This window comes from Dama dama, chromosome 14, assembly GCF_033118175.1.
Source record: "Dama dama isolate Ldn47 chromosome 14, ASM3311817v1, whole genome shotgun sequence".
In the NCBI taxonomy this organism is placed as follows: Eukaryota; Metazoa; Chordata; class Mammalia; order Artiodactyla; family Cervidae; genus Dama; species Dama dama.
In genome coordinates, this window is record NC_083694.1 from 16,941,372 (window position 1) to 17,013,460 (window position 72,089).

Sequence of the window (72,089 nt, forward strand, 5' to 3'; positions counted from 1 at the left end):
GGCAGCAAAATGACCACAGGTGTTTATTTGCTGTGGTGAGGTTTGCAGATCAATAAAGTAGCACGAGCAAATATGTCCGTGAGAGATTATAGAAAGGACATCAGTAATAAGACCCACAAATCTATGGTGTTTCTTCAACTTCAGGTTGATTCTAATAAAAAGCAAGAATTTATGAAGCCAGAAGAACCTCTTTCACTATATATAACACTGTATATAATAATTGATCATAGTTTAAGGAGGTATATTTTTTGCTTCATTCTGCTGATTGACTTAAATAAATCTTAAAAGGTATTCAGTTTTATAGTTAGAGCTTTTGTAATTGGTTCAAAATAGTATTGGCATACATTCCTGTAAAGAGTTATCAATTATATATTTCCTATTTTCTAAACATTTTCCCCATAAGTATTTCATGGTGGGTGGGTACTCAGTGCTTCAGGCATGTCCAACTCTATGTGACCTTATTCCGTGGTACTGTATTTATTTAAAAAAATTTGTTCTTGTCACTTTTTCTTTTACCCCACCCTCAGTCCTTGAGAAAACAGATAGTGGTATGTGAAAGTGTACTTTTATAATACACATGGGACAATCAAGAAAAGCAAAACTGTCAAAACTGGAAAACAGTGTGAAAGTGTTATTCCGTTTTGACTTTTTTGATTGCCCCATATGTATTATAAAAGTACACTGTTGTTTTAATGATTCTTTTAAGTCACAGATTATGCAAATCATAATCATTATCACCAATAATTAGGGATGATATAAAATGTATTATTTATGCTTATTATTTTCAAAGTGTTAAATTCTAGAATATTTCAGATAAAAATTTTCCTTTCAGTGTCCCTTTGACTAAAGATGTTAGTTAAGTAGAAATAAGGACTTCCCTGGTGGTCCAGTGATTAAGAATCCACCTACCAATGCAGGGGACACGGTGGGATCCCTGGTCTGGGAAGATTGCACATGTCACAGAGCAGCTAAGCCCGTGCACTAGAAGCCCGAGTGTCCTGGAGCCCATGCTCCAGAGAAGCAGAGACTAGTGAGAAGCCTGCACATCTCAGCCGGAGAGTAGGCACCGCTCACTGCAGCTAGAGAAAACCTGTGCATAGCAGTGAAGACCCAGTGCTGCTAAAAATAAATAAATAGAAATTTTAAAAAATTAGAAATGAGAAAATGGACTAATTTGATACCATTTTTTTCCCCTGCATGTTAAAATATCAATCTAATGATAGCTTTTCAGGGAGAGAGAAGACACCATTTCTACTGTACATTTATACAGTATGCAGTAGTGGTTATAACTGCATTTCCATTTTAGAAGCATTAAAATTTAAGAGTATAATCAAGGAAATAGAGTTTTTATGTAATTCAGTATATGTTCTCTAAGTTAGTGTTACAGATATTAAAGTTAGAAGTTTATAATTTGAAAATATAATTTGTAATTCTTTATTTACAGATATTTATTGATAGAGATCCAGCAGCATTTGCACCCATTTTAAATTTTCTTCGGACAAAAGAACTAGACTTAAGGTAAGAAATGTAATTTTTTTTTTAAGCTTTTATTTCTTTACATATGTACTTTTGGCAGTGCCTCACAGCTTGCAGGATCTTAGTTCCCCTACCAGGGATCGAACCCTGGCTCTCTGTACTGGAAGTGCGGAGTCTGTTCACTGGACCACCAGGTGAGTCCCAAGAAATGTATTTTTTTAAAGTACATTTTTATTGGTAGGCATGGTTTTGGTCTTAGTTTATGAAGGAAAGTTTTTTTCCTTGCCTCAAGATTGTTTTTGCTTGAAAGTTTCCTCAGAATTTCTCTCGTAGATACAGGCCACAATCACCTCTTCTTAATGGATTACTCTCAAAGCTTCCTAGCCAGTTTCCCTGCCTTCAATCTTATCCCTTCAATTCATTTTTCACACTGTAGCCAAAATTATATCCTGAAAATATAAATCTAATTTAGTTATTCAGTCAGTTCAGTTGCTCAGTCATGTTCAGCTCTTTGCAACCCCATGAACTGCAACATGCCAGGCTTCCCTGTCCATTCACCAATACCCAGAACTTGCTCAAACTCATGTCCATCGAATCAGTGATGCCATCCAGCCGTCTCATCCTCTGTCACCCCCTTCTCTGCTTGCCTTCAATTTTTCCCAGCATCAGGGTCTTGTCTAATGAGTCAGCTCTTCACATCAGGTGGCCAAAGTATTGGAGTTTCAGCTTCAGCATCAGTCCTTCCAGTGAATATCCAGGACTGATCTCCTTTACGATGGACTGGTTGGATGTCCTTGCAGTCCAAGGGACTCTCAAGAGTCTTCTCCAACACCACAGTTCAAAATCTAGTTAGTTATTACTTTGCTTAAAACTCTTATTTAATCTGCTGCTGGATTAATGGTGAAGGATTTTGCGCTTCCTGTTCATCTAGCCCCTGCTTAGTTTCTCTTGCTTGAACGCTTTCACCCCTTGCTGCCCTTGGCTTGATCTTGCTGACGACTCTGCTGTGTCACCTGACGCAGGTGGTCAGAGTTTCCTGAACTGCCACAGCTCCAGTGGCCTGTCTTACCTGAGACTCTACGAGGGCTTGCATTGTTTCCTGTATACCTGCAGGGTCAAGTATTATGCTTGACACGTAGCTATACATTTTTTTGTATGACACATAACCATACAGTTTTACTTGACACAAGTAAGTAACAATTTAAACTATTTCTGAACTTTGCCATAGTCTGGATTCCTAGTAGGAAGCTGCAGTCTAATTTGTATTTTATTGTTGTTTTATTTTATATATGCCTAATGAACTTTTACTGGGACCTATTAATACTTTTTTAGATACAGCTTTTAGAATTCTAAATGTTTTTCTAAGCCACTTCTGTATAATATTACATAATTTTTGACATATTCACTAGAATATGAGCTTCTTGAAAGCAAAGATTTTTTGTTTGGTTTGTTCCTTGCTGTATTCAGAGTGTTGTTTAAAAAAAAGAAAAATTATGTATAGTAACTGCTTAATAGATATTTATTAAATGAATAAAAGAGTTTGGTGGGGTTTTTTGTTTATTTTTTGGCTTGGGGTGGTAGGTGGGAAGTTTATTATTAACTGTTTACTTCTGGGATAAAATTATTTTTAGCATTTGATGAAAATCTAAGTTTACTTCTCATCAGCGTCCTTGTAACTAATCTACAGCTAAATTACCCATAAAAGGGAGCAGTAGTTTAATATCTGTATTCATTGCTTTTCTTACAACTTGCTTCTTTATTTCAGTTAATGGAAGTCTAGCAAACCTAAGTTCTCTGAGTAGTATCTTCCAAAAGAAAGTGGGAAGGAATTGATAAGAGAGTACTATATTCTACTTCCATTTTTTACATAAAATTCTTCCATTGCCTTTATCACTCTGTATTACTCTCCTATTTATTTGTCTTCTCCAAAAGTGTTATTTGTGTCCTGAGCTACTGTACTGTTAACGGAGGTAGTTTTGAAATAGAATGAGAAAGCTTTAACTTTTCTTATGTTAAACTAGTAACAACCACTTTCTCAAATAAAAGCAATTTTAATATTTCTATCACATGTGTCTATTAGGCCTATCAGAATTTTCTTTTTGTTTTTTGAGAGCAGTTTTATGTTTACAGTAAAATTGAGAGGAAGGTACAGAGGTTTCCCATGTGCCCCCTGCTTCCATTATCAACCTCCTCTATTATTAATGGCATTTACCTGAATGATACATTTTTCTTTTTTTCAGTTGATGAACCTGCATTGACGTCATAATCACCCAAAGTTCATAGTTTATCTTCAATTCACTCTTGGTGTTGTACATTTTAGGAGTTAGCACAAATGTGTAATGACATGTGGACATCTTTACACAGTACACAGTACTTACACTGCCCTAAAAATTTTTGTTCTCTGCCTGTTGCTCTCTCTCTCCACAAGCCACTAATCTTTCAGAAATGTGCATAATTGGACTTTTTCCTAAATGTCACAGTTGGACTCACATAGTATGGAGCCTTTTCTGATTGGCTTCATTCATTTAATAATATGCAATTAAGTTTCCTTCATGTTACTTCTTTTTAGTGCTGGTAATGTTTCATTACCTGAATACCAATTTGTTTTTCCATTCACTTACTGAAGAGAACATTTTAGTTGCTTCCAACTCTTAGCTGTTATGAATAAAGCCTCTATAAATATCCATGTGCAGGTTTTTGCATGGACATTAAGTTTTCAACTCCTTAGGGTAAATGTCAAGGAGTACAGTTGCTGGATCGTATGGTAAGTTTTATAAGAAACCTACAGACTGTCTTTCACAGTGACTGTCATTTTCCTTTCCCACCAGCAGTGAGTTAGGGTTGCCATTGCTTCATATCCCTGACAGCATTTGCTGTTAGGATTCTGAATTTTGGCCATAGTAATTGATGTGTAGTAGTGACTTACTGTCTTAATTAACATTTACTTAATGACATATGATGTGGAGCATCTTTTCATAGGTTTGCTGCCTTTATAGCTTTGGTTGAGGTCTTTGGCCCATGTTTTGATTGAATTAGTTTCTTTATTGTTGAGATTTAGGAGTTCTTTGTATACTTTGGACAACAGTCCCTTATCAAATCTGTCATTTGCAAATATTTTGTCTCATTTGGTGGCTTTTCATTTTCTTGATACTGTCTTTTGTAGAGCAGAAGGTTTTACTTTTAATGAAATCTAGCTTATTCTTATTCTTCTCATGGATTGTGTCTTTGAGTTGTATCTAAACAAGTATCACCATACCCAGTGTCATTTAGGTTTTCTCCTAAATTTATCTTCTTGGAATTTTTTAGTTTTGTATTTTACATTTAGGTCTGTGATCCACATTGACTTAGTTTTTGTCGAGGGTGTAAGGTCTGTGTCTAGACTAATATTTATTTGCATGCTGATGTCTAGTTGTTTCAGCATTATCTGTTACTTCATTTTTTTGCCTTTGCTTCTTGTAGATCAGTTGACTGTATGTATGGGATTTATTTCTGAGCTTTCTGTTCTACTCCATGATTTGTTTGTCTCTTACCAGTACCATACTATCTTGGTTTTTCTAGGTTTACAATTTTGATGTTGGGAAATGGCAGTGCTCCAACTTTGTTCCTCTTCAGTGTTACATTGGCTGTTTTGGCTCTTGGGCCTTTTCATGTAAACTTTAGAATCAACTTGTTGATATTGATAAAATAACTTGCTAGATTTTGATTAGAATTGCATTGAATCAAATCAAGTAGGGAAGAACTGATGTCTTAACAGTACTGCATCTTCCTGTCCATGAACTAGAAATATCGCTCCATTTTTCTCGTGCTTTGATTTCAGCCATCAGAGTTTTATAGTTTTCTTTCTTGTAGATTTTGTGTGTGTGTGTGTGTGTGTATGTATATAGTGTGTGTGTGTATTAGATTTATACTTGAGTACTTTTTAGGGGAGTATTAGTGTAAATGGTGTTGTTTCTGACTTCAAGTTTCTCTTATTCACTGTTGGTCTATTGAAAAGCAATAGACTTTGGTACATTAACTTTAGATTGTACAACCTTGATTTACTTGCTTATTAGCTCCAAGAGTTTTGGGTTCATTACTTTGGATTTTCTATTTTGACAGTCATATCATCTGTGATCGTCAGTTTTATATCTTTCTTCCCAATCTGTATGCCTTTTCTTGTTTTATTGTATTAATAAGGATTTCAGTATGAAGTTGAAAATGAGTGGTGACAGAATCTTTGTCTTGTAACCAGATGTTAGTTCAAAGTTCTCACATTAAATATGATGCTTGATATAGGATATTTTTTAAAAATTCTTAGCAAGTTGAAAAAATTCCCCTCAGTTCCTGGTTTACTGAGAGCTTTTATTATGAATAGATGTTGGATTTTGTCAGCTGCTTTCTTTGCACCTGTTGATGTGGTCATGTGAGTCTGTTGATGTGAAAGAGTACATTAATTGATTTCAGAATATTGAACCAGCTTTCATACCTGAGATAAATCCTACTTGGTTGGGGTATATATTTCTTTTTATACATTGTTGGATTTGGTTTGATAATTATTGTGTCTATGTTCATGAGAGATATACTGGTCTATAATTTTCTTGTAATGCATTTTTCTGGTTTTGGTGTTAAAGTAATGTGGGCCTTGCCCTATAAAATAAATTAGATTTTTCTCTGCTTCTTTCCCTGAGATTGTAGATAATTGGTATAATTTCTTCCTTAAATATTTGGTAGCATTCACCAGTGAATCCTGGGCCTAGTGCTTTCTGTTTGGAAGGTTATTATTGATCTGTTTTTTTTTTTTTTTTTTTGATACATATAGACTGAGATAGTTTCTTTCTGGTGTGAGTTTTAGCAGATCGTGTATTTCAAGGAATTGTCCATTTCATTTGGGTTCTCAAATTTGCAGGCACAGAGTTGTTCACAGTATTTATTATCATTTTAATTTTCACGGAATCCTAGGTGATGCCCCCTCTACTTTCTGCCCAGGCAGTATTTTTAAAATAAGGACAGTTGTAACTGAAACCTAAAATGAATGCTTTTTAAACTCTCAAGTTTCTTTCTTTCTTTTTTTTTTTTTTTACTTATTTTCTTATTTATTGTAACATCTCTATCTGGATAACATAGCCCTTCTTAAGGCTGATCTTTTTTTCCTCCCTGTCTTCTGTTTTGCTTTTATTTTTGGTTTTTGATGAGAGGAGTCATGCTGATTGTTACATACAAGCACTGTGGTAGGCACTGCGTGACGTATACAGACGTGGATCAGAGGTAGATCGTGCTTCCAGGGAGCTTGTAGATTAATTTGGCATGTTAGAATATGTATAGAAATTACAGTCAGAAGTAATTAATACCGTATAAATGATTTCTACTCTTGTTTGCCTCTTAGATACTTATTGATAATTACTTGTATTAACCCTATAAAGCCCTCATCTCTAATTTAGTCATCCAGTTCATCTATATATGAGTGGTTTTTTAGTAAGAAAAAGTTCATGGTAGTGTGCAGTTTTATTGTTAATACTTCAAATGATTAAGGATCTTAGGAAAGAAGTAAGTTTTAAAGCCCATGATTTTGTTCATGTTAAGAGCCTAGTACTTTTTCTGCTTCAGATGATAATCCAGGCTGCCACTGTTAGAAGATTTACATCATTAATTTGTTTCTTTGTAGGGGAGTGAGTATTAATGTTCTCCGACATGAAGCTGAATTTTATGGAATCACTCCACTAGGTATGTATCTTACTACTATTTTTTATTTGTGATTTGACCCTCTGAGCACTCAACTTGCCCAAATGAAGTGTGTTTTATATCAGGTCCTAATTTTTGATGGACAAGTCAGTGCTTGCTTTTTGCGGATTTTCATAGAAAAAAGATATTGTCAGCTGATTTAACTTAAGCATTTTCCCTTTTCTTTCCTTATCCTCTTTAACTAGAGAAAATAAGTGGAGTACTGTTTTTCTGTTTGCATGCACTCTTGACACGTTTGCTTTGAAATGTTTTTAGTGAGAAGGCTTCTCTTATGTGAAGAGCTGGAGCGTTCGTCTTGCGGCAGTGTCCTTTTCCATGGTTACTTGCCTCCACCAGGTACTTCTGCTCTGTTCATTGAGTTGTTCAAGTCTTTTTATCATTACATTAAGCACAAATGTGTGAATAGGAAAATCTGTTTCTTGATTATCTTATTTGTAAATCTACTAGAAAAGATGAAAACTTTAATCTTAAGTTAGGTCAGACTATAAGGTAGGGTAGGAGTTTGCCAGACTTTTTCTGTAGAGCGCCAGTTAGGCTTGTGAGCTAGAAGATCTCTGTGGCAGTTAACTGAACTCACTGTAAACACTGCAGAAATGGATGGGTGTGATGGTGTCTAATGCAACTTCACTTACATAAACAGCCAACAGGCTGGACTTGGCTTTGGTCAAATTTGCTAATTCCTGTGTTTGAGAACTGGTTGTCCATCTCCTTTGTGGAACAGCTTTGCAGAGATTTGTTAGTGTATAGGGGAGAGGAGGGTGAGGTGCATGTCATTTCTGCCCCTCTTCAGTTAGTTAATACAGTTCCATCTGTGCCTGTGTTGTAGCAGAGTTCTGAACAAGAGTTCATTTCAAAATAATTTCAAAAAGGCTCCTCTGCCAAATAAGGGATGCATGAAAATATAGGGCAATTCAGCTCTGAAGCTGAATAAAATTTAAATTAGTAAATAAAGTTTAGAAATTTAAACTTAATAAAGTTTAAAGTTAAAATTTAAGCTTAATAAAGTTTAAATTAGTGAACAGTACCTGTCTCATAGTAACTGTTATGTAAATGTAAAGAGTTAGTGACAGAATGAATGAATTAGTGGTGATTGATTTGGTATTATACATATGATAAATCTTAGTCTTACTTATTAAATATATAACATGAAAAATATCAGAAATCTGTTTTTAAAAATTTCATCTTGTTATGGTACTTATTTGTAGTAAATCGCTATATAGGAAGATAAATTTCAGCTATAATGTTTAGTTTTTTTGTTTTTTAGCCATAAGAACATATGAAATTTTCAAATTTTGGTAGGTGAACTTAAAAAAATGTATCTTCTTTCCTTTCATAGGTATTCCTAGTCGTAAAATAAACAACACTACTAGATCCTCAGCTGATTCTAGAAATGGACTAAATTTTACAGAAGGTGAAGCTCGAGGAAATGGTACTCAGCCTATTCTTTCCGGAACTGGAGAAGAAACTGTTAGGCTAGGTAAGCAAAGCTTACATAAATAAAAAAAGCAAAGTATGTACCTTTTTAGCTCTAGATATTGAGTAGTTCTTTTTAAAGATGTAGCTTTTGCTGTATCTCTTTTTAATCTAGGTCTCCCGTTTATATCTTGAAGAGTCTCACCTAGTATTTTTATTTAACAAGTTTGTGATTTTCTGTTTGCTGTGAACCTGTAGAACAGAGGCCAACAAGCTTTTTCTGGCAGGGGCCAGATGGTGGACATGGTGGGCTTCGTGAGCCCGAGGGCCTCTGTTGGAGCTGCTCATTTCTCTCTGTAGAGCGCAAGCAGCTTTGTGTGTGGACGGATGTGCTTGGCTGTGTTCCACCAGAGCTCTCTTTCTCAAAACAGGCAGAGCACTGGAATTGGCCTCTTGGCCATAGTTTGCAAACCCCTTTTTTAGAACACAAAAAGCATTTCTTTTTCTAATATCAACAGGGTTTCCTGTGGATCCACGAAAGGTGCTAATAGTAGCTGGCCATCACAACTGGATCGTAGCTGCGTATGCCCATTTTGCTGTGTGTTACAGGTATTATATAATTAATAATGGTTTGCTTTTTACTTTGGGGAGTATTTTTGAATAGCTGTGATTTTATGCTTATAGATTTAAGAGCTACTTAATTTTAGTCATCAGATTTTTTTCCTTCCAATTTTGCCTACTGATTAAATTCAGTTTACTTTTATTTTTACAACTAACTTCATAAATACTGATAGCCTCAGTATATTTAAATATTGCCCATACAGTATAAACTGTGAAATAGGTGAGATATCTTGAAGTTACACCTTCTTGCTTAGTATATCCAGCTTCCAAGTCGTTTAACTGTTGTGTTACATGAGGCAGGCTTGTTAATGTGACCCCTGTGTTTTTTTGTCTGTAATGATTAAATATTATACTCTTAGAGGAGAATAAGATTCTACATTGGAAAAAAAAAAAAAAAGATTCTACATTGGTCGTGAGTACTGTACACTTGGGAGTGAGGTAGTTAAGTAGGACTATCGTGAACAGAAGTGATGTAGTTTAGTATCTAATGTGCAAGGTAGTTTTGTTTTATCTAATTCTTGCATTCTCAGAAACCAGCGGGAACAAGGAAAAGTATATACTAGGGATTTCTCTTTTTCATTTGGCTGAGAGATAGGATTCTTAGTTCAGAATTACTGTATGAAGTGAGAAATGTTGATGACGGGGGAACGGTGGTGTTCAGTTGCTAAGTCGTGTACAACTCTTTGCAACCCATGGACTGCAGCACGCCATGCTTCCCTGTCTATCACCAGCTCCCGGAGCTTGCTCAAACTCATGTCCGTTGAGTTTGTAATACCATCCAACCATCTCATATTTTGTCATCCCCTTCTTCCTTCCTTCAGTCTTTCCCACCATCAGGGTCTGTTCCAATGAGTCAGTTTTTCACATCAGGTGACCAAAGTATTGGAGCTTCAGCATCAGTCCTTCCAATGAGTATTCAGGACTGATTTCCTTTAGGACTGACTGGTTGGATCTCCTTGCAGTCCAAGGGACTGTCAGTATTCTTCTCCAACACCACAGTTCAAAACCATCAATTCTTTGGTGCTCAGCTTTCTTTATGGTCCAACTCTCACATCTGTACATGACTACTGAAAAAACCATACCTTGGATTAAATGGACCTTTGTCGGCAGAGTGATGTCTTCTGCTTTTTAATATGCTATGTAGATTTGTCATCGCTTTCCTTCTAAGGAGCAAGCATCTTTTAATTTCATGGCTGCAGTCACAGCTCTCAGTCATTTCGGAACCCGGAAAAAGAGAATCTGCCCGTATTTTCACTTTCCCCCCTTCTATTTGTCATGAAGTGATGAGACCAGGTGCCATGATGTTAGTTTTTTGAATGTTGAGTTTTAAGCCTGCCTTTTGAATCTCCTCTTTTCACCTTCATCAAAATGCTTTTTAGTTACTTTTCACTTTCTGCCACTGAAGTGGGATCATCTGCGTATCTGCAGAGGTTGTTGGTATTTCTCCTAGCAATCTTGATTCCAGTCTGGCATTTCACATGATGTGCTCTGCATAGAAGTTAAATATACAGTATGACATTATATGGCCTTGATGCACTCCTTTCCTAGTTTGGAACCAGTCCGTTGTTCCATGTCCAGTTCTAACTGTTGCTTCTTGACCCATATACAGGTTTCTCAGGGGATAGGTAAGGTTGTCTAATATTCCCAACTCTTTTTTTTTTTTTTTTTTTTTGAGTTTCACAGCATATTTTTATGGTGTATGTGCATATGTGGGTTATGATTTTTTTTTTTTTTTTTTATTAGTTGGAGGCTAATTACTTCACAACATTTCAGTGGGTTTTGTCATACATTGATATGAATCAGCCATGGAATTACACGTCTTCCCCATCCCAATCCCCGCTCCCACCTCCCTCTCCACCCGATTCCTCTCGAAACATCCCACCCTCGCCTTCTCCCACAGAGTTCAAAAGTCTTTTAAGAATTTTGCACAGTTTTTTGTGATCCACACAGTCAGAGGCTTCCAAGTAGTCAGTGAAGCAGTAGGTATTTTTCTGGAGTTCGCTTGTTTTCTCTCTGATCCAACAGATACTGGCAATTTGATTTCTGGTTCCTCTACCTTCTCGAAATCCATATTGTACATCTGGAATTTCTCAGTTCATGTACTGCTGAAGGCTTGCGTGAAGGATTTTGAGCATAATGAACTCAAAATGCTAGCATATGGAATGAGTGCAATTGTATGATAGTTTTCAACATTCTTTGACATTTCCCTTCTATGTGACTGGAATGAAAACTGACCTTTGCTAGTCCTGTGGTCATGTGGAGTTTTCCAGATATGCTGACATTGAGTGCAGCACTTTAACAGCATTATGTCTTAGGATTTTAAATAGCTCAGCTGGAATTCTGTCACTGCCCTAGGTGTTTTGTGGTAATTCTTCCTAAGAGCCACTTGACTTCATGTTCCAGGGTGTCTGCTGCTGGGTGAGTTACCACACCATTGTGATTGTCCAGGTCATTAAGACTGTTTTGTGTAGTTCTTCTATGTATTGCCACCTCTTCTTAATGTCTTCTGCTTCTCTTAGGTCCTTACTGTTTCTGTCCTTTATCATGCCCATCCTTGTATGAAATGTTCCCTTGATACCTCCAATTTTCTTGAAGAAATCTCTAGTCTTTCCCCTTCTATTGTTTTCATCTATTTCTTTTCATTGTTCAGTCAAGAAGGCCTTATCTCTTCTTGCTATTCTCTGTAATTCTGCATTCAGTTGGGTATATCTTTATGTTTCTCCCTTGCCTTTCCCTTCTTTTCTTTCCTTGAAAGTTAAAGTGAAGTCGCTGAGTCATGTCCGACTCTTTGCGACCCCATGGACTATAGCCTACCAGGGTTCTCCGTCCATAGGATTTTCCAGGCAAGAATACCAGAGTGGGTGGCCATTTTCTTTCCTTAGGTGTTTGTAAACCTCCTCAGACAACCGCTTTGCCGCCTTCCATTTCTTTCTCTTTGGGATGGCTTTGGTCCCTGCCTCCTATACAGTATTAGAAACTCTGTCCATAGTCCTTTGGGCATTTTGTCTACATTGTCATGCTTCACTTTTACGTTTGTTCTCTTGCTCAGTTTACCGCATGTTACTTGAATTATCGAAAGAGTATTTGTACAGATTATTACCCTTTTGGAATTGATATTCCTCTTTAGATTTTTAAAACTATATTTGTGTCTATTTATTTACTTTGGCCGTGCTGGGTCTCCATCCCTGGCTTGCTTTTCTCTGACTGGTGAGGGAGGGCTGCCCCCGGCTTGTGGAACACTGGCTTCCCTGTGCCCGTGGCCTGCCTTGTTTCAGAACCCGGCTCTGGGGTGAGCGGGCTTCCGGAGTTGCAGCCCATGGGCTCACTAGTTGTGGCTCCATGGGATGTGGGATCTTCCCAGATCAGGGATCAAACCTGTGTCTCCTGCTTTGGCCGGCGGATTCTTTACCACCGAGCCACCAGGGAAGCCCTCCACTTTAGATTTTTAATGCATGTAAAATTTACTTTTTGTATAAGATACTAGATTTAGGAATCTATTTTCTTCCATATGAGTGGCTAATTATGTTCTGATTATTACATAAACCATCCCTTCTCATTGAATTTGAAAACCTTCATCTTGCTTTATATTTATTTTTATATAATTGCATCTAATTTTATACATTTTCCCCCTATTGTCGGACACTTGGCTATTGTAAATAATGCTACTGTCAGCATGGGAGTGCAGAACTTTTCAGGCTAGTGTTTTTGTTTTCTTTGAATATATTCCCAGAATTTAAATTGCGTTATCATAGGGTAGATCTGTACTTAATTTTTTTGAGCAAACACCATATTGTTTTCCATAGTCCCACCAACAGTGACAAAGGTTCCCTTTTCTCCACATCTACACCAGCGTTTATTGTCTTTTTTTTTAACTTTTTATTTTGTAAAATAAATTCTTTTTTATTTTGTTTTGAAATATAGCTAATTGGCAATGTGATAGTTTCACATGGACAGCAAAGGGACTCAGCCATACATACATGCATCCATCTCTTGTCTTTTCATGATGGCCGTTGGAACAGGTATGAAGTGATACCTTACTGTGGTTTTAATTTGCATTTCCCTATTGACAATTGATGCTGAGGATCTTTCTTGTACATGTTGGCTATTTGTATATCTTCTTTGGGAAAATGTCTATTCAAGTCTTTGGCCCATTTTGTAGGTGGATTATTTGGTTTTTTGCTATTGAGTGGAGTTCTTTATTTGCATTTTGACACCTAATCAGATATATGGTTTGCAAATATTTTTTCCTATTCCACTGGTTGTTTTTTTCACTTTAATAGTTTCTTTTTCTGTGCAGATGGTTTTTAGTGCAAGGTAGTCCCATTTGTTTATTTCTGATTTTGTTGCTTGTGCTTTATGTGTGATTTTGAAAACAGTCATTACCACGACTCATGTCAAGGAGCTTTTTCCCTATGTTTTCTTCTAGGAGCCTCATGGTTTTAGGTATTCAGTCAATTTTGAGTTTATTTTTGTGAGTAGTATAAAGTGAAAGTGAAAGTGTTAGTCACTCAGTTCTGTCCGACTTTTTGCGACCCCATGGACTGTAGCCTTCCAGGCTTCTTTGTCCATGGGATTTCCCAGGCAAGAATACTGGAGTGATTTGCCATTCCCTTCTCCAGGGGAACTTCCTGACCCGGAAATTGAACCTGCATCACTTGCATTGCAGATTGTTTACTATCTGAGCCACTAGGGAAGCCAGTATGGGTCAAATTTAATTCTTTTCTGTTTAAATATCCACTTTTCCAGGCACCATTTATTGAAGAAGCTCCCTTTTCTTCATTTAGTGTTCTTGGCTACCTTATCAAACATTAGTTGACTATATATGCTTGGACTTATTTCTGGGCTCTTAATCCTATTCCATAGGCCTATTTGTGTGTTGATCTTCTTAATCATTCCTTTCATTAGCTGGTGAGAATTAGAAATAGGAGATTGGAGGGTTTTTGTGTGTTGTGTTAGATGGAAGAGAAATAAGATGAAATATTCTTATGTGTTAAAGAGAAAAACTTGCGTATGTGTTTGGCTTCATAATTTAACCTTTGAGAGGTAGAATCAGCTTCCTTTCTAATTAGCCTGGTAGTGAGGTGTTGGAAAGGAAACAGTGAACGTTATATTGAGAAAAGTCCAGTAGAAAACAAGCAGTGAGGGATTTTGTGCTAATATATAGTGTTTAAAAAAAAAAAAACTTAGGCAAGCAAAGTCGCCCTAACAAATGTAGCTCCTTCATCTGGACCTTTAGGAAAGAAGCATCGTGTGCTTGTATTTCTGCATTCTTGTGGTACCCTCCTCAAACCACATTTGTGTTTTTAGTTGCAGAGTCTCCCTATCAACCCCCAGAACCCTTTTTCTGTCTGGGGTCCATCTCTTGAAGGAAAATGGGCAAAGGGAAATCTGAGAGTCTGGTTTGCAAATCATTTCAGCACTGAGCAGAAATTATGTATTTGGGAGTTGGGAAAGGAATGGGGAGATGTGGGAAGAAGGGAGAGCTCTTCAAGATAAGATGACTCGGCTCTAGAGGCTCCTGATGAGAAAATATTGGGAGACCATCCAGTTCCATAAAAATGGCTTCTGAATATTGAGAAATGAATTGAACTTTCCAGTTAGGACTTATTCAGCTGTTAGTTTATGCCAGGCCTATAACCCTGAAGTCTCTTGTATACATGTTCTCATTTAATTATCACAACAACCTGTGGCATGGATCTCATCATCCCTATTTTACTAATGAGGAAACCAGGTTGGAGAAATTCCCTAGGTCATCCTGGGGAAAGAAATGACAGAATTCTCAACTCTCTCCATCCCAGTGCTTCTCATGTCCCAGGCACATAGTAGATTCTTAAGAATGCACCAGAATAAACACCATGTTCCTGGTCTCTGGTGTAAGTGAGTAGTGTTAGTTCCGACAACATTATTAGTAATTCTTTGATTCAGTGGGACAGGCAGTGGGCTGGGCTCAGTCTGAGAGCTACCCCTCCTCATGTTGTGGTTTCTGTTCCTAAGGGAGTGGAGTGGTGTGGAAGCAACTAACATTAACTGAACAAGAAAGTTTTGGCTGAGAAGTATAAAATGAAAATAATGTAGGTGACTTGGTGTATTAGTTTCTTCCTGTTGCTATAACAAATTACCATACATTTAGTATGATAAAACAACACAGTTTTTTAGCACTCAGTTCTGGAGTTCAGAAAATTCCAAATTGGATCTTGCTGGGCTAAAGTCAAGATATTGGCAGGTCTGTGTTCCTTCTGGAGGCTCCAGCAAGTTTCTTTGTCTTTCCCAACTTCGAAAGGGCATCTGTGTTCCTTTAATCATGTTGCCTTTTTTACATTTCAAAACGGGCAGTGTAGCAGCTTCAGATCTCTTTCCTGTCTCCCACTCGTCTGCCTGCTTATGAGGACCTTAGTATTACATTCCAGGCACCTGGATAGTCCCTCCATCTCTTGAACTTAATCACATCTGTAAAGCCCCTTTGCCATGTAAGATAACACTTTTACCATTTTCAAGAATTTAGACAAGGACATGTTTGGGGATCCATTATTCTGCGTACCACACTTGGCGAGGAGTTCCATAGTTCAGATGGAAATGACAGACGTCAACCTGGAGGCAAATATTACTCTTCTACTGTGGATTTTAGTTGCTACAAGATTCTTATTGAGAAAGAAAAGAAAGTGAAAGTGAAGTTGCTCAGTCATGTCCGACTGTTTGCGACCCTATGGACTGTAGCCTACCAGGCTTCTCCGTCCATGGGATTTTCCAAGCAAGAATCCTGGAGAGGGTAGCCATTTCCTTTTCCAGGGGATCTTCCCAACCCAGGGATCGAACCCAGGTCTCCTGCATTGCAAGCAGACACTTTACCATCTGAGCCACCTGGGAAGCCATTGAGACAGGACTTTTTTTAAAGTTTTAAACTGGAGTGTACAGTTGATTTACAATGTTGTGTTAGATTTAGGTGTACAGCAAAGTGATTCAGTCATCAGTTCAGTTCAGTTCATTCGCTCAGTCGTGTCCAACTCTTTGAGACCCCATGAATCGCAGCATGCCAGGCCTCCCTGTCCATCACCAACTCCCGGAGTTTACTCAAACTCATGTACATCGAGTCGGTGATGCCATCCAGCCATCTCATCCTCTGTCGTCCCCTTCTCCTCCTGCCCCCAATCCCTCCCAGCATCAGGGTCTTTTCCAATGAGTCAACTCTTCGCATAAGGTGGCCAAAGTATTGGAGTTTCAGCCTCAGCATCAGTCCTTCCAATGAACACCCAGGACTGATCTCCTTTAGGATGGACTGGTTGGATCTCCTTGCAGTCCAAGGGACTCTCAAGAGTCTTCTCGAAGACCACAGTTCAAAAGCATCAATTTTTCAGTGATTCAGTCATACGTATACATATATACATTCTTTTTTAGATTCTTTTCACTTACAGGTCTTTGCAGAATATTGAGTAGATTTCCCTGTGCTTTATGGTAGATCCTTGTTAATTATCTATTTTGTATGTAGTAGTGTGTATGTGTTAAACTCCTAGTTTATCTCTCCACCCTGCATTTCCCCTTTGGTAACCATAAGTTTGTTTTCAAAGTCTGTTTTTGTTTTGTAATGAGTTCGTTTGTATCTTTTTAAAAAAATTATACATATGTGATATATTTGTCTTTGTTTTACTTCAGTTAGTATGATTATCTCTAGGTACCTCTGTGTTGCTGCTACTGGCATTATTTCATTTTTTTATGCCCGAGTAATATTTCATTCTATATATGTGCCACATCTGCTGCAGATGAACACTGAGCTGCATACATCGTTTCAAAGTATGGTTTTCTTCAGATACATGCCTAGATGTGGAATTGCTGAATCCTATGGTAGTACTATATTTAAGTTTTTAAGGAATCTCCATACTGTTCTCTGTATGATATACCAGTTTATATTCCCACCAACAAGTGTAGGAGAGTTCCCTTTTTTCCACATCTTCTCCAGCATTTATTGTTTGTAGACTTTTTGATGATGGCCATTCTGACTAGTGTGAGGTGATAGCTCATTGTAGTTTTTGCATTTCTCTAATAATTAATGATGTTGAGCCTCTTTTCACAGGCCTCTTGGTCATCTGTATGTCTCTTTGGAGAAATGTTTGTTTAGACCACCCACCCATTTTTTGATTGCGTTTTTTTTTTTTTCTAATATTGAGCTACATGAGTTGTTTGTATATTTGGAGATTAATCCCTTATCAGTGTCTTTGTTTGCAAATATATTCTCCCATTCTGTGGGTTTTTTTTTGTTGTTGTGGATGGTTTCCATTGCTGTGCAAAAGCGCCCCCCCCCCCAATTATTTTTATTAGTTGGAGTCTAATTACTTTACAGTATTGTAGTGGTTTTTGCCATACATTGACATGAATCAGCCATGGATTTACATGTCTCTGCTTTTTAATATGCTGTTTAGGTTGGTCATAACTTTTCTTCCAAGGAGCAAGTGTCTTTTAATTTCATGGCTACAGTCATCATCTGCACTGATTCTGGAACACACACACCCCCCCCCCCCCCACCAAAAAAAATAGTCTGTCACTATTTCCATCCCCATCTAGTTGCCATGAAGTGATGGGACTGGATGACATGATGTTAGTTTTTTCAATGTTGAGTTTTACGCGACATTTTTCACTCTCCTCTTTCACTTTCATCAAGGAGTTCTTTAGTTCTTCACTTTCTGCCATAATGTTGGTATCATCTGTGTATCTGACGTATTGTTATTTCCCCTGGCAATCTTGATTCCGGCTTGTGCTTCATCCAGCCTGGCATTTCTCATGATGTACTTTGCATATAAGTTAAATAAGCAGGGTGACAACATACAGCCTTGACATGCTCCTTCCCTAATTTGGAAGTTGTTGTTGATCAACAACTAAGTCTGTTGTTCCATGTCTGGTTCTAATTGTTGCATCTTGACTTGCGTACGGATTTCTCAGGAGATGGTTAAGGTGGTCTGGTATTCCCATCTCTTGAAGAATTTTCCACCATTTGTTGTGATCCACACACAGTCAAAGGCTTTGGCATAGTCAATAAAGCAGAAGTGGGTGTTTTGCTGGAACTCTCTTGCTTTTTTTATGATCCAGTGGATGTTGGCAATTTGATCTCTGGTTAGTCTGCCTTTCCTAAATCCAGCTTGAACATCTGGAAGTTCACAGTTCACGGACTGTTAAAGCCTGGCTTCATCATTTGTTATACTGCTCTGTAGTTTTCTTTTTGAGTGTTACTTTTGTCTGGTTTTAGTATTAGGGTAATGGTGGCCCTATAGAATGTGTTTGTGAGTGTTCCTTTCTCTGCAGTTTTTGGGAATGGTTTTAGACAGATCGGTAATAACTTTTCTCTAAATGTTTGATAGAATTTACCTGTGAAGCCATCTGGTCCTGGACTTTTGTTTGTTGGAAGTTTTTAAATTTCAGTTTCAGTGTTTGTGATTGGTCTGTTCATATTTTTCATTTCTTTCTGGTTTAGCCTTAGAAGGTGGTGCCTTTCTAAGAATTTAAACGTTTCTTCTAGGTGTTTTATTGGCATATAGTTGCTTCTAGTAGTCCATTATCCTTTGTATTTCTGTGCTGTTCCTTGTAACATTTTCACTTCTCATTTTATCCATTTGAGCCCTCTTTTTTGCTTGAGGAGTCTGGCTAAAGGTTTATCAATTTTATCTTCTCAAAGAATCAGCTTTTAGTTTCATTGATCTTTTCTATTGTTTTGTCTCTGTTTCATTCATTTCTGCTGATATTTATGATTTCTTTTCTTCCAGTAAGTTTGGGTTTTGTTTTCTTCTTTCTTTAATTCTTTAGGTGTAAGGTTATGGTGTTTATTTGAGATTTTTCTTGTTTTCTGAGGTAAGATTGTATTGCTGTAAGCTTCTCTCTTAAAAGTGCTTTCAAAACAAACAAACAAAAAAACAACAAAAAAAGTGCTTTCGCTGTGTCCTGTAGGTTTCAGATTGTGTTTTTGTTATCATTTGTTTCTAGGTACGTTTTGATTTCCTCTTTGATTTCTTCAGTGATCCATTTAACCTCTATTGTTTTTTTAACAGCTTTTTGTTTGTAATTAATTTCTAACCTCATAGCATTGGTCAAAATGATACTTGATAGTATTTAAATTTTCTTAAATTTAACAAAGCTTTCTTTATGGCCTGCATGTGATCTGTCCTGGAGAATCTTCTATGTGCACTTGAGAAAAATGTGTATTCTGCTGCTTTTGGATGGAATGTTCTATAAATATCTTTTTAAGAACATCTAATGATCTAATGTGTCATGTAAGACCTGTGTTTCCTTATTAATTTTCTGTCTGATGACCTGTCCATTGATACAGTTGTGGTGGTAAAGTTTTCCTATTACTGTGTTACTGTTAATTTCTCCTTTCATGGCTGTTAACATTTGCTTTATTTACTGAGTTGCTCCTATGTTGGGTGCATATCTATTTACACTTGTTGTATCTTCTTGGTTTGATCCTTTGTTCATTATGTAGTGTCCTTCTTTGTCTCTTCTAACAGTCTTTATTTTAGTCTATTTTGTCTGATATGAGTATTATTACTGCAGCTTTCTTTTGATTGCCATTTTCATTGAAAACCCTTTTACATTTCACTTTCAGTCTGTTTGTATCCCTGGATATGAAGTGGAACTCTTATAAACAGCACACATATATATAGGTCTTTTTTTTTTAATCCATTCTGCCAGTCTGTGCCATTTGGTTGAAGCATTTAATCCATTTACATTTAAGGTAATTATCTGTACATATGTTTTTATTGGGCTTTCCTGGTGGCTCAGCGATAAAGAATCTGCCTGCCAATGCAGGAGACATGGGTACCATTCCTGGATCAGGAAGATACCCTGGAGAAGGAAACGGCAACCCACTCCAGAATTCCTATCTGGGAAATCTCGTGGACAGAGGAGCCTGGCAGGCTATAGGCCATGGGGTTGTTAAAGATTCAGACACAACTTAGTGTCTGATAACATGTTAGACAAGAACAACATGCTCTTATTGTCATTTTAGATTCTGTGTTCTTTTGACATATTTATCAATTCTCATACAATTTGGTTACAGTATATTTACAGTAAGTTTCAAAAATTTGAGAGCATATACCCTCCTCTATATCTTTCATGATCTTAATTTGAAAGTTGTCGCGATTTCAGAGTGTTGTTTCATTATGCAGGAATAAAGAGATTGGTTGTTGGAATACCAGAGCTTGTTCTGTGTTTTTACACATTTAAAATTGTGAATTTACATGTATGGAAAAATGTAAAGCAAATATTGCTTCTTCTTTGTACTTAATTTTAACTTAAAAAGTAGTAAATTCACACATCTCATTGAGTTAAATTATGTAATTGTTATAATCACTCTCAAATATGCTGTCCTGATTGTTTTATGGTTGTCATCTTTTTGTTTTACAATATCCTAATTTCTCTAGAGAAAAATGACTTAGAAGTACAGTTTTTGTGAAAGCTCAGATCATATTTAGTTTTATTATTTTATTACTCAGTGGTCATAAGATTACATCATTCACCTCATTAAATCAATACAGCATCCCTTTTTTGAAGACTGTGAGCCTAGTGCCTAGTATATGTCTGCATGCACGTATTGGCAGATTATCTTCATTCTTGAAGTGCTGGCAATCCTGCTCTGTGTCCAGTCTGCCAGTCCTCAAGAGCATCTAGGTTTAATTTCTCAGTGTCTTGTCAGTATTTAGGGTTTATTGGACAATTATTTTCATTTTTGTATTTTGACACATGTATCCCATCTGGTGGCTGAAGTGGGTAATTACAGACCATATATTGCCTAGGAAAACCATGTTAGATTTTTCTATATATTGCCTTTAAGTTTAAGGAAATCATTAATTCTTGGAATTAATAAGAGGGTTGAATTGTGTATTTCTGTGGATTATAGTTGTATTTAGCTTACATTTTAAACAAAAATAAAGCTAAAGTGTTTTTATATAGGTTGTTAGGTGGTCATCATTTATGAACACTTAAGTTTGATTTTTGTGGTTATTATGTCAGGTAGTAGTATTTAAAGGAGCACTTACTCATATTTATTGTCTTTGGGTAAGGCAAAGAGATTCTTTACAATTTTGTTTCTGTCACATGTTTTGTGTAACTTTAAAAATAAATATTTCATCATTAAAGTTCAGGTTGTTTATTGTCATGATTGCTTAACTGTGTAGGTTTTAAATATTCGAAGGCTTAATGTGTAACCCCACAAAATAATGCATGTCTGAAAGACTTCAATTCAGTTAGGACAGCAAAAGTTATTAAAAATTTACAAATATGTTTATCAACAGTTATATATTAAAGCATTTTTATTCAGTCAACTAAATCTGAATCATGATAAGAAACCTTTACTTATGGAGAAGGAATAGGCTCATGACATTTTTTTTTCATTTTGTGTGAAACCTTTAAAAAATCCAGTCCTCAGTAAGTGGTTTCCAAAGGTCACATTTCATTCACTTGATAACGCCAAGGTATCATATACCAGGTATCATATACCCTTATCTTAGTTTGTCTTAATAGACTGTCATCTGAAGTATCAAAAAATGATTGATCCTCAGCTAATCATAGTAATTTAATAACTGATTAGTAACTGATAGGAATATTAATTCTCCTGAAATTGATTTTTGTTGACTATTTCCATTCACAAATAATGGCAAAGTACCACTTTTTTGTGTAAAATGTAAAAAGATACTGCTTTTTTTTTTTTTTTTTTTAAGTTTCTAAGTCTATAGTTTGGAGAACTTTGCTAAATTATTCTTTGGAGGAGTATAGACCTCTAGTCTCTTTTTAAGTAGTTTATATGTATTTTACTTTTTAGTAAATACATAGATAAATAGCTGTGATTAAACTTATTTTGGTATATTCATTCATGTTCTCTTTGCTAAGTACTGCTGAGTCTTATTTATGTGTCTGTTTATATTCAACAGAATCAAAGAATCATCAGGATGGCAACAAGTGTTTACAAGCCCATATTTGGACTGGACTATAGAACGAGTAGCTTTAAATGCAAAAGTGGTCGGGGGTCCACACGGAGACAAGGACAAAATGGTGGCTGTTGCCTCAGAGAGTAGCATCATCTTATGGAGTGTCCAAGACGGAGGAAGTGGAAGCGAAATCGGTAGGAAAATGTTTATGCTGTTGCATGTAATATTCTGAAGTTTTTTAAGAGGGATTGCCCATAAATATCAAAATTACCTTGGACTAGTTATCAGTGAGCTAGAGCTGGTGCATCTTCTGTTCAGTGTCCAGTAACAGTAAGACTGCTCAGTGTGAGAGGAATGACCTGGTAAAGAGGCACACAAACTGACTGGACTGCTCTGTAAGAAGGTGCCCTTCCCGAATCCTGTTTAGTGGCTGCATCCTCTCCACCTCTTTCGTACCACGGGGCTGAAGACGGGGTAAATAACTTTCTTTGTCCCCCCCACTTGTTGCTTCTAGACCTGAAGTTCTCAAGCTTTTCAATCTCTTCTAAATCTACTTTACTTTCTTAAGTCATTCAGGACCATTAATTGTTTTTGTATGTATAGGTTATATCTATTGATATTTACCATAATAGGAGTTAATACTGACATTCTGATAACTTAATTTAAAAAATAACAATAAAAACCCATTACATGGTAACATGAATAATTTTAGTAAAAAATAACTGTCTCCAAAATGGGAAGAGTGGCAGTGGTTTACCGTTTTGTAAACCTCTTTTATGTTTAATTGAACCTGTTTGTGCATTCAGTCTCCTGTGACTGAATTTGTTCTTCTGGTTGAACTTAGTGAAGAGTTTGGCTTCACACAGATATATAGTTGGAAAAAACATTTTTATATAGTCTTTTTAGATAATTGTGGATATTGTTTGCTCCTGTCCCCAAATTTTGAAATCATATTGATAAACTCTGTTCGTATAGATCATACTCTGTTAAATTAAAGTCAGTCAGTTTTGTACTTTGAATGGGTCTTTTTGTTCTTATATAATTTTGTATAACATCATGTATTGGTCATTTTTTAAGTGTTGGTTTACTGAGTCATGTAAAATCTTCAAAATGTTGGTACCTTTCATTGTCAGTACATTTTAAAAAATCACATTTATTATTATAACCACTGATCACATCTGTGAACTCCAGTGTGTTAGGAAGTTTTCATACTTACTGTGGCAGAAAACATTTTCCAGATTCCTGATTTTCACTTGAAGCATTGAGCTTGTATCACTGAAATAACAAATTTGCTCTGTTCCACTTTTTGGGGGAAGTCTACCAGATACCCAAAACTGAATTACCATAGTTGTAAGTCCTCCTGTGCAGTGAAAATGGTCCCGTGTGAAAGGAACAGCTGATTTCCTCTCAGATCCAGCAGTTGGGAAGGTGCTTCTCGACACAGAGGACTTAGTCACATAGAATATTAAGAAGACATACCTTCGAAATTGAGACTTAGTAAAAATTCTTACACAGATTGCTTCATCTAGGAAATTCTTAAACTGTTTTCTTTCCTTGAAAATGTGGCAGAGAAGAATTTAATCATTACCAGTATAGTTTACTGCCACTCCTTTGATTCATGCTAAGGTGTGTGCTGTTTTTACCCAACATTGCTTTGCATCATTATTGCAAAGATCAACACAGATGTTCTAGGATAAAGCATGAGATTTGTAAGTTTTCAACACTTTGAATATTTCAGTGCCATGTGTATTTGTAATCAACAGACTGGTTCCAAATAGGAAAAGGAGTACGTCAAGGCTGTATATTGTCACCCTGCTTATTTAACTTACATGCAGAGTACATCATGAGAAATGCTGGGCTGGAAGAAGCACAAGCTGGAATCAAGATTGCCGGGAGAAATATCAATAACCTCAGATATGCAGATGACACCACCCTTATGGCAGAAAGTGAAGAGGAACTAAAGAGCCTCTTGATGAAAGTGAAAGAGAAGAGTAAAAGAGTTGGCTTAAAGCTCAGCATTCAGAAAACTAAGATCATGGCATCTGGTCCCATCACTTCATGGGAAATAGATGGGGAGACAGTGGAAACAGTGTCAGACTTTATTTTTCTGGGCTCCAAAATCACTGCAGATGGTGATTGCAGCCATGAAATTAAAAGACGCTTACTCCTTGGAAGGAAAGTAATGATCAACCTAGACAGCATATTAAAAAGCAGAGACATTACTTTGCCAACAGAGGTCCATCTAGTCAAGGCTATGGTTTTTCCAATGGTCATGTATGGATGTGAGAGTTGGACTGTGAAGAAAGCTGAGTGCCGAAAAATTGATGCTTTTGAACTGTGGTGTTGGAGAAGACTCTTGAGAGTCCCTTGGACTGCAAGGAGATCCAACCAGTCCATCCTAAAGGAGATCAGTCGTGGATGTTCATTGGAAGGACTGATGCTGAAGCTGAAACTCCAGTACTTTGGCTACCTCATGCGAAGAGTTGACTCGTTTGAAAAGACCCTGATGCCGGGAAGGATTGAGGGCAGGAGGAGAAGGGGATGACAGAGGATGAGATGGCTGGATGGCATCACTGACTCGATGGGCGTGAGTTTGAGTAAACTCCGGGAGTTGGTGATGGACAGGGAGGCTGGGCGTGCTGTGATTCATGGGGTTGCAAAGAGTCAGACACGACTGAGCGACTGAACTGAACTGAATTCATATAAAAGATCTTTAATGATTGGTTGAGGCTGGTACTAGATGAAGAAAAACAAAACACGAGGTGCAGCTACATCTGTGTATTTGTAAGACAGAAATGCAGTTCTGCAGACCAGGTACTGTCTGCGCCAGTCTTTAATTTGAGGATTTACTGCGTCACTGAAAAGGGCCGGCATTGTGGTTTCCTTTGCTGACGTTCATCTTGCAGGCATTCAGCATTGCCATCTGTCTAGGCTTTCCTAGTCTCCCAGCGATGGTGTGCCCTCCTCTCGCTTAGAGCAGTGCCATACCCTACCCAGGAGGAAGGTTCAGTGACTTTTTCGTTTCTAGTTTGAAGTTCTGTAATAGTTCATGGCTTTTCAAAAGTTTTTCCTATCTTTATTTAAAATACTTCTTTAAACTCTCGAGTATTTGGTCTGAAAGAACCCACAACTGGCTTTATAATACTGTTCAAAAAGGTTTTGTTGCTTAGGCACAATAAGGCAAGTTATTAACATGTATAAACTGGGGGGAAAGTTGTTATTTAAAATTTTTATATGCAGTTTTGCCCAGTTTCTTTAGAGTCCTTCTTTCCATGAATCAAAGAACTCCTCTAGGTCATATTTATATTTGTCAGCTCTGTTGGATTTATATGGATTGAGCAGGCAAGTTAAGTACAATAAAAATGTATTAAAAATAAATTTATCTCAGAACAAAATATTTAACAGTTGTAGGTAAAATTTAAAAATGTAGAAAGATTTTTTATAACATTTTAAAAACTAACATTGCAGAATAGCAAAGTGTACGTTTTTCTTGTATTTCTTTGTAGGCTCAAGGAAAACTTGTATTCTAAAATAATTACAGCAGTTATAACTGAAGACAGCTATTAAAGATAGTGGAAGTATTTAGGCCAAAATTAAGTTAGTCTTGGGAAACTCAGTTGTACCCCCAGCCTGCCACCATAAAGCACTCTAGAAAACAGAAGAATACATGTGCAGGTGCCGTTGTCTCAGTGGTGACCTCACGTCATGGAGCCTCTGGAGAACTTGTCTGCACATTCTTGAGATAATGAGATGTTTTTATTTTTAAAGGCAATGAAAATCGTCTTGACTTCAGGCTTCCGGAGGGTTTCCACAGACCGGTGAGGATTCCCAGACCATGCTTGGGGAATCATTGTTCTAGACCATTTCTCTTTCCTTCTGTCTCCATGCCCCATCCTCCTCATCCCCCCACTGCTGCACCTGCCCGGATTTCGGATTTCATTCCTTCTGGACTTACACTTGATGTAGTGCTCAGCTGCCCTTTGGATTACTACCCTTCGTTCCTTTGAAATTACTAACTCTAATTTTCTAACTCAGAAATTCTTTAACTCCACTGGGATCTTGACTCATTGCTTCCCATTCCATCAGGCTTGGATTCTCTGTTTACAGTCACTCTAGCATAGAGCCTCTATTTTCTTCTCTTTCTCCCTTTGCTTTACCTACCTGAAGAAACTACAGCCCAGGCCAAATTGGCATTACTGTCCTGAATAGCTAGGTGTAGTGTGGAGAAAGAAATGTGTGCACACCCAGAACAGTAGTCTTAACCTCTGACCTCTCTCTGGTGGACCTTTAAAGGTTACCCAGAAATCCTAGCACATTATCCGTATCTGATCTTGTTTCTATGTCTTCCTCCTCTCTTCATGATTTGAAGTTGCTCTAATCATGTCCCTAAGCACTGTCTACAACCACTTCTGTTAGTGCCACCCATGGATCTGTACTCTGCTAAATCCTAGGTTCCAGTTCATAGTCTTCATCTGATTAGAACTGTCATTTGATATAGTTGATTTGATTACTCTTTTCCTTTTGAAGACTTTCTTCCTTTGGCATCTGGAACACTTCATTATCATGATTTTTATCCTCACTTTTTGTTTTTTCTCAGTTCCTTTTGATAGTTCTTCCTTATTTGCCGAATTTTAAAATGTTGGCATGCCCCAGGGCTTAGTCTTTGGGCTTCATTCCTCTATTTCTGTGTCTGTTCCTCAAGATATTCCCAGGTTCAGTGATTTGCCAGAAGGACCTGGGGGACTCAGCACATAGATACTTGGAGCTATGGTGTCTTATAGTGAAAGCATGCAAAGCAAAACTGACGAGAGAAAAGACCTATGGTGGTGTCTACTCCCATCACTTCATGGCAAATGGGGGAGAAGTTCAGTGGAAACCAGGTGCAGGCTTTCAGGAGGTACCTTCCAGTGGTATTTGCTTAAAAATTCCCTTAGCAGTGGATTCTGACTGCCTTGTGAGATGTCTCAGGGAAGATCACTAGAGACTTGGTACCCAAGTTTATTACTAGAGGCTAGTCACTGAAGTACCCTCCGCCTAGCCTGTACCAAAACTCCAGATTCTTGAAAAGAAAGCAGATGTTCAGCAGAAACCCCATTGTTTACACAGCCATTTAGACTTTTTGTTTTTTTTTTAGATTTCTTTTGTCTGTAATTTCATATGAGTGAAATTATGTAGTATGTCTTCTTTTGAGTCTGGCTTCTTTCGTTCAACATAATGCTTTTGAGATGCATCCATGTTGTTGAGTGTTTTAGTGGTGTATCCCTTTTTATTGCTGAGTAGTATTCCATTGAGTTAATGTGCCAGAATTGGTTTATCTGTTCATCTGTTGATAGACATTTGGTTTACTTTCAATTTGGGGATGCTAGGAATAAAGCTACTGTAAACATTTAAGTAGAACTCTTTATATGGACATTTTAAAAATTAAATATCTTGGTGTGGAATTTCTGGGATGTATGAAAAGTGCATGCTTAATGTTATGAGAAAATGTAAAACTGTCTTGCACGTGGTTAAATCATTTTACATTTGTACTAGCAGTATATGAGAGTTCTGGTTGCTTCACACCCTTTCCAACACTTTTTCATTGTCTTAATTTGAGCCATTCTAGTGGATATACAGTGATTTTAATGTTGTGTTTGATTGCATTTCCCTAATGACTAATGGTATTAAACATCTTTTCATATCCTTATTGGCCATTTGTACTATTTTTTTTTTTGAGACACGTCTGTTAAAAATCATTACCCTCTTTTTATGAGATTGTCATCCTGTTACTGATTTGTAATAGATTAGATTACGTAGATCTAATCTAATCTGTACGTAGATTGGATTAGTGGTTTGCAACTTGGGATAATGTCCCTCGGGCCTATGGAAATGTCTAGAGACATTTTTGGTTGACACCATTGTGGGAGGAGTCTTCTGTCTTCCTCCCCCACTTCCCCTCCCCCATTTCTCTTTCCATATTATCCCTCCCTCATTCCCTCTTCTCTCTTCCTCTTTTGGAGATTCAGTTTCATGTTATGCTGCTTTATATTTGCCTAGAGGCCATTGGAGCACTAGTTTTTTTCCAGTTTCTTTCCTCCCCATCCTTCAGTTTAGATCAGTATCTTATTGTCTTTTGCCATTTTGCTGTGGTATTCATTTAGTCTGTAGTGGAGCCCATGTGATAAGCTTTTTATTTGAAATGTTGGCCTTTTCAGCTCTAAGATTGCCTTTTTAAATTTTTATTTTAGTTTGTTTCTCTGCTGAGATTTTTCTAGTCTGTTCACTCACTATGTCCTGTTTTTTAATTAAACTCAACATATTCATTATAGCTGTTTTACTAGTTTTTGTCTGCTAAATCTATTATTTGAACCATCTGATTTATTCTGAGTTACGGTTTCTTGCTTTTTCACATGTCTAGGAACTTGTGATATATGCTGGGCACTGCATGATCCGTTATGCAGGGAGTATGGATTAATGGTGCTTTTAAGATGTGGGTTTTGTTCCAGCAGGCAGTTAAATTACCAGAGGGCGTTGATTCTGCTAAGCTTGTTGTTCGTTTGCTTTGTTAAGGACAGGTACCCTTTCTCAGCTTTATATTTTATTTTAGGGCATGGCTCCTACTCAGGGTGTGTTAAGTATTGTCATTTTGGAATCTTCACAGAATGCCTGAAGAGTGAAAGACTCTTCACACTTACTGAGCTGGAACTATTGAATTCACCCGCAAGTGACCTCTACTATCTCCACTCAGCTCCCAGGCCTGCTGCAGCCCCTCTTTTTTATTCCTTATGGATTCTCAGGCCAGCCCAGGTGCAGCCTGGCCTCAGCCAAGGCAGAGGGAAACTAGGGAAACCCCTCTAAAATTCTGTGCCATCCTCACACCCACCCTGGTGCATTTCCCTTCTTTCTTATATCTTATTCGTAAATTCTAGCTTCCTCAACAGCTCTGGCCTCTGATCTCAGCTTTCTCAGTTGAGAAAAACCATCATTTGGTTTTCCCTTGAGTTTCACCTCCCTGTTGTCAGGAAAGCTTATACAGAAAGCCAGTTTGATCATGGGGCTTATCTTGTGTATTTACTGGCTTTCAAGTCTCCTGCTGCCTGTTGTCCAATGTCTAAAAACGGTTGTCTCATGTATTTTGGCCAGGCTTTTGTTATTGTTGTTTATAGTGAGAAATAGTCTGATGTCATGTTATCCATCATGACTGTTAGTGAAAGTCCGCCCTAAAACTTCAGGGAAAAAACTTAGAGTGTTTTGAAATTATAATATACTTGTAATTATATAGAAAGGAGATCAATTGTGATTTTAGTTTGTTTTTTCAAGTTGCCACTTGTAACATGCCAATAAGTGAATATTTTATGTCTTGCTTTTTTTTTTTCCCCAAAGGCTGACTTGCTAGCTACTTACTGAGATAATACATAGTAATTTGTTCACACCCTGTAAAAGAGATCATTTGTTGTTACAAATATTCTTCAGAACTTGACAAAACCATCCAAAGAAAACTTGAGAGCTGGTGTATCCGTGATAGAGCTCCCTTAGAGGTTGAATCCCTTCATTATAACTTACATCAGACAGTACTGCTGGCTTGCTGCTATAAGCAGTGTTTTACCAGGAGGCTCCCTTAAGACAGGAACTTGTCATTATTTACAGTGTCTTCTTTGTGGATAACAGTCTGGGTTGTTGAGTCTAAGCAAGGGTCAGGGGTGACACTTTAAATTTCTTGAGATGGTTCAGAATGTCTTTCTTGATTTCCCAGAATCTCACTCTTCTCTCAAGTAATCAGTGTTTGCTAGTTTTCCTGTTTTTATTTCTACCTTTCACATAGCCTGTATTACTGAATATAGGTATCTTAACGTGTTCTGAAAAATTGTCTAGCATCAAAATTAAAATACTCATACATGAGAATCCCTGAAATTGCATGTGAAATGATTACACTGCTTTGAAGTGGCAAGTTTATTTCTCAACCAGTTTAGCTTTTGTGTGCAGGCTTTGTTTTGTTTTGGTCTGGTTTTTCTGGTTGACAGGTTGGGCTCAGGTGATCTATTCATGTGTATAAATATGTATTTATAAGTACGTAAAAGTTAAGGTGTGTATAAGGAAGACATTCCTGGCCATACTTTCTGGGTTTGTTTTTCATTTTTGTCAAGCTTATATCATTTTCATTCCTTGCGAGATGCCTGGCTTTTTCAAGATTGGTTGAGAATTTTCAAGGTGTTGTTTATAGCCACTGGCCTGGTCTCATATATAGTACAGTTCTGAACAGAAAGAGAAATATCCCTCATTGATATAAAATTCAAAAGAAATCAGTTACCTTTTCTGGCTTATGCTTTTAACACGTTGCAGTTACATTTAATAGTTTTGTTTCTCCCCATGAGTTCTTCAAAGTCTTGTGAATCCTTGTTTTTCTCAACTAGATGCTGAGAAAATTGTTCTTGTTGTCACATATTAGGTACCTTTTTAAAAATAAAAAAAATCTGATACCTGAAACAGCTAAAGATCCACATAAAATGGTCTTCTAAATGAGACTTATTTAGACTTATTCTATAATGAGACTTATGGTTGAATAAAAAGATACTTTTCATAAGATACTTTTCAAATAATTGAGATAATACTATTTTTTTAAGATAATACTATTTAAATGTTAAAATTGGCTTATAACATTTTTAAGGTGAAAGTGAGCCTTGAGACCTTGAGCGTAGACCCTGTTTTATCGATCAGATAAGTAACCGGAAAAGTGGTGACGGTGCTTTCAGAGCCAGGATTCCAGCACAGAGTCCTCCTGCCTGCAGGTGTAGTGCTCAGCTAGAGAGACAGCTGTGCGGCGCTACACGGACAAGACCGAGGTTAGCCGGGGCACTTGTGGCTCTTCTGCTGTTAATGTGAGCTCTCCTTACAAGGTCCTTCCTCACCTGTGTCTCTTCCCTTTTCTCAGATTCCCTGGGCTTACCCATTCCAAATCCCCCCGTTTGAGGAACTTGTTTTCACCTTTTTAAAAACCCAACTCAGGGCTTCTTTCCTAAGAAATATTCTGAAAACTCTTTTCCTACTCTCTTTTATTCTTCTGGTTGTTACTGTGTGCATCCTTTTGTTGCATTATGTTATAATTGGTTGTGGTTTTTTTTTCCTCTTTTAAATCACAAGTACCTAGTAAGATGTTATTTTCTCACGTGTTTGCTTTTTATTGAAGTGTAGTTGATTTACAGTATTGTGTTAGTCTCAGTTGTACGGCAGAGGAATTCAGAGATAGATCAGATGTATATATTCTTTTTCAAAAAATTACTTTTGGCTCTGCTGGGTCTTTGTTGCTGCATGCGGGCTTTCTCTAGCTGCAGCGGGCAGGGGCTATTTTTCCTTGTGATGTGCTGGCTTCTTGTTTTTGGTGGTTTCCCTTGTTGCAGAGCATGGGCTCTAGGGCCGTTGGGCTCAGTAGTTGTGGTGCGTGGGTTTAGTTGCTTCACGGCATGTGGAATCCTCCTGGACCAGTGATCCAGCCTATATCCCGTGCATTGGCAGGTGGATTCTTAACCACTGGACTATCGGGCAGTCCTCTGTATATATTTTTTTGTTTTTGATTCTTTTCCATTATAGGTTACTGCCAAGATATTGAATTTAGTTCCTTGTGCTATACAGTAAATCCTTGTTGTTTAACCATCATTTCCTGTATTTTAATCCCATGGCCTAGTATAGTGTCTTTGGAGTGAAATAAATTGAAATCTGCAATACTGGCAGATGAGAGGTTTAAGATAAGCTCTGATAAAGGCCTGAATGTTTACTTTGAACACAGCATGACTACTCGCTGTTTCATTTTTCTTCTTTGCTTACTTTCAGATTTCTAGATACATTGTGGATAGTTGGGTTGCCAAGTCTGTGTCTTCAGATCAGTGATTCTCAAATATCAGGTCTGTGAGCAGGCTGCAGCTAAAGCTTCTATTGATTTTATACAAAGGCAGTGGGTTTTCTCATTTAGTGGGTCTAGCATAATCCCAGGATCCTTGCTATTTTATTATGTTCACTTTAAATCTACCCAGTTGTTTTGATGGTCAGCTATGGTTTTTCCAATAGTCATGTACGGATGTGAGAGCTGGACATTAAAAAAGGCTGAGCACCGAAGAATTGACGCTTTTGAACTGTGGTGCTGGAGAAGACTCCTGAGAGTCCCTTGGACAGCAAGGAGATCAAACCAGTCAGTCCTAAAAGAAATCAACCCTGAATATTCATTGGAAGGACTGATAATGAAGCTCCAATACCTTGGCCACTTGATGTGAAGAGCCAACTCATTAGAAAAGACCCTGATGCTGGGAAAGATTGAAGGCAGGAGAAGCGGGTGACAGACGATGAGATGGGTGGATGGCATCACTGACTCAATGGACATGAGTTTTTGCAAGCTCTGGGAGATGGTGAAGGACAGGGAAACCTGGCGTGCTGCAGTCCATGGGGTTGTAGAGTTGGACACGCCTGAGCCACTGAATAACTACAGCTAGGTTTGGGAGCCACAGCTTCAGATAACAAGCTGTTCAATCAGAGTGAGATTATCTGGGGCAAACTTTTACCTGCTGTTTAAGAGCTTAAAATTTCTTATTTCTGGTTCCCAAAATGTCTGGCACATAATTTGTAGAAATGAGACACCTTTAAGATGTTTTTAGGCCGAGTTTTGATTAATTGAAATCTGGTGATTGCTTAACCTCCGTTTTTTTATTATCATTTTAGGAGTGTTCAGCCTTGGTGTTCCTGTCGATGCTCTCTTCTTTATTGGTAACCAGTTGGTGGCCACGAGTCATACAGGGAAAGTGGGAGTGTGGAACGCTGTCACCCAGCACTGGCAGGTTAGTTTTAACTAATGCGTATCACAGAAATGAGATTATTTCTGAAACGTGTGCTGATTGTGCATGTGCTCTGTTCTTGTGGAATTCGTATTGTTTATGTTTTGATTATATAGAATATTGAATATATTTAGTGGTAAATTAGCTTCTGGATACAAGTCTGACTGTATTTTCAAGAATCTTTAGTCACTTTGGAAAATGAATGGGTTTTTATATTGTGATTTGACATTTCTTTATTGCCTTGGAATGTTTTACGTTTTATGCCTTGGGAATAGTACTAGTCCAGGCAAACGTCATCTCCTGAGTGGAAGCACAGTTCTGTAGGAAAATAGAGGACAGCTAACTAAATGGTCTCAGGTACTTGAGATGAACAAGAAGGATGTAAGACTAAAGAAAGGTTAATACCTGATTCTGAAGGAGAGGAGAAAAACTAAAGAGCTTTAAGCAGAGAGTGATTTGATCAGATCCATGGTTTAGAAAGATAACAGTAATAGCTAATACAAAAAGTGGACTGGAGATCAGGGAAGGTATCCAGCAAAAGAAGCAGAGATTCAGCCAGAGTGAGTACATGCTAAGAGACTATTTGAAAAGCAATTCGTAAGCCATCCTAAAACGATGAGGATTGGTATCTGATTAGATATAGAAAATTAAAGAAGAGAGATGGCTTTCTAATTTTGACAGTTGGGTGGCTGGTAATATTTTAAATTGAAAGGGAATGGAGTGAGAGAAGCATATATGCTGGTGCATAGTGTGAGGAATAATTAGAATGATTAAATATGTTTCTTTTGAGATTCCTGTGGGTATCCGAATACAGGGGCTCAGGAAACAGTTGGGAATACCCCTTTGGAATTTAGGAAAGAAGAAAGGGCTAGAAAAAAGCATTTGGAAACCACAACACTTCTGTGGTAATTGAAAGATAAGAATTGATAAGATTTTCCATTGAAAGGATATCTCTAAAGAAAAGCCAGAACTGAAATGCTGGGTAACATTAGCTTTTAAAGGGAACAGGATAGGAAATGAAGAGCTAAAGGGACACATATGGTGTGATTGGGAAATGGTGTTGGTTTTGGTGGTAGAATATAATTTTCTTAGTTAGGTTGTGGTGAGGAGACAGATTGCAGGAACTGAGAAATTAAAAGATCAGAGATTAGAGGCAGCAAGTTCAGAACGTTGTTCAAAAGTCTGATGATGAAGTAGAGCAGAGAAATGAAGTGATAGTTTAAGGATCAAGGCTAGATGGAGGAAAAGATATTTAGTGCTTCATTTTTTTCTCTAGGATTTTAGAAGCTTGAGCATGCTTGTTAGAGAAGGGAGTTGACAGAGAAAGCATTTAAAGATTGGAAGAATGGAGATGGTTGCTAGTCCCATAGAGTATACGTACATAGTGTCTAGGACATAGTAGACCCAATAGACCCAAAAGAGAAGAGACTTCTTTCTCTGTGACAGAGGAGTCAGGAAGGAGTATTGTGGAGGAGAAAGACATGGAGGTGTGTTTCAGGGATTGCAGATATTATAAATCTTTATAAGGGACCTGGTTGGTACAGTTTTATGAGTTTCTTCCTTAACCCTCAGTACTGGGAGGGAACAAGAGCAAGAGAAAACAGCCTTGGCTTGATTCAGGATTGAAGATGTAATTAAATGGGTCTGACACACAAAGGGAAGAGAAACATAAAATGGCAAAGCAGTTGAAATTGTAAGATTGTAGTGGATTACCAGGCAAGCAGAGAAGGATGCAAGGATTCTAGGGACTGGAGAGAAGGTAAAGCAGGTCGATGACCTAAAAGGAGTGGAAATTGTGAAGATAGGAAGTTGTTGTCAAAGGCTGAAATTAAGATTTTGGAGTTGGAGCAGTTCTCGGTGATGTAGTCATTTAAATCATATGTTGGACTGACTTAAAAGTAGTTTCAATAGGGGTCAGAGAACTGTGAGGGTCATCAGGGTGGACATGTTGGTACCAGAATGGTGACAGAGAATGGGACAAAAATTCAGCTGATCAGATGCCCAGCTTCTCAGCAAAGGTGATAGGTTGATCTGGAAGCTGCAGTTGGGACAGAGAGAGGGTAATTGAACGTCATGCTTGAGTTGAGCTTGTGCAGGGATGTCCTTGAGATGTTATGGCAGGGCCTAACAAGTGCCAATACTTTGGCCACCTGATGCGAAAAGCTAGCTCATTGGAAAAGACCCTGATGCTGAGAAAGATTGAGAGCAGGAGAAGAAGGGGACTACAGAGGATGAGATGGTTAGATGACATCACCAACTCAATGGACATGAGTTTGCGCAAACTCTGGGAGATAGTGGAGGACAGGGAATCCTGGCGTGCTGCTGCTGTTCATGGGGTCGCAAAGAGTCAGACACTATTTAGCCACTGAACAGCAACAAAAGATGGCAGGAAAGTGGTGAGAGAATGAAAGACTTCCAATGAAAGAGATTATAATCAGGGAAAATTAAATTTCATTCTAGATGAAGACATGGAAGTCATGGTTGTAGAAAAAAGGTACTAGCTAAGATTAGGTGGGGCCAGTGTCAGCTGATTTAGCACTGTTAATGTAAATCCCGATGGCGCAGCAAGTAAGAATCTGCCTGCAATGCTGGAGACGCAGGTTCAGTCCCTGAGTTGGGAAGGTCCCCTGGAGGAGGAAACAGCAATCCACTCCAGTATTCTTGCCTGAAAAACCCCAAGGACTATGGAGCCTGGTGGGCTACAGTCCACAGAGTCACAAAGCCTGACACGACTGAGCACACACACCCGCACTGCAAACCCTAAGCAAGCAAATAGGGCATGTGCAGGGCAGTTAGTGGTCAGCACACAAGACATCCAGGAGTCAAGTCTCCTCGCCAGTGACTGAGCTAATTCATATAGGACCTTCCATACAGGCACAGAAAAGGCATCATAAAGGTGTTAGCGTAAAAGTGATGGGCCCGGGAGTGTGGGAAAGGACTGATCTAGGTTGATCTAAAACTGAGGAGGAGGGATTCTTCCGCTGGTGCTGTTCCTGCAAAGAGGAATGTGGATTTTAATGATTTATGGAAGGTCTGCTCTCAGGTAGGTTACTTGGCTAATATGTAAAGTCTGAACTTTCAGTGGCTCGGAGAAGTGGTGCTGTCTGTGCCATAAAACTTGTGAGGTACATTTCAGTTCCTAAAGGAACATGTGTCTTTATCAGCTTTTTTGTCTTTTCTAATGTCACAACTGCGTGTAAAAATTTTCATATTTTTGAGATCCCCGAAACTATACTGGTGTCCTCAAAGTGCATACTTCTTAAGCTTTTAATCCCATGGCTATAGCCTGTTGCTGCTTGTTTGGTACATGCATGAGTTGAAAACCATAGCTGACAAAGTAGGTTTGTTATCACATTTCAGGAAGACCTGGGGTAAGTTGAACATTCATGCAGCAAACAAGCCTTGTAACTTATAACCTAGATAGATGATTTATTTATTTTTTTTTTGGTGTGCAGGACCGAGCTAGTCTGTCATGAAATCTCAGTGTCTGATCTGAAAATCTCAACAGACAGTTGTGACCTGGGGCTGACTCCTGTGACTGCTATGGCACGGATGAGCAGATTCCGCTGTGGCCTGAAGCCACAGTTCTGCCCGGAGTAACACAGAAGTACACAGGACAACTGGTGTAGTTCCTGACTCCAGTTGTATAATCAAGATTGATCTGAAATATTTGAGTCAGATGAGCAAGCCTGAGAGCAAGAGTTTTTAAGCCTGAAAGCCATGGTGGTATTTAGGGGTAGCCGTTTCTCACTGTAGCTCTTGCCTGGTGGCTCAGACGGCCTGCCAGCGCAGGAGACATAAGAGACTTGGGATCCCTGGGTCAGGAAGATCCCCTGGAGAAGGAAATGGTACCCCACTCCAGTATTCTTGCCTGGAGAATTCCATGGACAGAGGAGACTGGCAGGCTACAGTCCATGGGGTTGCAAAGAGTCGGGCATGACTGAGCGACTGAACACACAGAACACAGGTGTGTGCTAGGACAGCTTCAGTGAAGTGTTAATAAAAGTGTCATGTATGCATTGTATCTGATGGGAGTAAGAAAAAGGGAAATTAACTTTTAGAAGAAACAGTTCAGTTTTCTCTTTGTTAATTCCTCTTTAGATTTAAGAAGATTAGAAATAAGGAGAAATAGGTAGGCTAGGCTGAGTTACATGGCAGAATAGCAGTTTTATGACTTATTTCCCCAGTCATTCAAGTTTAAGTGTAGATGTATATTGGAAACATAGGTTTCATTCTCATATTGAAAGACAGTTTTGGAAGTCAGTCCTGGAAAGTCATCGTATATTCTCATTCCTAAAGGATCAGAAAACTGTTCATTCTGGAAGACTGGGATCATCAGCCAGTCACCTTCTGAGTCATAACCTAACTGAACAGTGGAGGGCGAGCTTGAGGAGGAAATTCAGGCTCTGGGAACTGAGAATGAAAGTGAATTTCTGTGTTCTGAGGGCTGTGCTGGACCAGAATGCGGGAGGCTTGTTTCATTTTGCTTCTCTTCTGTTGTGGTCTGATGCACTTGCAGCACTGATGTTGCAGGTACGGTTTGGTGGGATTGGTTGTCTTGTTTTTTGTATTTGTAACAGGTTTGTGAGCCCTGCAAGGTACGGATAAGGTGGGAATTGGAATCTTAGGGCCAGAATTCATTGGCGAGAGGACTGGCATTTGGGTGTCTATTGTGTCTTGAACACTATCCCAAGTAGGTTGTTTTTCTGGCTTGGGATTTGCAGCAGCACAGCTGAGTCAGCTGAGTCGCTGGCGAGGAGACGTGACACCTGGACGTCTGCTGTATGCTGACCACCACCGTGTCACATGTGCTTGCTTAGGTTTTCAGTGCGTCTGTGTGCTCGGTCGTGTAGGCTCTTTGTGACTCTGCGGACTGTAGTCCATCAGGCTCCTTTGTCCTTGGGATTTTCCAGGCAAGAATACTGGAGTGGGTTGCCGTTTCCTCCTTCAGGGGACTTTCCCAACCCAGGGATTAAACCTGCGTCTCCTGCCTTGCAGGCAGATTCTTTAGTTGCTGAGCCATCGGGATTTACAGTACAATGCTAAATCAGCTGACACTGGCCCCGCCAATACTGACATACAGAAATATTGGGTAAAAATATTAAATGGCATATATTGTATTAATATCAGATATTGAATTATATTTGCTATTTGTTTCTTTATACATACTTGCATACCACATATCCATGTCAAGGCTCTGGATTCTGGGATTCCACCAGAAACAAGAAAGAGGCATGGCTTCAGGGGACAGTGTAAATCCAGCCTCTTGCAAAAAGCTGAAGCTTTGGTAATCTGCCTAAGTCCCTGAGAAGAAGACTGGGAAAATTTTGCTTAATAATTTTGGAATAGAAAAACTTGGTATGTGTTCCATATCTTGGATTGGGAAAGGTAGTGCAGGAGAAAACCATCAATGAGAAATTGAGGCCGCAATCATACTGGGAGTGCAAATACATGAATTGAAAGCACAAGGAGTCTTTGTGCTTGGGGAACTCCAGTTTGAGAAATTTATAGAACTGGCTAGGGTCATGTACATTTCTAGAGGTGGACATTAAGCCAAACAAGATATGGCACACACGACTTCAGGAAAGAAAGATTTCCTATTGAAACTGAGCCCATAACCTTCCTAAATTGGTAAACTACACATGAGAGCAAATGCGGGAAAGTCATCAAATGTAGGCAGGAGTACAAATGTTCCCTAGAGCTGAACATAATTGAACAATTAGCTACTATTGAGTAAATTCCTAAAGTTATTTAACGAGAAAGAAGGACTAAACTATAATGAATAGGAACAGTCAGAAAAGAAGCAAAATAAAACAGTGGAAATTTGAAAGCCATTGAAAATTCAAAACAAAACTTACTCAGTGCAGGGGTCCCCCGCGTCCGGACTGCAGACCCGTACCTCCTGTCACATCTGTGGTGCCTTTGGATTAGGAGTAACGTGCAAATTGCTTGAATCATCCCAGAGCCAACCCTCTCCATCCCTCCCACCAGCCCCAGTCTGTGGAAAAATTGTCTTCCACAAAACTGGTCCCTGATGCCAGAAAGGTTAGGGACTGCTGAACTTAAGGTGTTAAACGGAAAGACAAATAAAAAGACAGTGGATTGCTGGATGCATCTGAGAGAATCATTCACAGTGAAGCAGAAAGTGAGTAGAAAATATGAAAAGAAGAAATGAGCCAATCACTTTCAGAAAGGAATAGTGGAGATGGGGGGGATTTAGAAAAGATAATTGCTCACAGTTTTGGCGAATTAAAGAGAAACATGATTATGTTGATTAGAGAAACACATTAAGGCTGAATAAAATCAAATTCACACATTGTGAATCAATATACACATTGTGATGTAATAGAAGATAATATCAAAAGGTGTCCATAGAGTACTGACAGGTACATTGTGTGTGTGTGTGTATATTAGAGAGACAAGAGAATCGCTCAGTTGTGTCTGACTCTTTGCGACCCCTTGGACTGTGACCTGCTAGGCTCCTCTCTTGATGGAATTCTCCAGGCAAGAACACTGTAGTTGGCTGCCATTTCCTCCTTCAGGGGATCTTTCCAGGCCAGGGATTGAACCTGTGTCTCCTGCCTTGCAGGCGATTATTTTCTGTGTGAGCCAGCAGGGAAGCTCCCAGATACACTGTAGTCAGATGTAAAACAGACTCTTCGTGAGCACCAGTAGAAGCCAGAAGACAGTAGGCTATTCTCGAGTTAGTTGAGGAAATAAGTTTCAACCGAGAACTTTACATTCAGCAAAACTGTCATTCAAACATGAATGAGAGATGTTTTCATATAATACAGAAAGACTTTGTCACTTACAACCCTCAGTGGAAGGACTGCTGAAGAAATGCCCTTTGATAAGGTTATTTTACTTAGAAGAGGAAGGAGTGGAATACTGCGAACGTTACTAGCAAAGGCATTTCTCGATACGTTGGTGAATCTAAAGAAGTGTTTAAAAAGTAGTGGATGAAAGTTAAAACATTTTGTTAAAAAAATGATTATCCAGGCAGAGATTGTGGTTACAAGATTTAACGGGCCTAGTATTGCTTGAGAAGATAGACTGATTATTTTCAAAATGTAAATCATTTAAATTTTTGCATAGACATTAATGATAATCTCTGAACTACCTTAGGAGAGAAAACTCCCTTCCACCTTAGGTTTGTGACCACCATGACAGAATCACATGTACCGATCAGTGTGATTTCTCAGGTTCTTGACTGCCTCCTTGCTTACGCTGGGAGAGAAGATCTTGGTACCACCTCCTCTGTAACCTAACTTCACGTGTCCTCTGCTTTTTCTGTTCTCCTTGTGCTAAGAGGTGGACATGACAAGAAGAGCAGGATGTGATCGGGGTGCCGGGAAAGAGCTGGTGGTGGTGGTGTTTAATCACCAAGTCACGGCTGATATTTTGCAACCCCAGGGACTGTAGCACGCCAGGCTTCCCTGTCCCTCATTGTCTCCTGGAGTTTGCCCGGGTTCATGTCGTTTGAATCAGTCATGCCATCCAACCATCTCATCTTCTGTTGTCCTCTTCTCCTCCTGCCCTCAGTCTTTCTCAGCATCAGGGTCTTTTCCAATGAATCAGCTGTTCCCATCAGGTGGCCAAAGTTATTGGAGCTTCAGCTTTAGCATCAGTCCTTCAAAAGGATATTCAGGGTTGATTTCCTTTAAGATTGATTGGTTTGATCTCTTTGCTTTCCAAAGGACTCTCAAGAGTCTTTTCTAACACCACAGTTCAAAAGCATCTATTCTTTGGTGCTCAGCTTTCTTTTTCTTTTTTTTTTCAGTGGGTTTTGTCATACATTGATATGAATCAGCCATAGAGTTACACGTATTCCCCATGCCAATCCCCCCTCTCACATCTGTACATGACTACTAGAAAGACCATAGCCTTGACTATATGAACCTTTGTCAGCAAAGTGATGTCTTTGCTTTTTAACACACTGTTTAGGTTTGTCATAGCTTTCCTGTCAAGAAGCAGTTGTCTTCTAATTTCATGGCTGCAGTCAGCATCAGCAGTGATTTTAGAGCCTAAGAAGAAGAAAGTCGTCACTGCTCCAGGATTAGGAAGGCTCTAATCCTGGAGCCCACCCTCCCAGAGAATAGGAGGTCAAGTGTCTGTCTGGGATGTGCCTGGGAAAGCTCCAGGCTGCTGCCATCCTTTCATTGAAAAATGGTTGAGAGAGAGGAATCTCATGGCCTTATCTACCCCATCCTCTGACTGTGAAGACTCTGGGGTCGAACTGAAGCACTTTCTGGAGTACCTGAGCTAAAAAGATACAGTTGATAGAAGAAGATACATCAGTGAAGCAGCCTCCCCTCCTTTCTTCAGACCTCTTGACCCATCACGGAAGAGTTCTCAGTGACTACCTTCCTCTGAACCTGTTGGCTCTAAAACAGAAACCTGACCTGGGGTTGAGGGTGGCCATCAAATCTCTGCAGAGATATTGCTAGTCTGACTTATAACCAAGCATGACACCAGAAAGTATGCACAGAAATTAGGGTTGTGAACATGAACAGCTTATAGGAGTCATTATTTCCAAGATTTAGTTGTTTTTAAGTTTGGTTTTTAGTTAGAATTGGTAGATTCTGTGCTGTACTTGCTGTTCTTCAGACATGTGCCTTTTTCCTTTCTCTGCCTAACTCCTAGTTATTTATTTGTTTTGTTTTCAAGCGTTACTTCCTTTTTGAACTTTTCCTTGATCTTTGTCCTTCTCCCTGGACTGGAGTTGGAACAGGAATCCTTTCTTCCTCCATGGTTGTATTGCACATCCTATTTTAGTGCCTGTCACATTGTAATTGTCTTTTTTTTTCTTTCTTGCCCATGAGTTTCTAAGCTCCTACGGAGCAGAAGTAGTATTTCATACCCCTTATCCATTCCAGTACCTCTTCACCTGGATGATACCTAGTACATAAAAAGTGTATAATGTGGATGTTGAGTGTGTAAAGTTACACATGCATGCCTGGTCTGGCTGTACATAAGGGCAATTAAGTTTGATCTTACTGCCAGTACTCAGTAAGACTTTCTGGTTTTTATTTTGTTTTATAGTAAAAATCATGCCGTTTGCTTTTCTCTTAGCACAAACATAAGCATTCATTAATTTGTAACTAGCCTGATTTGCTTGGAAAACTGATTTTTTAATTCTAGTGCTTGAAAAAGCAAAAGCATCTGAGAACTTGGTTGGCCATTTCCTAGGAAATAGAGAAGTCTTCAGGGGGAGATAGAGAATGCTGCCTCTTCGAAGAAATGACAGTGTATCAAGGGAGCAAGTACTATCTGGAAGTTGGCTGATCTGTTTTCTGATTCTAATTCTGGGCAGGTCATTTCATCTCTTATTTGAGAGAGAGAAAGGAGAAAGGGGCCTGGGTCAGACTTAGTTTTCTAGTCCTAGTATGTGCTCTGACCTCATGCTCATGTGCAGAAAATGGAGATAAGCCAGCTAAATTCTGAAAGGAAAGTGCTGCTGTTGGAAATAAGTTTTTTTTTTTTTTTTTTAAAGAAGCTTTAAAGGGGACTCTATTGGTGGTTCTTCAGAGTTCCCCATGGATGTGTGTGTGTGTGTGTAAAGAAAGTCCATGTTCTAAGCTCTAATTAAGTATCTTCTTTATTGCAAGAATAAAAAAGTTTGAGGAAATTGAACAGAAAATATAGATCGTAATTAACATCTGACATCTAACAGTATTCTCACTACATCAGGTTCAAGACGTTGTTCCTATAACTAGTTATGACACTGCTGGCTCATTCCTTCTGCTGGGATGTAACAATGGATCAATATATTATATAGGTAAGTGGTCAGACACTTAGTATGGCTCTGTTTAGTATGACTTTTTTAAATGAAAATAAAATACGAATTTTTTTAAGTTTTAGATTTACTATTTATTTTCATACTATTTTTACTTTTTAGATATGCAGAAGTTCCCTTTGCGAATGAAGGATAATGATCTTCTTGTAACTGAACTTTATCATGATTCCTCAAATGATGCTATTACTGCTCTGAGTGTTTACCTCACACCCAAAACAAGTTAGTGCATAGCAAAATTATTATAAGCTATTGATGTTGTTTTATGTATGTTTATTCATTGGTTTATTCTAATACTAATCTGGTCCTTTGTTTTGGTAAACTGCAGTGATAGGATTTCATCTCTTTTAGTCTGAAGTCGATGTTTGGTTTTAGACTGAGATCAAACATAACCGATAAACATACTCTGGGGTGGAAGATTAGAACTTTTCTTCTTCTGAATTGTATTGTTAATTCTTATGATAATAACTAGAATTATTTTTAAAACTTACCTTCACATTTACCTTCCTATGATCACTGATTTCATTTTGAAATTAAGAGCTTTATCTTTTTAACAACAACAACAGAAGCTTTTAGACTATTAATCTCTTGGAAAATAAGCTTATTTCTCTGGGAAACTTCAAATTTAAGTTTCGGAGAACATCAGTATCCATAACTTCTCTTTCAGAGGCCATTGCAGTGAAATTAACAAACTAGTTCTGTAAATTATTAAGAATTTTTGTATTCTAGAGTGAAGGATAAACATAAATGGGGAACTGAAAATTTATCTGTAATGAAAGGAATTCTAGGAAATACATGTGGCCAGTAATGTTAATAGGTTGAATGTATTACTTGTGTAGAATCATATTATTAAATTGATTGTAAGAAATCATTATCTTCTGTATGAAAGAAAAATATTCTGGTGTACACAGACAGTTTTGATTGAAATTATGGTAGAATTTAAACTATTGCTCCAGAACAGAAGTCAGCAAACCATGTTCTTTTCATTGATAGTTTTATTTATTGTCTTTGGCTGCTTTTGTGCAGCTGTGTCAGAGGTGAGTGGTTGTCACAGAGACAGTTTGGCATGCAGATTTTACACTATTTGCTGTTTAGCCTTTGACAGAAAGTTTGCTGACCCTTGCTCTAGAATAAAGTATGCTCCCCCCAACCCCTGCAATTTAATTTAAAAGGGAGAAAAAAATTTGTGGTGGCAATATCTTCTTTTAAGACATGAGGGTGTATTGCCTTAAATTTTGAGAAGTGTTTTCCATAGGCTGCCCTTTCTCCCTTGATTCAAATATTTTTGGGTTGATCAGAAACAACAGCTATTAAAGTTAAGAGGTTCTCTGTGAAGCTTTGAAAGGCTATCGATCCCTGAACTCCATTCTGTCTTTAAATATGTGATGGAATCTGGGCACCTGTTTGAGAAAAAAATCCATAGATGAACCTAACATGATGAGATACTTGTACATAATTAAAAGAGACAACATAGGTAAGTGTGATGTCAGCAGTGTAATGGGTATATTTGTTCCCTAGTTAACAGCTTTGAAACTGTTTAAGAGCATATTACTTGTATATGTACAAGTAATTACAGTACTTGATTACACAAAGAGAAGATTTAATATTGTAGCGGAAGTAAAACAGATGGTCATTCTAAGCTGGAAGTCATATGGAGCATTACTTTTGGAATGCTGTGTTGTATCAATGGTGTTCTTAGCATATTAGATTTATTCTTTAAGCAGTTAATGAGTACCTGCTATGTCTCAGGCAAGGCACTCTGTAAGGTGTTTTAGATTAAAAGTGATTATGATTCAGTCTCATCAATAAAGAGTAGTGGTAGATAGAGAACAGGGGTTACAGTTGCTGTGATAGAATCTAATACATAGTACAGTGGAGTGAGTGTTAGGAATCGGTTTATAAAGGAACTAAGGCACTTAAGACGGTCAGAGAAGTCTTGAGATTTCTGTGCTGAGCTGGATTTGGGCCGATACAAGTGCTGAACCCAGCTCTGCCTCTTCTGTCACAGGGAGCACTTGCAAGGGCAGCTTTCTGTTGATCGTCTCCTATAATTTCACCGCTCCACTTTTGATTCTGTGCAGGTGTCAGTGGTAACTGGATCGAGATTGCCTATGGTACGAGCTCTGGGGCGGTGCGCGTCATCGTGCAGCACCCAGAGACGGTCGGGTCAGGCCCGCAGCTTTTCCAGACCTTCACTGTTCACCGAAGCCCCGTCACAAAGATCATGCTGTCAGAGAAGCATCTGGTATCAGGTGAAGTGATTTTATTGGTACTGGTAAGGCGGGCTGCCTCCATGAAACCACCTTGCCTTGGGTATAATTTTCTAGACTCCTACAGATTAAAAGAATACAAAAGCAGTGTTGTATGTATAGGCATACCAAAAAAAAATGGTAGAAAAGTTTAATAAGAAATACTGTGAAAATATGATTTTCTTTGATCTTGTCTGGCTGTAGTATACATAAATTTAGAAGGCATTGCATCTTTTATTTACTCTCTATTTTAATAGTTTGTTCTTATGGCATGTTTTGCTTCAGAAAATTTCTCAATCTTGTTGAGAAGAATTTTTTATTAGAGAAATTAAGTATGAATTTAATATAAATTTGGTTGTATTGTCTTAAGGTTTAATGCTAAAGTTAGTGGAATGTTGGTAGTCTAACATCAACTACTGTTAAAAATTAGAAAATGTATAAAGACGTGTGAAGAAGATAACAGCTGTGGGTTTATTGTTTTTCATAGTCATAGAGGGCTTCCCTGGTGGCTTCGTTGGTAAAGAGTCTGCCTGTAATGTGGGAGACTTGGGTTCAGTCCCTGGGTTGGGGAGATCCCCTGGAGAAGGGAAAGGCTCTCTATTCCAGTATTCTGGTCTGGAGAGTTCCATGGACTGTATAGTCCATGGGGTCACAAAGAGTCAGACATGATTGAAGGAATTTCTATTCTGTATAGGCATAGATTTTTTAAAATTTTAGATACCAATTTGATATTTAAAAAATTAGTTACAGATTTTAAAGCAAAATTAGGATGACACAACATAAAATGATCAAAAAGTAAAATTCCACAGTGAAATTATTGTATATGATAGATAATTTCTGAAAGACCGTAAAAAATTGAATTGTCAGGTATATCATTAGCATTTGCATTTATAAAACAATTTTGCATTAAATCTTTTGTAGATCAGTTCCTGCCTAATTTAAATTTTTATAAACATCATTTTCATATATCAACTTTGTTTATATGAAGACTACCTGATATAAAAAGGTGATGCATCTTTCAGTAATTAAACATCAAATGGAGCTGAAATACCTTGTCCATATATGGATGAATGGGTAGAAGGGCAGATGGATGGATGACTGTGCTTTTATTGAATGTCTCACTGTTTTGGATGTAATGATGCCTTCCCGAAACAATCTCTTTTTTAAATCTTTCATAAAGCAGTACTCATCTAACATCTGCCTCACTGAGAAATTGCTTACTCTGTATGGGTGGTTCTTCCTCTTTTGCCCAATTACTAAGTGTTAGTTTGCCTTAGATCTTTTTCTAGATTCTCCATTCTTCTTTGTCTGTTCTTTCTTTCCCTGGTGATTTGAATGTTATCATCTATATGCCGGTGACTTCCAGACTTTCCTTCCACCTGTGACCATCCACAGAGTTCCAGACTTGTATATACAGTGCTTGTCCTTAGGATTTGGTTGTAGGTCTAAAAGCCATCTCTAAATTAACCCAGTGAATAAAATGGTACTTTTGATTTCTCTCTCAAAAGCCATCTTATTACACAGTATCACTGAGCATTTATACCCAAGCTGAAAATCTAGGAATCAGGCTTGATTCCTCCCCTTCTGTCACCTCCCACCTCACTACATGGAACCCATCGGTAAGCCCCGTTTCTTTGATTCAGCATACATCACGTCTGAGTACTTCACTGTGTGTCCATGGCTGCCAGCCTGGTAGCGAGTCAGCATTTCTGCCCTGGGGTGCTGAACCTCTCAGTTTTCCAGGTTCTGTCTTGGCTCTCTGTGTCATGTTCCACACCGCAGGCAGAAGTGTCTTTAGAAATGCAACCAGATCTGACTTGCCGTTGGCTTCCTATTGTATGTAGAATAAATAAATTAACATGGCGCTTCCTGTTCTGGATCCTGCTTAGCTTTCAGGTCTCTTCTCTCAGCCCCCCTTGTCACTTTTCTTATTGCGAGTGAAACCCTAGCTCATTGGCTCTTCTGTTTCTTAAAAATGCCTTAGAACCTTTGACCTTGTTCTGTTTGTTTGAAATGTGTTGTCCTAGATACTTGTTTGGCTGCCTCTCCTTGACGTTCAAGGTTCCCATTGCAAGCTCCTCCTCATGAGGCCTCCTTGGCCACTCTGTCTAAACCAGCCAGACCTCTGTCCAGTCAGCTTTTGATAGCAGCAGAAACTTTTGTTCTCCACCCTGTCCTCAGCACTTAGCTCAGTTCTTGTGAATAAATGAATGAAACGACGCAATATGATCCTGTGAGAAAAATAGACTTTTTCTTTGCGAGACCGTTTTGGTATTTAAATGACAGCAACACACTAAGGAGCAGTTAATGCTGTTTTAATGGTAATGTTAGTGTTGGATGTGTTGTCTAAGAGTTACTTGGTTAAGTTTGTATTTTAACAAATATTTGTATAGCTTTGAAATTTAAATTTGTCAAGAAAAATACCCAGTTTAGCCAAACACCTGGGGTATTTTATACATACTCAGCTGTTACTCCGCCACCTGGTGGATGTGAACAGATATGTAATGACGTTCTGTTTCCCTTAGTGTCAGTTTCAATGTTGTAAACAAATGTTAGATGATGATTCATACTAACATTTCACAACTGCATTTTTTAGTCAGCTAAGTATTTCAGTTATTTTTCTGAATCCTCTTAAGTTTAATAATGAAATCAGGAAACTATTTCCCATGAACCCGATTAAATAGCCTAGAACTAAATGTCTTCTTTTTCACCAGAAAACTAGCATTCCAAGAATTGAGAATATTGCTGTATAAGTGATATGTACGTTTTTTATTCTTACTGCTGTTTGCTAAAATTAATTTCTAAATTTCTGTTTAAAATGTGCAACTGTGCCACTTATCCAGGAGGAAATGTGTTTATGTATAAAAGAAATTTTGGATAATTTCATAGTGTATACTGATGAGTTCATAATAAAAGACAAGTTAGTAAGTTTTTTTATTAAAGCATGCAACAAAAGTACAGTTCTTGCATTAATGATAGAATTATGTATTTTAATAGGGTATCTATTCAGACAAAACCAACAGAAACAGATTACTTATTTGGAGATATCTCAGTATATAACTGCTTAATATTATTACTACAGAAAAATAAATTCAGCTAATTGGAATATATTTCTTATATACAGACTTATATAAAAATAATTCTCAACTTTAGTATTGAAATCTTAATTTTCCGTGATGTAACTGAATGAGCAACAAGTTTTTGGACAAATGTCATTTGTGCCAGTAAATTTTCAGTAACTCCTGGTCTTGATTGTTTAATATCTGAGTAACATAAGCAGAAACCGTTTATATGGTTGGAAAAAATCAAGCAGGCAACTTGTCTACAGGGTAGTTTAGCAACAGAGCAGAAAATAGTCGACATCTCTCTTAAATTTTTTTTAACCTTTTCTAAATCTATACCCTATAGGCTACTTTTATAAGGATCCATAGATTAACGTATATACCTTATATTTGCAGCAAGGTAAACCATATTCAGTTACCTCATTTTTGTTGGTTAGGTACTGATAAAGTATGATTTTAAGATAAGTAAGTTGTTTTGTCACTCAAAATGTGCTATGATCTCCTTATTGTAGATCATAGTGAAAAAAGTTAAAATGTGTTTATAGAAGTGATTTTGTTGATGGTCTTACAGTCTGTGTTTTAAAACTCTTGTGTGTTCTCTTTCTCTCCTAGTTTGTGCAGACAATAATCACGTCCGAACGTGGACAGTGACACGGTTCAGAGGAATGATCTCTACTCAGCCGGGTTCTACTCCTTTAGCATCGTTCAAGATCCTGTCTCTGGAGGAGACAGAAAGCCACGGAAGCTACTCCTCTGGGAATGACATAGGTGGGCATTCTCAAGTACAGTGAAGGCAGTGCTGAAGAAGTGTATTACTGGTAGTAGGAACCTAAAAAAAGAGTTCTAAATATAAATTCTTCATGTTCACTTTTAAGCTTATTTAAAACAGAAGCTTAGTGTGTTTTTCTGATTAAGTTTTCTAAAGTCAAAAAATGATACAGATGATATTTTTTGACTTTATGATGGTACAAAAGTGTGATAGTCATTCAGTAGAACCGGTACTTTGAAGTTTGATCTTTTCCCGGGCTAGGGATGTGTGGTACCGTATTCCCTTGTGATGCTGGGCAGCAGCAGCAGGCCTGGTAAGTTCCCAGGCAGCCCCATGACCGCAAGGGTAAACAGGTGATAGGCTTAGAATCAGTCTGTATGCACACAGCCGTTCTCCTTCTTGCTTCCAGTATTCAGTAAATTATATGAGGTATTCAGCACTTTATCATAAAGTAGGCTTTGTGTTAGAAGACTTGGCCCAGCTGTAGGCTAATGTAAGTGTTGTGAGCACATTAAATGTAGGCTAGGCTAAGCTAAGCTGTGTGTTAAGTCAAAAATGCATTTAGTACTAAATGGTATTTTCAATACTGGAAGTCATAACCCCATCATAAGCTCAGGAAGATCTGTATTATGAAATTATTTTTAATTGTTAAAAAGTTGAGAGCAGATTTTTCATCTTTACTAGCATTTCCTAAGTGATACCATCTCCAAATACCACTTTTGTTTATAATTAGAAGCCATGATGGCTATACACATTTGAAACTTGAAATGCTTTTTTTCCATTGTTGCTAATAGTTAACCTGAAAATAACTTTGAAGCTGGAAAGGGGCTGATGTTCTTAGATTCTGAGAGTGGTTTTGATGGCATCCATCAGGAAATAGTATAGCATGTCTCTACTGAAAGGTTCTGATTTTAGCAAAAGGTATGTAAAGGTAAATCAGTTTCTCCATACACCATAACACATCATATATACACACACAGAATCTTCATGGAAGTAGATTCTTTTCCTCAGAGATCCATTTGAAACAATCTGTAATGTATGTGTATTATACCCACCATACTTTTAATAGTTGTATAGGACCTGTTCGTTAATTAATGTGCCTTCTAGATCACCTTGTATAGGCAGAACTTATAGCATTGGTGGAATATAAGGAGTACATTAGAATTGTTTAGGCATGAAACTATTAACTGAATATGTACCCACAGTAAAGATTTCAAAATAGTTCTCTTTAAAAAGTGTAAGCTGCTTATGAGAATTGTACCACCACCGTCTTAGTATTTTTAGGGCGAGAACCGCTAAGTATTGTCAGTTTTAACAGTTGCCCTGAGAACCCACTTCCCACTGTGATGAGAGGCACTGAAAGTTTACAGTTTTGATGACAAATTTTTTCCCCCAACTTTATTGAGATATAATTGACACATAACATTGTGTAACTGAAAGGTGTGGCATTGACATATTTATTGAGTACTTTTGTTCCAGGCATTAGAAATCTAAAAAATTGCAAAAAACATCAACTTACACTTAGATCAGTGTTTTCTATTTTCTGATCAAGGACCTTTTGGAGAGCGAGATGATCAACAGGTGTTTATCCAGAAAGTTGTTCCCATCACTAATAAACTGTTTGTAAGACTGTCATCTACTGGGAAAAGGTAACGCTTTACTGAAAAGATTCTGTGTTCAGAAGTCAATGTTTGTCTTACAAAAGGGGAAGTAAGTTGACAGTGGTAAAAGTGAGCAGGGAAAATCTTTGTAAAATCTTTTAAAGGAGGAAGTAATTCTAAGGACGCTATCCTATAGGAAAAATTAAAAGAGCCAAATCATATGTTTATTTTTACACATTTAGGCTTTCTGTACTTTCAAAAAATTTTATTTTTTTGAAATACGATTGATTTACACTGCTGTAATTATTTCTATTCTACAGCAAAGTGATTGTTTTTTATACATACACACACAACTTTTTCATATTCTTTACCACTATGGTTTGTCACAGGATTTTGTATATAGTTCCCTGTAGTTAATGGCAACCACCTCCAGTATTCTTGCCTAGAAAATCTCATGGACAGAGGAGCCTGGTGGACTATAGTCCATGGGGTCGCAAAGAGTCAGACACCACTGAGCGACTGGTAAACAGTTTGCATCTACTAAGCTCAAACTAACCATCCATCCATCCTCTCCCTTGGCAACCACAGGTCTGTTGTCTGTCTGCGAGTGTGTTTCTGTTTCATAAGGAAGTTCATTTGTGTCATATTTTAGATTTCTACATAAAAGCGATATCATGTGGTATTTGTTTTTCTGACTTCTCTTAGTATGATAATCTCTAGGTCTATCCCTGTTGCTGCAAAAGACATTATTTCTTTTTAAGGCTGAGTAATAGTTCATTGTGTATAACTACAGTATTTTCTTTATCCATCCATCTGTCGCTGGATATTTAGGTTATTTCCATGTCTTGAGTATTGTAAACAGTGTGGCTGTGGACGTAGGGGTGCATGTATCTTTTTGAATTATAGTTTCATCTGGATATATATGCCCAGGAGTGGGATTGCTGGATCCTATGGCAACTCTTGTTGTAGTTTAGGGAACCTCTATACTGTTCCCCATGCTGGCTTTACCAGTTTGCATTCCTGCCAACAGTGCATGAAGGTTCTCATTTCTCCACACCCTCTCCAGCATTTTGTTATTTGTAGATATTTTTAATGATGGCGATTCTTACCTGTGTGAGCTGGTACCTCATTGTAGTTTTGATTTGCATTTCTCTAATAAGCAGCAATAATGAGCATCTTTCCATGCGCCTGTTGGCCATCTGTATGTCTTTGGAGAAATGTCTATTTATGTATTCCTGCTTTTTGACTGGTTTGGTTTTTTTGAGTTTTATGAGCTGTTTGTATATTCTGGAAATTAAGCCCTTGTGGGTCAAATCACTTGCAAATATTTTCTCTCAGTCTGTAGGCTTTGTTTCTGTTTTGTTTATGGTTTCTTTTGCTGTACAAAGGCTTGTAAGTTTAATTAGATCCAGTTTGTTTGCTTTTATTTCTGTTGTCTTGGGCAACTGACATCAAAAAACATTTTATTAGTTGTTTGTACAATTTGTCAGAATGTTCGGCCTGTGTTCTCCTCTAGTTTTAGGGTGTCGTGTATTTTACATTAAGTCTTTAAGCCATTTGAGTTTATTTTTGTGCATGGTGTGAAGGTGTGCGCTGATTTCACTGACTGCATGTTTATTGACAGTGGGCCCTCTGTGTCCAGAACCTCCCCCTGCAGGCAGATACCAAAATCCCACCAACTCAGGTCCCATATATAAAATGATACGGTCTGTCTGTGTGGGTTCCATATCATGGAGAGCCGACTGTAGTTGTTCTAAACAGGAATCAAGATTTTAAAAAATATTTTGTCAGTTCATATGTAATATTGAAAAATAATTCACCACATTAACAAAAATTGAAAAATGATCATCTTGATAAACACAGAAAAAACATTTGACAGTTTAGCAACCATTTGATTAAAAAAAAAGAATCCTAGCACTTAATAAAGGCACATTCTTTAACCTGATGAATAATACCTGCAAAAGTAATTATACAAACTTCACTCAGTTGTAAAATGTTGTAACTCAGTTGTAAAATGTTACAAGCTTTTCCCTTGAGGTTGGGAATGAGACTGGGATAGCTTCTGTCACTCTGTGTGGGCACTGCAGGAATCAACTCTACCCCTCACCCTCCCACTCCCTGCTTGCTGGGAAGCTTAACTAAGCTTCATATTCTGTGCCTGTGTCTCTCTCATTAATAAGAATTGTGTTTCCTCTTCATTTTTTGACCTTGCATTTGCCTGGTGTTAATTGTTCTTAATCTTTTTTTCCTTTTTTAAAGTGGGCTGGGATAAATGTTTCAATCAAGTACAATTTTGTTAACCTTTCTATGACTTTGGCACATCACTTACATTATTTCTTGGGTCTTCTTATTTGTCAAATGTGGATTACTGTTTATCTTTTATGAAAAAATCAATAACTTCAAAGCAATTTAATAACTAACAATATTAGTCTATTGGAGGATACTGTTTAGACATCTCCATACAGCTGTACATTTCTGGTTTTAGATTTTTAAAATTTTCACAGAAATGTTAAATGATTTCAAGATGTTTTTTCCAGTATCATGCCTGCTTGCTTTGTTTCTTTATGCCTTTTTAGTTTAGTAACTTCTTTTTGAATAAGTGCTTAATTCCCATCAAGGCTCTTTTAAATTTTCTTTTAAAATTGATTTATTTGTCTTATTTCAGTTACTTAATATGTTGTTTTATAAGACCCTTTTCTCTAGGTTCAAAGAAACAAGGCTTAAATTTTACTGACTTTCTTTGATCCCTTTAAATCTGTTTTATATACATGGAATATTTGATTATAACTTGGCAAAGAGGCAATTAATTTCAAAAGTCTGAATTATAAAATGTGATTTGTTCTCCATAGTTAACAACCGCACAATATGTTTTGCAGAATCTGCGAAATCCAAGCTGTTGACTGTACTACAATATCCTCATTTACAGTAAGAGAATGTGAAGGTTCCAGCAGGATGGGCTCGAGGCCAAGGCGGTACTTGTTCACAGGCCACACAAACGGCAGCATTCAGATGTGGGATCTGACCACTGCCATGGATATGGTCAACAAAAGTGAGGATAAGGGTAGGTTCCTTAAGGAACAGTGTTCATCATAGGGTAGGCTTTTGATGCAAATGATTACAGTGATGTATGTTTTCCTAAGATGTAGGTGGTCCAACTGAAGAAGAACTACTCAAATTACTGGATCAGTGTGACCTGAGCACGTCTCGCTGCGCTACTCCTAATATCAGTCCAGCAACTTCTGTGGTTCAGCATAGCCGTCTTCGGGAATCAAATTCTAGGTAGGTTCATGCACTGAATTGATCGCTTTTTGGAAAATGGGCTGAAATATTGTAATCACATAATCTTTTAAAGCCAAATTTTTCAAAGTACATTTTAAATTCATACTTTGTCACTATTCAATTTTTAAAAAAATTTTTTACTAAATTTCTCATCTACATGCATGTTTCCTTTCATAGAGAAACATTTTTCGCCCTTTAACTTATTTGTGAATTGCTGCCAATTTAGATGTCTGTTAAAGTGATCAAGAATTCATTCAAAGGAAATTAGAAAAATCACATGTCCCCTTAGAGGCTATGTGGAACTTTTGTTCCTATTGTCTCAGGGACATAGTAACCAAAATGATTACGCCTCTAATCTTAAACATTAAGTACTTTTAATAGAATGACATGTATGTTCTTAGTTAACCATATTTTTGAAAAATTCCAAAATGTGAACTAAGGGCCAAATTCTGAAACTATATTAGTTCCACATTGATTTTAAAGGTTTTTTTTTTTCCCTAGCTTTTTTCAGCTATTCAGGAATCTAGCTTCATTGAGAATATATGTATGGCATTATTTGCATCGTTAATTTTATACACACAGTATATAGAGTGCTTAAGATATTTTTATATAGCATGCTAAGATACATTTTTATATATAAATATTGTAATATTCTTTACATATATTTACATTTTAACTGGTAGTTTAATTAATTAGATGTGCCCCTGAAAATTCCCAAGAAGACATGTGACTTTTGTATTTCAGTCTTCAGCTCCAGCACCATGAAACCATCCACGAAGCAGCTACTTATGGTTCCATTAGGCCTTACAGAGAAAGTCCTTTGTTAGCAAGAGCAAGGAGGACTGAGAGCTTTCACAGTTATAGGGACTTCCAGACTGTGAACTTGAACAGAAACATAGAAAGAGCTGTCCCTGAAAATGGTAACTTGGGTCCAATACAAGCTGAAGTTAAGAGGGCAGCAGGGGAATGTAATGTGTCTGAGAGGAAGTCTCCTGGAACAGAAGTTAAAAGCTTGAGAGAATCAGATAGTGTAGTGGAAGTTCATAGACTAGCTGAAGGTTTTCTGGAATCCAAGAAAAGGTCATCAGAAGATGAAAATGAAAATAAAGTGGAGTCACGGAAGAAAGGAGGGTTTGAAGGAGGAGGATTCCTCGGAAGAAAGAAAGTCCCTCACCTGGCGTCTTCACCAAGTACGTCTGATGGGGGGACTGACTCACCCGGTACTGCATCCCCGTCTCCTACAAAGACTGCTCCCTCTCCTCGGCACAAAAAAAGTGATTCTTCAGGTCAGGAGTACAGCTTGTGACACTCAACAGAGTGAGTAGTTTTATTATTCAGAAGAGAGTTAAACTCTTACTGGATTTCAATTAGCTATTACACCAAAACTTTACAAATTTGGACTTCATTTAGTATCTTTTTGACAGAATTACCTGGGTTAAGGAGATAAAGTAACCATATCTCATCAGACCTTTTGGAAAATTTTTTTAGTTTTACAGGCACATTTAATAGATCATTTGTAAAGAAGTCCATTTCCATGTTTATCTACTCTGGATTTTGGAAGCATAGTATTAATACCGTGTCTCAATACGATGGTGCCCGGTATAGATGACCATCCCCTCAGAGTGCGGGAATCAACAGACTGCACTCCTTATGCTGATTTTGCCTGAGCTTCGTCTTGCAATGTTATGTTAAACGGGTTCCATGATTCTCTTTGGAGCTTAATCTCCCAACCCTTACTGTGACTGCAGAGTGGTTTACCAGGTATTTCATGAGGTGCTATGTTTGTGAAAAAATATGTAACTCAAAAACACTAGTGAATACCAGATTGCTCTGTGTAGTACTAAGTTCTTTAGGATAATTTTAATTGTGGTCATTTTCTGATTCTCATTGTTGGAGTTCTTAAGTCTTAGCAAGCATCACCAATATTAAATGTCAAAAGTCCATTTAAACTTTCTTTAAAGTTGGAGCAACTGTTTGAACAGATGAAATAAAGACAGTTTTGAGTGCCCAGAAAGGAAAACTACCAGTTACTAGTTTGCCTTGTTTGAGGAGCCACCATATTTTTTTCTTGTGTTAATAATGAAGATAATTAAATTAGAATGTGGCCATTTTGTTAAACTTAAGAGACTGCACTTCTGAATTTTTGGTTAAAGGTTTTGGCTGCTATAGAAATTTTATTTTAAATATAAGAACAAAAATCTTTTGTACTTTGATTTAATTGGAATGATTTTCAAATGTCTGCAAGTAAGGTAATTGTAAATTTAAAGCATTAAGCATTTATTGATGAATAAATAATGTGTATATTCCCATTCTGAGAAATATAAGTGGGTCAAGTCAAAATAAATTCTTTAAAGTTTATATTACATTGCCAGTGGTTTCATAGACATTCTCTTGTATTTGTCAAGTAAGGCAAATAAAAATGATTAAGACTAGGTGTTTTCAGTTATTTAAGGAATAGTAATCCTGTTTAAAGTGTACTTAGGTTTTGTTCATGTCTTTGCTTCCTCGCATAATAAAGGGAAGAGGGAGGATCTTATATGTGTGAAGACTAACTTGTATTGTCAGGGAAAAGGTTATACAAAGCATAATTTCAGTATTACCAAGGATTGTATTTCTCTCTTAAACCTTTTTTCTCATTATTATACTCATGTAAAAAGTTGGGTGGGCAAGTAAGAAAACTAAAAATTAAATATTTACCCAGTCTTTTCCAAGAGTAAAAGGCCTTTTTATGGGATTTTAGTGTAATTCTGAAAAAAAAAATTGCAGTGGCAACTCACTATAGTTATTCTACAAATGTTTGCATTACAGTCAGATTGTTTTTCTTTCCCATAAAAAGAGCTTGAACCTTGACGGTACAGCAGAAATTTGAGTCTATTCTGGCATTTAACTTTGTAAACTTGAGCAGATTATAATGAAAAATCTTAGGCATAGCAGGGATAGTTACCTTATTAGGGTTTTTGAGACCAAAAAGGGGAAAAACCTCCAGAACCACCTGCACCTATTGCAACCTGCTCACCTTCACTGTGAGAACTTCTCTCACTTCTTAGGAGAACGTGGACACTGTCCGTTGTTGTAAGGAATAATAAGATTTCCGAAAAAAGGCCACGTGAGTCCTCGAGAGAAGATGACCATCTACAGGAGAGCGTTCACCAGAAACCAACCTTGGTGGCACTGTGATGCCAGGCTCACAGCCTCCAGAACCATGAACAGAGACTTTCGGCCAAGGTGGTGGAGTAGGACTTGAGCTCACTCTCCTCTCAAGAGCACACCGAAAAAAAGTCTACATCCGGAGACGTGAAGACGAAATCAAGAGGTGAAAGGACAGATGCACTCATGGTGTAATCAGATCCCATGCCACTCAGCTGGACAACCCACAGACTGGAGAATAATTAAATCACAGAACTTCTCCCACAGGAGTGGAAGCTGAGCCCCATGCCAGGCTCCCCAGCCCAGGGGTCAGTCTTTGGGAGGAGGAGCCTCCAGAGCATTGGGCTTGGCGGCCAGTGGGGCTTAAATTCAGGAGCCCCCCCCCCCCCCCCCCCGCAGGATGGGGGAAACAGACTCCACCCTTGGAGGCCACACACAGGTGCTCAGGGTGAAAGCTGAGACGCCACACAAACCTGGGCTAGACCTACTTCCGGTCTTGGGGGTGGTCTCCTTGGGAGGTGGGCGTGGCTGTGGCTCGCTGGCATCATAAAAGCTGGTGGCCGATCCAGTGGGGACCTGTGCGAACTCTGGGTGGAGTCAAACATTTTGAGTCCTTGGCACTGGGACCCCACCCAACAGCCTGTCAGCTGCAATGCTGAACGCCTCAGGCCAGACAACCAGCGGGGTGGGAAGTGGCCCTGTCCACCGGCAGACAGGCTGCCCAGACTTCGTGACTCACAGCCGCCTCTGGACACATCCCTTGGCAGAGGCTGGCCCACCACAGGGCCAAGACCCTGCTGCGCACAGCAGTGAGGAGGCGCTGGCCCCTTCCCCCCAGAAAACCTGCACGGAGCCCTGAGACCAGCCTCACCCACCAGGAGCAGACGCCAGAAGTGCGGAAGTATAGTTTTGCAGAACTGAGTTTATAACACAGATCAGAATCTACGCTGGGACCGACTGGTCCCTGACCCTCTGCTGGGACCCAAAGGACATCCCTTTACAGAGGGCCCCTTCTCTAAGATGGAGAAGCATAACTAAGCAACTACACAACAAACAAACAGAAATGTAAACAATGAGACAGCAAAGGAATATGTCCCAGACAAAGGAACAAGATAAAACCCCCACAGAACACTTAAGTGGAGATAGCCAACCTGTGAAAGAGTGCAGAGTAATCACCGTAAAGGGGATCCAAGAACCTAGAGAAAGAATAAAGACACACAAAAATTTAAACGAAGAGCCAGAAGATCTAAAGAGCAAGCAGATGAACCATAACTGAAGAGAAAAATACACTAGAAGGAATCAATAGCAGAATAAAATGAGAGAAAGAATGGAAGAGACCCCTAGGATAACATTAAATGCACCAATATTTGCATTATAGGGGGGTCACAGAAGGAAAAGAGGGAGAGAAAGGGCCTGAGAAAATATTTGAAGTGGTACTAGCTGAAACATGCAAAAGGAAATAGTTGCCACAGAGTCCCATACAGGGTAAGCCCAAGGTGGAACATGCCGAGACACAGTAGTCAGATTGACCAAAAAAAGACAAAAAGAAAACATTAAAAGCAACAAGGGAAGAGCAACGAATAACACACATGGGAATCCCCTGTCAGCTGATTTTTCAGCAGAAACTGCAAGCCAGGAGGCATGACATATTTAAAGTGATGAAAGGGAGAAACCTACAACCAAGAATACCTAGCAAGGAAGGCTCTTGTTCAGATTTGACAGAGAAATAGAAAGCCTTATACACAAGCAAAGCTAAGAATTGAGTACCATCAAACCAGCTTTACAGCAAAAGTCAAAGGAAGTGGAAAAGCCCAATACACCAGAAACAAAATTACCAATGGGAAAGCTCACTGGTAAAGGCAAACATCAAAATACAGAGCAAATGTTAACAGACATAAAAGGAGAAATGGACAGTAACACAATAACACTGGGGGGACGTGAACACCCCACTTACCTAAATGGGCAGATTGTCCATCCAGACAGAAAATTAGTAAGAAAACAGGCCTTAAATGACACAGTAGCTTAGATGGGCTTAATTGATATTTGTAGGACATTCCATCCAAAAGCAGGAGAATACACTTTCTTCTCAAGTGCACACAGAACATTCTCCACAATAGATCACATCTTGGATCACAAATCAAGCCTTGGTAAATTGAAGAAAATTGAAATCGTAATCAAGTATCTTTCCCAGCCTCAATGCTATGAGATTAGAAATCAGCTACAAGAAAAAAAAAACTGCAAAACACACAGACGCGGAGGAAAAAAAATGAATCTATGTATATACTTTGTGTGACACATGAAAAACAGAATTATAATTCTCATGGTGTCAAGTTTTCCCAGTAATTATAAAGTAAGTATTTTCATGTCAACTGGATAAGTATTGTTATCCTCTTTCAAGATGAGATTACCGAGGCCCTCTGAGGATCAATAGCTTCACCTCAAGGCTCCTTAGCTACTGAGCCACCTCAGGAACCCACGTCTGTCTCTGCAGCCTGTGGTCTTTTCCTGGCTTTCTCTTCCAGCCTTACATATCAGAGCCACCTGCGGTTATCTGCTGAATATGTATCTCTGCTGGTTGGGACTCATGTTTTGCAAAATGTGTTACATTGATTCTGATGACATCGATTATTCAGAATATCCTGTTTTCTTAAATGGGCTCACCTTTATGTGTAAACTGTAAATACAACCCAGAGCTATTAAGAGTATTTTTTCATAGATATATTAAATCAAACTTGGTCCACAGTTAAATATTTATTAAGCAAACCACCTTTTGATTAATTTACATGATATCTGTGCACTGGAAATAAACTACTATTCACGTGTGACATAATTAAGTTCCTACTCGCTGACTTATTCCACCTGGACTATGTTTTATTTACAGGTTGTTCAGGTTGAATTATATTGACGCCAACTTGATTTTTAGATCAGCACAAGGTACCATAACAGATTTCACATTCAGGTAGAAATGCTAATAGATCATCGATAAGTACAGTTCTTAGTTGAGCCTACACAGGCATAGCTGCGTGCTCTCATCAGTTACTATTAGACACAGCAAAGCAGATCTTGAAATTGAAGCTGAGTATGTGATGCGACCAGAGTCAGGAGGTTTACAGAGAGCCGCCTGGTGTCGTCTCTGTAAAGGAGAAGTGGGCAAGGACCAGAGTCCCAGGGCACCGCATGTATTCTTTCAGGTTCTTTACAAAACTGGTTCTCCACATTAGGAACATCTGGAAGCTTTTAAAAGTACTGACACCTCAGTGCCACCCCAGACCAGCTGAATCAGAAAATCTAGGGGTGAGTCTGACTGTTGAATGGAGGCTTAATTAACACATTGTACCACTTAAAGCAGCAAGACAATATCATGTGCTTCTCTGAAATTGATACAAGTCATGTTCAGAGTGTTGCGAGGGTGGTGTGGGTGGAAGCCATGCAGGCTTCTGTCCACTATGAGCCAGGGGATCAAAATGTGAAAGAGTCAGCTAATAAACTCATGCAGTAACTAAATGTCTAAATAGATGACTAAGTAGAGAAAATTTCAAGATAAAACCCTTGCAGTTTTGTGTTCAAGTTTTAGAATGTGATGATGGTGTCTAGTTTACTTTCCAGCAATGAGGATGTACTCATTCTCCTGAATCCACCACCCACGACCAGCTCCTCATACTTGTGGAGGAGTAGACCAAGGGTAAGGATGCACAGACAGGACCAGGAGGGAACAGTGTGCTGTGGACAGAGACTCAGCCTCGGTCAAGGCGCATCTGTGCCCATTTTAAACAGCTGACTGCCCAAACCAACACAAGGGAATTGAAACCTGGAAACTAAATTAGCCAATCCTGTTTCCATGTCAGAAAATATAAAACTTTTGGTGAGGAAAAATATATAATTTGAATATCCACTGCCAAACATACACCGTTATTTCGGATTCGTTTGTAGCAGTTCTAACGTGGGGGCAGAACTTGGGCTTAACACTGGTCTGCGCTTTTGACACTTACTGTTGGCAAGGCTTGTCCAGGAGTTGGTCGTTCTGAGGAGCTGCTCTTCCGCAAATTTGGATAAAGTCTCAGTGCCCTCAAAGTCCGTGGTCTATCTTTGACTGCTGGACAGTTAGTGTGATTCCTCATTTTTTCAGGCAGAATAAGCAAGGTTATTCCTTGTGCTCCAAGTTTTGCCAGCTCAGCTTTGGGGAAATCTACTTATCTTTGAATGTAATTCACAAAATATGTCCAACAATTGTATTTGAGACACACAGACTCAAAAGTAACTTCCCAGAATCATTAAGACCTTTAAGAATGAAGAAGAGGTTTTCTTACATTGTTTTCTGTGAAGAATAAACTTAAATACCTTTCATTTTATGTTTACTTGGGGAGCAAAGTGTTTCTTGAGGTAGGACTTACCAATAACTTTCTAATCCAAATAGAGTAACAAAAACTTTTTTGACTCATGGAAATTGGTCATGAGTCACTTTAACAGTTAAAGTACCAATTTTCGCTCTTAGTGATTCTAGTAGTTCTCTGAAATGAAGGAAAATAGGACAGATACATGAAACATGTATATTCCTATATTTATATGTTTTATTTTAAAATTTTTCAAAGCTGGAAGGAACATAATTTTTTTAATTCCACATAGGCTACTTAAAAATGCAAATAAAACAGTAGTTTCCATATAGAATGTGCCAAGTTGAAGGTATTCCTGGGTATTCAGTGAACTGACAGAATTCTATAAAAAGTAATGACTGGAGTTTCAAAACTATGTAAAATATCCAAACAGTTCATTTTTTTCTCTTTGAAATATATAAGTTAGCTGCTTGTTCCTTAGATTTTTAGAAGATTGATACATGTAAGAACAGACATAAGTTTATGTGGTTTGGTAAATACTTACCCCTAAACATCATAATCAAATGGAAACCTGCACAGTCAAATGTGTAGCCTCAACGCAGAGTTTGTTTCTCTCTGAGTGTTTCGGCTTGATCCGACATTGGGATCTGGTTTTGCAGCTCTTACTAGAGTTGCTCCTCACAGGCTTGTTTCAGCCTCCATGAGCACGGGGCTGAGAGCAGCAGCAGTGACAGCCTCTCAGAAGAGCCCCTTAGCTTTCAAATCTGAACTTGCCTGTAGCAACTGTGGGCCAGCCTGAAATCGCCACCGACTAGTCATTTAGATAGCCGTGTCACTGCCAAACATAGCCAAGTGACAGTTACATGCCTAGTGTCCTCTATTATAAATAAGGAGAGCAAAATAAGCGTTTTCACTTGGACATAAAATTTCAGGAACCCCTCATTTTAGACTGCCAGAGAAACAACTTAGTCCTCTATTAGGGAGAAGTAATTTCAAAAACACTCATCTTTAAAGGATTATAGCATAACAAGCCAATAGCTCCTTAGCATTCATGATGGCTGATAACCCAGTGGGGACGGGGTGTGGGGCCTGCATCCAGCTTGTGTCTTACAGGCTTCCCTCCGTCACAGGTGGGTGTCGGTGAATGCGGTGTGTTCCTTAGTCACAGAGCTGAAACCCTTGATGGCATTCATCAGGTCCTCTTCATCCACATACTGAAAAGACACCAATCACCAGTGGTTAGGATATTTGCTAGCAACTGTGTTACACAAAATGTGTATCTTTTGAGCATTAAAAGGTTAAGACATGGCACAGTGTAAGCCTGCTTTCTCATCCGAAAGTGGGGAGGTTTCATATGATTCAGTTCAGAATTTAAGCAGAAAAGCCAGAATGCAAGCTGTTGTGCTTCCTTGTGTCCACTGTCTTCTTACTGTGGTTTTTTTTTTTTTTAATTGAATAGGGCTAGGAATACTGATTATAATGTTATAGGGAACAGATAATTTGCCACATATGGATATCTTAAAAAGCTTTCGCTGAATTGCTTTGCATACTGCCTATTACTAGTATGGTCAAAAGTAAGCAAAAATGTCAGCATAGTACAATAGTGAAGAATGGGGGCACTGTAATCAGCGCTTTTAAGATCCCCAGTTCCAAAAAAAATTACTATTAGATTTGTGTCCTCTAGTAAGAGCACACATGCATCTAGACCTCAATGTAATATATTGAACTACATGAAACTGCCATTTTGTATGTCAAATATGATCAATTAACAATTCTTTGTTTCAACCTAATATAATTATTCCTGACATAGAAACGTCACATCTGAAATGGAGTCATGGAATTCAGTAGTCATCACAACTTCAAACAGGCCCATGATTTTAAAGTCCTTATTATATATCATCATTCTAACAAACCAGAAGGACTGTCAATTTTATTTTGTGTGTATGTGTGATTGAAATCTGGAGACATGGAAGTTTATTTCTTGCCATTAGTTATGGAAGTCTTTATGAAAATCAACTTTTCAGTAAAGGAAAAGTGAGAATCGGGGGGAAAGAGGTGAGTGAGAGTTCAAATGTAGAACCAGAGCTAGAGACTCCAAAAAGTATTAGATAATGATGAGGTTAACTTTTCGTATCCCCTGGGCCAAAATTATGAAAGTGAAGTTCATACATACCAACGCTCTTACATTTATCATGATTTTCTGAGTTTTTTTTAAAAGAAACTATAGATCCTATTGAGAGATTTCCTCTTTCTCCTCTAACCATAAACCAAAAGGAAAATACATATCTTTTCTTTCTCCTTTAGTAAAATAGGAGCTTGTACTTTATGCCTCACTTAGGCCTGTTTCAGTGTTTTCAGTCGCGTCCTGCCCAAGTTAATGAAGTAGAACCTGTTCATCTCTTCACTTGCACATGAATGTATTTTTTGAGCCTCTATTGTATGCCAAAAGAATAAGACAGTTTCTACCCCACTACTCAGGCAGGTAAACATGTCGTTACAAAATAATTGGGTAAGTGGTCCGAGGGATGAAGTGAGTGTTCTGGAGATGATCGTTCTGCGGGGTACAGGAAGCCATGCCACCTCTTTATCGACATACTTGTGTTTAACAAAGGCTCGGGATAAGGAAATGGCTCACCAGTCCGCTGTCATGGCGCATGATGGCTTCCCACAGCGAGTCGTCTGTCAAGGCCTTCTTGTCTTGAATGTCCATGAGCTGGCTGACACTCCGGTGGAGAGAGCCTTGGGAATAGATCTGACTGACTTGACTCTGACTTGGGATGCGCAGAACAGACAGGCTTCGGTTGCTCCTAATGCTCACAGGTGTCCCAGACCGGGGGATTTTGGTATCAGTTAAGCCCTGAAGAGAAAGTTCTGTTGGTGACTAAGGTCTAAAGAAAATGGGCTTTAAGCAAGATGGAAAGTCATGTGTCACACACTGGCAATGAAGGGCACACGGCCCCCATGTCCTACAAAACTGAGTACATCAGGAATACTGTAGCTCACAACTTCCTGGTAAAGTGAGATAATAAGCTAGAGGTCTCACTAGACAGCTGGTGTCCTTGCTGCCTCCCAGAGCTCCTGTACTGTCTGGGGCGCTGGCCACGTTTCCCTGTGGACGGGGCTGCTACATAGCAAAGCAGTAGAGAGCGGGTGAGGGTGGCAAGGTAAGCTCTTCATGGCCGTCAGCACAGAGCCTCCTCGAAAACCCCTTCCCCAGAGGAAAGAGCAGTGTTCTCTCCTGGCCACTCACTGAGTGAGCACCGCTGTAGTTCACTTTAAAATTCTCACTTTAAAATTCCTGCATTTGTGTACAGAACTTGACTCCTCCTTCCCTCTTTTCTCATCCCACCTTGTTCCCCTTGTTGCAAAGCCTCCAAAATAAAGTGGACCCAAAACACATCAGAAAGAAAAGCACTCTAGGATTAGGTTCTAGAATGTGCCATTAAGAAATGTAGCTGCTCTAACCATCTGAGGGTTCTGATTGAGCTGGTTTAACCAAACTGTTTGGCTTATCATCATGCAGTTGACACAACATGCAGAGATCATGCATTACGCAGCACACAGAGGTACCTCAAGGTGCAGAGTGTAACTTTTTAGGGTAACATTGCTTGACACATCGGATACATCAGCCACAGAGTCAAACTGAAAACAAAAGTGGAGTATCAGTCTGTGGAACATTTAAAAACAAATTCTATGGAGGGAAGAATCAAGATGGGGGAATAAAAGGACTGGGTCTCACTTCCTCCCACAAATGCATCAGAAATACATCTACACGTGGATGGATTCTCACGTGATATCTTACTGAATGATGGCAGTAGGTATCAGACACCCAGAAGTGCAAGAAAGAACTCCACATAACCAAGGGAAAAAGGAGTCTGGATGGGACCTGGCCCCCGGGAAGGAGCCGTGGGAGAGGAAACTGTTCTGCGCCCTGGGAAGCCCCTTGACTGGCCAGGAGGTCAGTCTGGACAGAAAGCAAGCTTCAGAGACTCGGAAGAGCGCGTACTGACCGGTGCTCTGGCTATGGTGGCAGCAGGCGGAAGACAGACCGGCAAAGAGGATCGGTGCTACATTGCTGCAGTACGCGGCCCAAGATGCACACATGCTTGTACACGCAGGGGCTGGGTGCTGAAACTCGGGGTTCAGGACAGGCCCAGGGAGAGCACAGGTTGGCTACACAGAGACAGCCTGAAGGGGCTAAAGTGTGATTGCAGAAAAAGCCTGGGCCCACCCCAGGGCAAAGTACCATTGCTAAAGGGCATGTGAAGGGGTGGGCGCGGCCTGCCCTAACGGCCTCTCATCAAGCTACCTGTAAGAGCTTTAGGAGCAGGACAGTGGGTGTTCCCACGCCTGGCACCAGTCTGGCCTCAGCAGCTATGGGCTCAGTGGCCCGTACACGCAGAGGTGGGGCTGGGAGGCTTCCACAGCTCCATGCTGGCTCCAGGTGCGTGACCCGGCCCCCGACTTCAGGGGACGGGCACCTGAGGGTCTGTGCTGGTGGCCTTGTAACCACAGCGCCTGAGGGACACCAGGGCCAAGTGACCGCATTCCCAGTGGAGGCGGTGCCAAGGGTGTTGTGGACAGTTCACCCTGTGAGCCTGCACCCCACAGCAGACAGCTCCAGGGATGGAGTGCCCCAGCCAAGGCTCCCCTCCCAGCAGGAGCTCTCCAGGTCTGTCTCCCTCTCACTGAAGCTCAGAAGTGGAACTGAGGCTTCTACTCCAACAACTCAGGAGCAGGCCCTGCCCCTGACGTGCAGTGACGACAGAGCAAAGAGGCCCACTAAATGTGTGAAGGCCGGATTGGAACAAAAATGAGTACAGTTTGTAAGGAAACACAAAAGATGCTGGATAGCCAAAGCAATCTTGAGAAAGAAAAATGAAGCTGGAGGAATCAGACTCCCTGACTTCAGACTATGCTACAGAACTACAGTAATCAAGAGTACGGGCCTAAACAAAAACAAATATAGATCAATGGAAGAGCATTCAAAGTTCAGAAATACACCCAGGAACCTGTGGTCACCTCGTCTATGGCAAAGGAGGCAAGAATATACAGCGGAGAAAAGAGTTTCTTCAATAAATGGTGCTGGGAAAACTGGACAGCTTCAAGTAAAAGGATGAAATCAGAACACTCTCCTAAGACCATACCCTAAAATAAATGGATTAAAGACCTAAATGTAAGACCAGACACTACAAAGGAAAACACAGGAAAAACACTTGCTGACATAAAGCACAGGAAGATCTTTTCTGACCCACCTCTTAGAGTGATGAAAACAAAAATAATAGCATAGGTAGTAAAAGATACTCCTTACAAATGGCTTCACAGGCAAATTCTAGCAAACATACAAAGAAAAATTTTAAACACTGATCCTTCTCTAACTCTTCCAAAAGACAAGAGCAGGAAACACTCCCAAAGACATTCAATTAAGCCACCATCGCCCTGATACCAAAACCAAGAAAAGACACCACTGAAAAGAAAATTACAGGCCAATATCATTGGTGAATATAGATGCAAAAATTCTCAACAAAATATTAGCAAACAGAATCCAACAATACATAGAAAAGATCAAACACCATGAACACCTTGGATTCATGCTAGGGTCTCAAGGATGGTTCAACATACGTAAGTCAATCCAGGTAATACACCACATCAGAAAAGACAAATACCACATGATCATGTTAATAGATACAAAAAAATCATTTGGTAAGTTATCACCCATTTATGATTAAAAAAAAAAACTCTAGAAAGTGGGCACAGAGGGAACCAATCTCAACATAATAAGGCCATATATGACAAATCCATAGCAAACATCATGCTCAACAGTGAAAAACTGAAAGCATTTCCTTTAAGATCAGGAAAAGACAAGGATGTCCAATCTCACCACTGTTATTGACCATATTTTTGAAAATCCTAGTCTCAGCAAGAAAGATGGAGAATCCAGATTGGAAAAGAGGCAAAACTGTCACTGTTTGCAAATGACATCATACTATACATAGAAAATTCCAAAGGTGCCACCAGGAAACTTTTAGAACCTATCAATGAATTTGATAAAGTTGCAGGATACAAAATTAATACATATAAGTCTCTTGCATTCCTATACACTAACAATGAAAGATCGGAGCGAGAAATTCAGGAAACAATCCCATTTACCACTGCATCAAAAATAATAAAATACCCAGGAATAAACCTATCTAAGGAAGCAATGGACCTGTACTCAGAAAACTATTAAGATACTGACGAAAGAAAGATGACACAAACAGATGGAGAGATAGAGCATATCCTTGGCTTAGAAGAATCAATATTGTGAAAATGACTATACAACCCAAAGCAGTCTACAGGTGTAATGCAATCCCTATCAAACTACCAATGACATTTTTCAAAGAACTAGAACAAAAAATTTTAGAATTTATATAGAAACACAAAAGATCCTGAATAGCCAAAGCATCTTGAGAAAGAAAGATGGAGCTGGAGGAATCAGGGTCCCTGACTTTACACTATAGCTTCCCTTGTAGCTCAGGTGGTAAAGAATTTGCCTGCAGTGCAGGAGACCTGGGTTTGATCCCTGGGTTGGGAAGATCCCCTGGAGAAGGAAATGGCAACCCACTCCAGTATCCTTGCCTGGAAAATCTCATTGACAGAGGAGCCTGGTGGGCTGTAGTCCATGGGGTCACAAAGAGTCAGGCATGACTGAGCAACTAACACTTACTTACAAAACTACAGTAATTAAAACTGTACAGTTCTGGCACAAAAACAGAATTATGGGTCAATGGTACAAGATAGAGCCTATAAATAAACCCATGCTCCTATTGTCTCCTACTTATGATGAGAGGCAAGAATATACCAATGAGAAAAGATGGTTTCTTCAATAAATGGTGCTGGGGAAAAATGGGCAGCCACAAGTAAAAAAATGAAATTAGGACAATTCCTAAGACCATACATGAAAATAACCCAAAATGGATTAAAGACCTAAATGTAAGTCCAGACACTATAAAACTCTTGGTGTAAAGTATAGGCAGAACATTCTTTGAGATAAGCAAGAATCTTTTCATATATGCAGCAAGATCTTTTCACATATACCTCCTAGAGTAAGGTAAATAAAAACAAACAAACGAGATGTAATTAAACTTCAAAGGTTTTTCACAGCAAAGGAAACTACTGAAATCAAAAAGACAAAACACAGAATGGGAAAAAAAAAAAAATATTTGCAAACCATGTGACCAGAAAGGGATTAATCTCCAAAGGGTATGAACAGCTCATACAGCTCAATAAAAAAATAAAAATGCAATCAAAATATGGGCAGAATATCCAAATAGACATGTCTCTACAGGAGACATCCAGGTGACCAAAAAGAAACCAAAAAAGCAACAGGTGAAGAGATGCTCAATATCACTAATTATTAGACAAATGCAAATAAAAACTACAATGAAGTATCACCTCGCAGATGTCACAATGGCCATCATCAAAAAGTCTGTGAACAATAAATGCTTGAGAGGTTGTGGAGAAAGGGGAACCCTCCTACCCCTGTTGGTGGGAATGCAAATTGGTACAGGCACTATGGAGAACAGGATGGAGGTTCCTTAAGAAACCAGAACTACCATATGATCCAGCATTCACACACCTGGACATATATTCAGAGAAAACCATACTAGGAAAGAGTAAATGCAGACCAGTGTTCATTGCAGCACTATTTACAACAGCCAGGACATGGAAGCAATCTGAATGTCCATCAACAGATGTGGTATATATACATAATGGAATATTATTCAGCCATTAAAGAAGGAAATAATGCCATTTAAAGGAACATGGATGGACCTAGAAATCATTATACCAAGGGAAGTAAGCCCAGCAGACAAAGGCAACTGTCATATGATACCACTTATATGTGAAATCTAAATATGATACCAATGAACTTAAAAAATGGAAACAGACTCACGGACTTAGAAAACAAACTTATGGTTACAAAGGGGAAAGCTATGGGTAGGAATAAATTAGGAGGTTATGATTAACATATATATACTACTCTGTATAAAACATAATCAACAAGGACCTAATATATAGCACAGGGAACTGAATGTAATACTCCATAATAACCTGTTTGGGAAAAGAATCTGAAACAGCATTAATATATATACTGTTGTTGTTCAGTCACCCAGTCATAGCCGACTGTGACCCCATGGACTGCAGCACACCAGGCCTCCCTGTTCCTCACCATCTCCTGAAGTTTGCCCAAGTTCATGTCCATTGCATCGGTGATGCTATCCAGCCATCTCACTGACACCCTCTTCTTCTGTCCTCAATGTTTCCCAACATCAGGGACTTTTCCAATGAGTTGGCTGTTCACATTAGGTGACCAAAATATCAGCTTCAGCATCAGTCCTTCCAGTGAATATTCAGGCTTAATTTCCTTGAAAATTAACTGGTTTGATCTCCAAGGGACTCTCAGGAGTCTTCTCCAGTTCAAAGGCATCAATTCTTTGGTGCTCTGCCCTCTTTACAGTCCAGCTCTCACAACTGTACGTGACCATTGGGAAGACCATAGACTTGACTATACAGACCTTTGTCGCAGAGTGATGTCTCTGTTTTTCAACACACTGTCTAGGTTTGTCATGGCTTTCCTGCCAAGAGGCAATTGTCTTCTGATTTCATGGCTGCAGTCACTGTCCTCAGTGATTTTAGACCCCAAGAAGAGGAAATCTGTCACTTCTTCCACCCTTTTCCCTTCTATTTGCCACCAAGTGATGGGATTGGATGTCATGATCTTAGTTTTTTTAATATTTATTTTTAAGCCAGCTTTTCCACTGCCCTCCTTCACCCTCATCGAGAGGTTCTTTAGTTCCCCTTTGCTTTCTGCCATTAGAGTGGTATCATCTGCCTATCTGAGGTTCTTAATGTTTCTCCCGCCTATCTTGATTTCAGCTTGTAACTCATCCAGCCTAGGATTTCTCATGATGTGCTCAGCGTGTAAGTTAAACAGAGTGACAGCAGACAGCCCTGTCATACTTCTTTCTCAATCCTGAACCAATCAGTTGTTTCATACAGGGTTCTAACAGTTGCTTCTTGACCTGCATACAGGTTTCTCAGGGGACAGGTAAGATGGTCTGGTATTCCCATCTCTAAGAGCTTTCCACAGTTTGTTATGATTCACACAGTCAAAGGCTTTGGTGCAGTTGATTAAAGAGAGGTAGATGTTTTTCTGGAATTCCCTTTCTTTCTCTATGATCCAGCGAATGTTGGCAATATGTACTATGTATAACTAAATCACTTTGCTGTATAGCTGAAACTAACACATCAATGTAAATCAACTATACTTCAGTATAAAATAAACTATTTTAAAATAAATAAGGAAAATAAAAACTTTTCTATGAAAGACACAAAAAATAAGAAATTAAAAATACATTGAGGCAAATGACAATGAAAACACAACCATACAAAATCTGTGTAATGCAGCAAAAGCAGTTCTGGTGAGAGGGAAGTTCACAACTATACAGAATTTCTTTAAGAACAAGAAAAATCTCTAATAAACAATCCACCACCTAAAATAATTGGGAAAGGAAGAAACAAAACCTAAAGTCAGCAGAAACCAGATAAAAAAGGTCAGATAGGAAATAAATAAATTAGAGATTTTTAAGGTATAGGAAATAAAAGAGATGCAAAGAAAAGTAAATAAGGAAAGGAAGAGGACAATGACAACTGAAATGGAAAAAACAAGAGAAAACTATATAAAGAATTATTTGTCAACAAATTCAACAATGTACAAGAAATGGACAAGTTTTGAGAAACCTACAGTGTACTATAACTGAAGTAAGAAGAAATAGATTACCTGAACAGACCAACCACTAGAAGTGAAATAGAATCTGTAATTTAAATAAAACTCCTTATGAACAAAACTCCAGGGCCAGATGTTTTCTCAGGCAAATTCTACCAAACATACAAAGAATAACATATCGATCCTTCCCAAACTCTTCCAAAAGACAGAAGAGGAGGGAACACTCCCAAAGGCATTCCATGATGGTACCAACCCTGATACCACAACCAATGAAAGTGAAAGTTCCTCAGCCATGTCCAACTCTTTGTGATCCCATGGACTATACAGTCCATGGAATTCTCTAGGCCAGAATACTGGAGTGGGTAGCCTTTCTCTTCTCCAGGGAATCTTCCCAACCCAGGGATCAAACCCAGGTCTCCTGCATTGCAGGCAGATTCTTTACCAGCTGAGCCACAAGGGAAGCCCAAGAATACTGTACTGGATAGTCTATCCCTTCTGTAGTGGATCTTCCCGACCCAGGAATCAAACCAGGGTCTCCTCCATTGCCAGCAGATTTTTTACTATCAGGGAAGCCCCACCACAACTAAAGTCACTACCAAAAAGATAATTATAGGTCAATATCATTGATGAATACAGATAGAAAAATTCTCAACAAAATATCAGCAAACCAAATCCAACAATACATAAAAGATATCATATACCATGAATAACTTGGATTCATCCCAGGGTCACAAGTTGGCCCAACAGGTGTAAATCAATGAAATATGACACATCAAAAAAGACAAACACCACATGATCATCTCCATAGAAAAAGCATTTGATAAAATTCATCACCCATTTAGGATAAAAAAACTATCCAGAATGTGGGCATAGAGGTAACCAGTATCAACATAATAAGACCATACTTGGCAAATGCTCAGAAAATATAATTTTCAATGGTGAAAAACTAAAAGCATTTCCTCTAAGATCAGGAAAACACAAGGATGTCCACTCTTGCCACTATTATTCAACATACTTTTGAAAGTCCTAGCCATGGCAATCAGAGAAGAAAAAGAACCCTAATTGGAAAAGAAGTAAATCTGTCACTGTTTGCAGGTGATATGATACTATATGTACAGAATTCTAAAGTCGCCATCAGAAATTTTTTCAGTTCAGTTCAGTCA

The 72,089-nt window shown here is 38.6% G+C and overlaps 2 protein-coding genes across 2 annotated transcripts in view; one reads left to right on the top strand and one right to left on the bottom strand.

The window, feature by feature from the left end:
• The first annotated feature begins 7,439 nt into the window (after positions 1-7,439).
• KCTD3 (potassium channel tetramerization domain containing 3) lies at positions 7,440-56,040 on the top strand. The gene is made up of 13 exons (XM_061160034.1): positions 7,440-7,530; positions 8,531-8,671; positions 9,126-9,216; positions 22,137-22,327; positions 32,817-32,932; positions 42,620-42,707; positions 42,828-42,944; positions 44,804-44,974; positions 48,646-48,801; positions 50,355-50,451; positions 53,280-53,464; positions 53,550-53,682; positions 54,427-56,040. The coding sequence occupies exons 1-13, from the start codon at positions 7,440-7,442 to the stop codon at positions 54,986-54,988; spliced, it is 2,139 nt and encodes a 712-aa protein (XP_061016017.1). The 3' UTR covers positions 54,989-56,040.
• A 6,244-nt stretch (positions 56,041-62,284) lies between these two features.
• USH2A (usherin) overlaps positions 62,285-72,089 on the bottom strand; it is an 892,942-nt gene continuing 883,137 nt past the window's right edge. The window contains exons 70-71 of the mRNA XM_061161192.1: positions 63,796-64,017; positions 62,285-62,374 (exon numbers count right to left, since the gene is read on the bottom strand). Of these exons, the coding sequence (XP_061017175.1) occupies positions 62,285-62,374; positions 63,796-64,017 (312 nt within the window). The remainder of the gene's footprint in view (positions 62,375-63,795; positions 64,018-72,089) is intronic.

What these genes read in the sequence shown, in the direction of transcription:
- KCTD3 (XM_061160034.1), top strand. Translation starts at nt 7,440, where the DNA reads ATGTTTTTAGTGAGAAGGCTTCTCTTATGTGAAGAGCTGGAGCGTTCG. An exon ending in CATTTTGCTGTGTGTTACAG is followed by an intron (nt 9,217 to 22,136) that starts GTATTATATAAT and finishes TATATTCAACAG; the next exon opens with AATCAAAGAATCATCAGGAT. An exon ending in CTGTCACCCAGCACTGGCAG is followed by an intron (nt 32,933 to 42,619) that starts GTTAGTTTTAAC and finishes TCACTACATCAG; the next exon opens with GTTCAAGACGTTGTTCCTAT.